At 35.6% G+C, this 72089-nt stretch overlaps 4 protein-coding genes across 4 annotated transcripts; 2 read left to right on the top strand and 2 right to left on the bottom strand.

Annotated features, from left to right (window-relative positions):
* Positions 1-20342: 20342 nt before the first annotated feature.
* On the bottom strand, positions 20343-23654 carry LOC131621353 (uncharacterized). Its single transcript, XM_058892399.1, has 7 exons — positions 23456-23654; positions 23118-23365; positions 22830-23033; positions 22641-22733; positions 22447-22554; positions 21989-22351; positions 20343-20691 (listed from the first exon to the last, which is right to left on the bottom strand). Exons 1-7 carry the CDS (start codon positions 23598-23600, stop codon positions 20545-20547), a joined length of 1308 nt encoding a protein of 435 aa, XP_058748382.1. The 5' UTR covers positions 23601-23654; the 3' UTR covers positions 20343-20544.
* A 1108-nt stretch (positions 23655-24762) lies between these two features.
* Positions 24763-28137, bottom strand: LOC131661394 (uncharacterized). Its single transcript, XM_058930930.1, has 3 exons — positions 26675-28137; positions 25604-26491; positions 24763-25513 (listed from the first exon to the last, which is right to left on the bottom strand). The coding sequence occupies exons 1-3, from the start codon at positions 28135-28137 to the stop codon at positions 24763-24765; spliced, it is 3102 nt and encodes a 1033-aa protein (XP_058786913.1).
* Positions 28138-28529: 392 nt separating this feature from the next.
* On the top strand, positions 28530-29114 carry LOC131661387 (G-type lectin S-receptor-like serine/threonine-protein kinase At1g67520). Its single transcript, XM_058930917.1, has one exon. The coding sequence runs from the start codon at positions 28530-28532 to the stop codon at positions 29112-29114; it is 585 nt and encodes a 194-aa protein (XP_058786900.1).
* A 20223-nt stretch (positions 29115-49337) lies between these two features.
* Positions 49338-50126, top strand: LOC131661376 (uncharacterized). The gene has a single exon (XM_058930907.1). The coding sequence runs from the start codon at positions 49338-49340 to the stop codon at positions 50124-50126; it is 789 nt and encodes a 262-aa protein (XP_058786890.1).
* The last annotated feature ends 21963 nt before the right edge of the window (positions 50127-72089 follow it).

Raw genomic sequence — 72089 nt, 5'->3', positions numbered from 1 at the left:
GTAAAACTTGCAAAATTTGGTCATTTGGAAGATTTTCGTGTGCTATACTACATAGAAGTAACGAAGTTCATTAAACTTCTAAAATTTGGTCCTTTTGAAGATTTTTGGGTGTTAAACTTTATAAAAGTCATGAAGTTCGTTAAACTTGCAAAATTTGGTAATTTGGCAGATTTTCGTGTGCTATAGTACATTAAAGTCAAGAATTTTGTTAAACTTTCAAAACATGGTCTTTGGGAAGATTTTCATGTGCTATACTACATAAAAGTTACGAAATTCGTTAAACTTGTATACATTGCTAATTTGGAAGATTTTCTGTGCTATACTACATAAAAGTCACGAATTTCGTTAAACTTGCATACATTGGTATTTTGGAAACTTTTCTTGTGTTGTACTACATAAAAGTCAAGAAGTTTGTTAGACTTGTAAAATTTGATCTTTCGGAAGATTTTTGTGTGCTATACTACATAAATGTCACGAAGTTCGTTAAATTTGTAAAATTTGGTCTTTTGAAAGATTTTCGTGTGCTATACTACAGTAAAAAATCACGAAGTTCGTTAAACTTGTATACATTGGTAATTTGGAAGATTTTCGTGTGCTATACTACATAAAAGTCAAGAAGTTTCTTAAACTTGAAAATTTTGTTATTATAGAAGATTTTTCGTGTGCTATATTATATAAAAATCTCGAAGTTCGTTAAACTTGCAAATTTTAATATTTTGGAAGATTTTCGTGTGCTATACTACATAAAAGTCAATAAGTTTCTTAAACTTCCAAAATTTGGTCTTTTGGAAGATTTTTGTGTGCTATACTACATAAAAGTCACGAAGTTAGTTAAACTTGAAAATTTTGAATATTTTGAAAGATTTTTGTGTGCTATACTACATAAAAGTCACGAAGTTCGTTAAACTTGAATACATTGGTATTTTGGAAGATTTTCGTGTGCTATATACTACAAAAAAGTCACGGAATTTGTTAAACTTACATAGATTGGTATTATGGAATATTTTAGTGTGCTATACTACATAAAAGTCTTGAAGTTTGTAAAACTTGCAAAATTTGGTCTTTTGGAAGATTTTCGTGTGCTATACTACATAAAAGTCATGAAGTTAATTAAACTTCTAAAATTTTGTCCTTTTGAAGATTTTTGGGTGTTAAAATATAAAAAAGTCATGAAGTTCGTTAAACTTGCAAAATTTGGTAATTTGGCAGATTTTCGTGAGTTATACTACATAAAAGTCAAGAATTTTGTTAAACTTTCAAAACATGGTCTTTGGGAAGATTCTCGTGTGCTATACTACATAAAAGTCACGAAGTTCGTTAAACTTGTATACATTGCTAATTTGGAAGATTTTCTGTGCTATACTACATAAAAGTCACGAATTTTGTTAAACTTGCATACACTGGTATTTTGGAAACTTTTCTTGTGTTGTATTACATAAATGTCACGAAGTTCGTTAAATTTGTAAAATTTGGTCTTTTGAAAGATTTTCGTGTGCTATACTACATTAAAAAATCACGAAGTTCGTTAAACTTGTATACATTGGTAATTTGGAAGATTTTCGTGTGCTATACTACATAAAAGTCAAGAAGTTTCTTAAACTTGAAAATTTTGTTATTATAGAAGATTTTTCGTGTGCTATATTCCATAAAAGTCTCGAAGTTCGTTAAACTTGCAAATTTTAATATTTTGGAAGATTTTCGTGTGCTATAATACATAAAAGTCAATAAGTTTCTTAAACTTCCAAAATTTGGTCTTTTGGAAGATTTTTGTGTGCTATACTACATAAAAGTCACGAAGTTCGTTAAACTTACAGATTTTAATATTTTGAAAGATTTTTGTGTGCTATACTACATAAAAGTCACGAAGTTCGTTAAACTTGAATAAATTGGTATTTTGGAAAATTTTCGTGTGCTATATACTACATAAAAGTCACGAAATTTGTTAAACTTACATACATTGGTATTATGGAATATTTTAGTGTGCTATACTACATAAAAGTCTTGAAGTTTGTAAAACTTGCAAAATTTGGTCATTTGGAAGATTTTCGTGTGCTATACTACATAGAAGTAACGAAGTTCATTAAACTTCTAAAATTTGGTCCTTTTGAAGATTTTTGGGTGTTAAACTTTATAAAAGTCATGAAGTTCGTTAAACTTGCAAAATTTGGTAATTTGGCAGATTTTCGTGTGCTATAGTACATTAAAGTCAAGAATTTTGTTAAACTTTCAAAACATGGTCTTTGGGAAGATTTTCATGTGCTATACTACATAAAAGTTACGAAATTCGTTAAACTTGTATACATTGCTAATTTGGAAGATTTTCTGTGCTATACTACATAAAAGTCACGAATTTCGTTAAACTTGCATACATTGGTATTTTGGAAACTTTTCTTGTGTTGTACTACATAAAAGTCAAGAAGTTTGTTAGACTTGTAAAATTTGATCTTTCGGAAGATTTTTGTGTGCTATACTACATAAATGTCACGAAGTTCGTTAAATTTGTAAAATTTGGTCTTTTGAAAGATTTTCGTGTGCTATACTACAGTAAAAAATCACGAAGTTCGTTAAACTTGTATACATTGGTAATTTGGAAGATTTTCGTGTGCTATACTACATAAAAGTCAAGAAGTTTCTTAAACTTGAAAATTTTGTTATTATAGAAGATTTTTCGTGTGCTATATTATATAAAAATCTCGAAGTTCGTTAAACTTGCAAATTTTAATATTTTGGAAGATTTTCGTGTGCTATACTACATAAAAGTCAATAAGTTTCTTAAACTTCCAAAATTTGGTCTTTTGGAAGATTTTTGTGTGCTATACTACATAAAAGTCACGAAGTTAGTTAAACTTGAAAATTTTGAATATTTTGAAAGATTTTTGTGTGCTATACTACATAAAAGTCACGAAGTTCGTTAAACTTGAATACATTGGTATTTTGGAAGATTTTCGTGTGCTATATACTACAAAAAAGTCACGGAATTTGTTAAACTTACATAGATTGGTATTATGGAATATTTTAGTGTGCTATACTACATAAAAGTCTTGAAGTTTGTAAAACTTGCAAAATTTGGTCTTTTGGAAGATTTTCGTGTGCTATACTACATAAAAGTCATGAAGTTAATTAAACTTCTAAAATTTTGTCCTTTTGAAGATTTTTGGGTGTTAAAATATAAAAAAGTCATGAAGTTCGTTAAACTTGCAAAATTTGGTAATTTGGCAGATTTTCGTGAGTTATACTACATAAAAGTCAAGAATTTTGTTAAACTTTCAAAACATGGTCTTTGGGAAGATTCTCGTGTGCTATACTACATAAAAGTCACGAAGTTCGTTAAACTTGTATACATTGCTAATTTGGAAGATTTTCTGTGCTATACTACATAAAAGTCACGAATTTTGTTAAACTTGCATACACTGGTATTTTGGAAACTTTTCTTGTGTTGTATTACATAAATGTCACGAAGTTCGTTAAATTTGTAAAATTTGGTCTTTTGAAAGATTTTCGTGTGCTATACTACATTAAAAAATCACGAAGTTCGTTAAACTTGTATACATTGGTAATTTGGAAGATTTTCGTGTGCTATACTACATAAAAGTCAAGAAGTTTCTTAAACTTGAAAATTTTGTTATTATAGAAGATTTTTCGTGTGCTATATTCCATAAAAGTCTCGAAGTTCGTTAAACTTGCAAATTTTAATATTTTGGAAGATTTTCGTGTGCTATAATACATAAAAGTCAATAAGTTTCTTAAACTTCCAAAATTTGGTCTTTTGGAAGATTTTTGTGTGCTATACTACATAAAAGTCACGAAGTTCGTTAAACTTACAGATTTTAATATTTTGAAAGATTTTTGTGTGCTATACTACATAAAAGTCACGAAGTTCGTTAAACTTGAATAAATTGGTATTTTGGAAAATTTTCGTGTGCTATATACTACATAAAAGTCACGAAATTTGTTAAACTTACATACATTGGTATTATGGAATATTTTAGTGTGCTATACTACATAAAAGTCTTGAAGTTTGTAAAACTTGCAAAATTTGGTCATTTGGAAGATTTTCGTGTGCTATACTACATAGAAGTAACGAAGTTCATTAAACTTCTAAAATTTGGTCCTTTTGAAGATTTTTGGGTGTTAAACTTTATAAAAGTCATGAAGTTCGTTAAACTTGCAAAATTTGGTAATTTGGCAGATTTTCGTGTGCTATAGTACATTAAAGTCAAGAATTTTGTTAAACTTTCAAAACATGGTCTTTGGGAAGATTTTCATGTGCTATACTACATAAAAGTTACGAAATTCGTTAAACTTGTATACATTGCTAATTTGGAAGATTTTCTGTGCTATACTACATAAAAGTCACGAATTTCGTTAAACTTGCATACATTGGTATTTTGGAAACTTTTCTTGTGTTGTACTACATAAAAGTCAAGAAGTTTGTTAAACTTGTAAAATTTGATCTTTCGGAAGATTTTTGTGTGCTATACTACATAAATGTCACGAAGTTCGTTAAATTTGTAAAATTTGGTCTTTTGAAAGATTTTCGTGTGCTATACTACAGTAAAAAATCACGAAGTTCGTTAAACTTGTATACATTGGTAATTTGGAAGATTTTCGTGTGCTATACTACATAAAAGTCAAGAAGTTTCTTAAACTTGAAAATTTTGTTATTATAGAAGATTTTTCGTGTGCTATATTATATAAAAATCTCGAAGTTCGTTAAACTTGCAAATTTTAATATTTTGGAAGATTTTCGTGTGCTATACTACATAAAAGTCAATAAGTTTCTTAAACTTCCAAAATTTGGTCTTTTGGAAGATTTTTGTGTGCTATACTACATAAAAGTCACGAAGTTAGTTAAACTTGAAAATTTTGAATATTTTGAAAGATTTTTGTGTGCTATACTACATAAAAGTCACGAAGTTCGTTAAACTTGAATACATTGGTATTTTGGAAGATTTTCGTGTGCTATATACTACAAAAAAGTCACGGAATTTGTTAAACTTACATAGATTGGTATTATGGAATATTTTAGTGTGCTATACTACATAAAAGTCTTGAAGTTTGTAAAACTTGCAAAATTTGGTCTTTTGGAAGATTTTCGTGTGCTATACTACATAAAAGTCATGAAGTTAATTAAACTTCTAAAATTTTGTCCTTTTGAAGATTTTTGGGTGTTAAAATATAAAAAAGTCATGAAGTTCGTTAAACTTGCAAAATTTGGTAATTTGGCAGATTTTCGTGAGTTATACTACATAAAAGTCAAGAATTTTGTTAAACTTTCAAAACATGGTCTTTGGGAAGATTCTCGTGTGCTATACTACATAAAAGTCACGAAGTTCGTTAAACTTGTATACATTGCTAATTTGGAAGATTTTCTGTGCTATACTACATAAAAGTCACGAATTTTGTTAAACTTGCATACACTGGTATTTTGGAAACTTTTCTTGTGTTGTATTACATAAATGTCACGAAGTTCGTTAAATTTGTAAAATTTGGTCTTTTGAAAGATTTTCGTGTGCTATACTACATTAAAAAATCACGAAGTCACGAAGTTCGTTAAACTTGTATACATTGGTAATTTGGAAGATTTTCGTGTGCTATACTACATAAAAGTCAAGAAGTTTCTTAAACTTGAAAATTTTGTTATTATAGAAGATTTTTCGTGTGCTATATTCCATAAAAGTCTCGAAGTTCGTTAAACTTGCAAATTTTAATATTTTGGAAGATTTTCGTGTGCTATAATACATAAAAGTCAATAAGTTTCTTAAACTTCCAAAATTTGGTCTTTTGGAAGATTTTTGTGTGCTAAACTACATAAAAGTCACGAAGTTCGTTAAACTTACAGATTTTAATATTTTGAAAGATTTTTGTGTGCTATACTACATAAAAGTCACGAAGTTCGTTAAACTTGAATACATTGGTATTTTGGAAGATTTTCGTGTGCTATATACTACAAAAAAGTCACGGAATTTGTTAAACTTACATAGATTGGTATTATGGAATATTTTAGTGTGCTATACTACATAAAAGTCTTGAAGTTTGTAAAACTTGCAAAATTTGGTCTTTTGGAAGATTTTCGTGTGCTATACTACATAAAAGTCATGAAGTTAATTAAACTTCTAAAATTTTGTCCTTTTGAAGATTTTTGGGTGTTAAAATATAAAAAAGTCATGAAGTTCGTTAAACTTGCAAAATTTGGTAATTTGGCAGATTTTCGTGAGTTATACTACATAAAAGTCAAGAATTTTGTTAAACTTTCAAAACATGGTCTTTGGGAAGATTCTCGTGTGCTATACTACATAAAAGTCACGAAGTTCGTTAAACTTGTATACATTGCTAATTTGGAAGATTTTCTGTGCTATACTACATAAAAGTCACGAATTTTGTTAAACTTGCATACACTGGTATTTTGGAAACTTTTCTTGTGTTGTATTACATAAATGTCACGAAGTTCGTTAAATTTGTAAAATTTGGTCTTTTGAAAGATTTTCGTGTGCTATACTACATTAAAAAATCACGAAGTTCGTTAAACTTGTATACATTGGTAATTTGGAAGATTTTCGTGTGCTATACTACATAAAAGTCAAGAAGTTTCTTAAACTTGAAAATTTTGTTATTATAGAAGATTTTTCGTGTGCTATATTCCATAAAAGTCTCGAAGTTCGTTAAACTTGCAAATTTTAATATTTTGGAAGATTTTCGTGTGCTATAATACATAAAAGTCAATAAGTTTCTTAAACTTCCAAAATTTGGTCTTTTGGAAGATTTTTGTGTGCTATACTACATAAAAGTCACGAAGTTCGTTAAACTTACAGATTTTAATATTTTGAAAGATTTTTGTGTGCTATACTACATAAAAGTCACGAAGTTCGTTAAACTTGAATAAATTGGTATTTTGGAAAATTTTCGTGTGCTATATACTACATAAAAGTCACGAAATTTGTTAAACTTACATACATTGGTATTATGGAATATTTTAGTGTGCTATACTACATAAAAGTCTTGAAGTTTGTAAAACTTGCAAAATTTGGTCATTTGGAAGATTTTCGTGTGCTATACTACATAGAAGTAACGAAGTTCATTAAACTTCTAAAATTTGGTCCTTTTGAAGATTTTTGGGTGTTAAACTTTATAAAAGTCATGAAGTTCGTTAAACTTGCAAAATTTGGTAATTTGGCAGATTTTCGTGTGCTATAGTACATTAAAGTCAAGAATTTTGTTAAACTTTCAAAACATGGTCTTTGGGAAGATTTTCATGTGCTATACTACATAAAAGTTACGAAATTCGTTAAACTTGTATACATTGCTAATTTGGAAGATTTTCTGTGCTATACTACATAAAAGTCACGAATTTCGTTAAACTTGCATACATTGGTATTTTGGAAACTTTTCTTGTGTTGTACTACATAAAAGTCAAGAAGTTTGTTAGACTTGTAAAATTTGATCTTTCGGAAGATTTTTGTGTGCTATACTACATAAATGTCACGAAGTTCGTTAAATTTGTAAAATTTGGTCTTTTGAAAGATTTTCGTGTGCTATACTACAGTAAAAAATCACGAAGTTCGTTAAACTTGTATACATTGGTAATTTGGAAGATTTTCGTGTGCTATACTACATAAAAGTCAAGAAGTTTCTTAAACTTGAAAATTTTGTTATTATAGAAGATTTTTCGTGTGCTATATTATATAAAAATCTCGAAGTTCGTTAAACTTGCAAATTTTAATATTTTGGAAGATTTTCGTGTGCTATACTACATAAAAGTCAATAAGTTTCTTAAACTTCCAAAATTTGGTCTTTTGGAAGATTTTTGTGTGCTATACTACATAAAAGTCACGAAGTTAGTTAAACTTGAAAATTTTGAATATTTTGAAAGATTTTTGTGTGCTATACTACATAAAAGTCACGAAGTTCGTTAAACTTGAATACATTGGTATTTTGGAAGATTTTCGTGTGCTATATACTACAAAAAAGTCACGGAATTTGTTAAACTTACATAGATTGGTATTATGGAATATTTTAGTGTGCTATACTACATAAAAGTCTTGAAGTTTGTAAAACTTGCAAAATTTGGTCTTTTGGAAGATTTTCGTGTGCTATACTACATAAAAGTCATGAAGTTAATTAAACTTCTAAAATTTTGTCCTTTTGAAGATTTTTGGGTGTTAAAATATAAAAAAGTCATGAAGTTCGTTAAACTTGCAAAATTTGGTAATTTGGCAGATTTTCGTGAGTTATACTACATAAAAGTCAAGAATTTTGTTAAACTTTCAAAACATGGTCTTTGGGAAGATTCTCGTGTGCTATACTACATAAAAGTCACGAAGTTCGTTAAACTTGTATACATTGCTAATTTGGAAGATTTTCTGTGCTATACTACATAAAAGTCACGAATTTTGTTAAACTTGCATACACTGGTATTTTGGAAACTTTTCTTGTGTTGTATTACATAAATGTCACGAAGTTCGTTAAATTTGTAAAATTTGGTCTTTTGAAAGATTTTCGTGTGCTATACTACATTAAAAAATCACGAAGTTCGTTAAACTTGTATACATTGGTAATTTGGAAGATTTTCGTGTGCTATACTACATAAAAGTCAAGAAGTTTCTTAAACTTGAAAATTTTGTTATTATAGAAGATTTTTCGTGTGCTATATTCCATAAAAGTCTCGAAGTTCGTTAAACTTGCAAATTTTAATATTTTGGAAGATTTTCGTGTGCTATAATACATAAAAGTCAATAAGTTTCTTAAACTTCCAAAATTTGGTCTTTTGGAAGATTTTTGTGTGCTATACTACATAAAAGTCACGAAGTTCGTTAAACTTACAGATTTTAATATTTTGAAAGATTTTTGTGTGCTATACTACATAAAAGTCACGAAGTTCGTTAAACTTGAATAAATTGGTATTTTGGAAAATTTTCGTGTGCTATATACTACATAAAAGTCACGAAATTTGTTAAACTTACATACATTGGTATTATGGAATATTTTAGTGTGCTATACTACATAAAAGTCTTGAAGTTTGTAAAACTTGCAAAATTTGGTCATTTGGAAGATTTTCGTGTGCTATACTACATAGAAGTAACGAAGTTCATTAAACTTCTAAAATTTGGTCCTTTTGAAGATTTTTGGGTGTTAAACTTTATAAAAGTCATGAAGTTCGTTAAACTTGCAAAATTTGGTAATTTGGCAGATTTTCGTGTGCTATAGTACATTAAAGTCAAGAATTTTGTTAAACTTTCAAAACATGGTCTTTGGGAAGATTTTCATGTGCTATACTACATAAAAGTTACGAAATTCGTTAAACTTGTATACATTGCTAATTTGGAAGATTTTCTGTGCTATACTACATAAAAGTCACGAATTTCGTTAAACTTGCATACATTGGTATTTTGGAAACTTTTCTTGTGTTGTACTACATAAAAGTCAAGAAGTTTGTTAGACTTGTAAAATTTGATCTTTCGGAAGATTTTTGTGTGCTATACTACATAAATGTCACGAAGTTCGTTAAATTTGTAAAATTTGGTCTTTTGAAAGATTTTCGTGTGCTATACTACAGTAAAAAATCACGAAGTTCGTTAAACTTGTATACATTGGTAATTTGGAAGATTTTCGTGTGCTATACTACATAAAAGTCAAGAAGTTTCTTAAACTTGAAAATTTTGTTATTATAGAAGATTTTTCGTGTGCTATATTATATAAAAATCTCGAAGTTCGTTAAACTTGCAAATTTTAATATTTTGGAAGATTTTCGTGTGCTATAATACATAAAAGTCAATAAGTTTCTTAAACTTCCAAAATTTGGTCTTTTGGAAGATTTTTGTGTGCTATACTACATAAAAGTCACGAAGTTCGTTAAACTTGCAGATTTTAATATTTTGAAAGATTTTTGTGTGCTATACTACATAAAAGTCACGAAGTTCGTTAAACTTGAATAAATTGGTATTTTGGAAGATTTTCGTGTGCTATATACTACAAAAAAGTCACGGAATTTGTTAAACTTACATAGATTGGTATTATGGAATATTTTAGTGTGCTATACTACATAAAAGTCTTGAAGTTTGTAAAACTTGCAAAATTTGGTCTTTTGGAAGATTTTCGTGTGCTATACTACATAAAAGTCATGAAGTTAATTAAACTTCTAAAATTTTGTCCTTTTGAAGATTTTTGGGTGTTAAAATATAAAAAAGTCATGAAGTTCGTTAAACTTGCAAAATTTGGTAATTTGGCAGATTTTCGTGAGTTATACTACATAAAAGTCAAGAATTTTGTTAAACTTTCAAAACATGGTCTTTGGGAAGATTCTCGTGTGCTATACTACATAAAAGTCACGAAGTTCGTTAAACTTGTATACATTGCTAATTTGGAAGATTTTCTGTGCTATACTACATAAAAGTCACGAATTTTGTTAAACTTGCATACACTGGTATTTTGGAAACTTTTCTTGTGTTGTATTACATAAATGTCACGAAGTTCGTTAAATTTGTAAAATTTGGTCTTTTGAAAGATTTTCGTGTGCTATACTACATTAAAAAATCACGAAGTTCGTTAAACTTGTATACATTGGTAATTTGGAAGATTTTCGTGTGCTATACTACATAAAAGTCAAGAAGTTTCTTAAACTTGAAAATTTTGTTATTATAGAAGATTTTTCGTGTGCTATATTCCATAAAAGTCTCGAAGTTCGTTAAACTTGCAAATTTTAATATTTTGGAAGATTTTCGTGTGCTATAATACATAAAAGTCAATAAGTTTCTTAAACTTCCAAAATTTGGTCTTTTGGAAGATTTTTGTGTGCTATACTACATAAAAGTCACGAAGTTCGTTAAACTTACAGATTTTAATATTTTGAAAGATTTTTGTGTGCTATACTACATAAAAGTCACGAAGTTCGTTAAACTTGAATAAATTGGTATTTTGGAAAATTTTCGTGTGCTATATACTACATAAAAGTCACGAAATTTGTTAAACTTACATACATTGGTATCATGGAATATTTTAGTGTGCTATACTACATAAAAGTCTTGAAGTTTGTAAAACTTGCAAAATTTGGTCATTTGGAAGATTTTCGTGTGCTATACTACATAGAAGTAACGAAGTTCATTAAACTTCTAAAATTTGGTCCTTTTGAAGATTTTTGGGTGTTAAACTTTATAAAAGTCATGAAGTTCGTTAAACTTGCAAAATTTGGTAATTTGGCAGATTTTCGTGTGCTATAGTACATTAAAGTCAAGAATTTTGTTAAACTTTCAAAACATGGTCTTTGGGAAGATTTTCATGTGCTATACTACATAAAAGTTACGAAATTCGTTAAACTTGTATACATTGCTAATTTGGAAGATTTTCTGTGCTATACTACATAAAAGTCACGAATTTCGTTAAACTTGCATACATTGGTATTTTGGAAACTTTTCTTGTGTTGTACTACATAAAAGTCAAGAAGTTTGTTAGACTTGTAAAATTTGATCTTTCGGAAGATTTTTGTGTGCTATACTACATAAATGTCACGAAGTTCGTTAAATTTGTAAAATTTGGTCTTTTGAAAGATTTTCGTGTGTTATACTACAGTAAAAAAACACGAAGTTCGTTAAACTTGTATACATTGGTAATTTGGAAGATTTTCGTGTGCTATACTACATAAAAGTCAAGAAGTTTCTTAAACTTGAAAATTTTGTTATTATAGAAGATTTTTCGTGTGCTATATTATATAAAAATCTCGAAGTTCGTTAAACTTGCAAATTTTAATATTTTGGAAGATTTTCGTGTGCTATAATACATAAAAGTCAATAAGTTTCTTAAACTTCCAAAATTTGGTCTTTTGGAAGATTTTTGTGTGTTATACTACATAAAAGTCACGAAGTTCGTTAAACTTGCAGATTTTAATATTTTGAAAGAATTTTGTGTGCTATACTACATAAAAGTCACGAAGTTCGTTAAACTTGAATAAATTGGTATTTTGGAAGATTTTCGTGTGCTATATACTACAAAAAAGTCACGGAATTTGTTAAACTTACATAGATTTGTATTATGGAATATTTTAGTGTGCTATACTACATAAAAGTCTTGAAGTTTGTAAAACTTGCAAAATTTGGTCTTTTGGAAGATTTTCGTGTGCTATACTACATAAAAGTCATGAAGTTAATTAAACTTCTAAAATTTTGTCCTTTTGAAGATTTTTGGGTGTTAAAATATAAAAAAGTCATGAAGTTCGTTAAACTTGCAAAATTTGGTAATTTGGCAGATTTTCGTGAGTTATACTACATAAAAGTCAAGAATTTTGTTAAACTTTCAAAACATGGTCTTTGGGAAGATTCTCGTGTGCTATACTACATAAAAGTCACGAAGTTCGTTAAACTTGTATACATTGCTAATTTGGAAGATTTTTTGTGCTATACTACATAAAAGTCACGAATTTTGTTAAACTTGCATACACTGGTATTTTGGAAACTTTTCTTGTGTTGTATTACATTAATGTCACGAAGTTCGTTAAATTTGTAAAATTTGGTCTTTTGAAAGATTTTCGTGTGCTATACTACATTAAAAAATCACGAAGTTCGTTAAACTTGTATACATTGGTAATTTGGAAGATTTTCGTGTGCTATACTACATAAAAGTCAAGAAGTTTCTTAAACTTGAAAATTTTGTTATTATAGAAAATTTTTCGTGTGCTATATTCCATAAAAGTCTCGAAGTTCGTTAAACTTGCAAATTTTAATATTTTGGAAGATTTTCGTGTGCTATAATACATAAAAGTCAATAAGTTTCTTAAACTTCCAAAATTTGGTCTTTTGGAAGATTTTTGTGTGCTATACTACATAAAAGTCACGAAGTTCGTTAAACTTACAGATTTTAATATTTTGAAAGATTTTTGTGTGCTATACTACATAAAAGTCACGAAGTTCGTTAAACTTGAATAAATTGGTATTTTGGAAAATTTTCGTGTGCTATATACTACATAAAAGTCACGAAATTTGTTAAACTTACATACATTGGTATTATGGAATATTTTAGTGTGCTATACTACATAAAAGTCTTGAAGTTTGTAAAACTTGCAAAATTTGGTCATTTGGAAGACTTTCGTGTGCTATACTACATAGAAGTAACGAAGTTCATTAAACTTCTAAAATTTGGTCCTTTTGAAGATTTTTGGGTGTTAAACTTTATAAAAGTCATGAAGTTCGTTAAACTTGCAAAATTTGGTAATTTGGCAGATTTTCGTGTGCTATAGTACATTAAAGTCAAGAATTTTGTTAAACTTTCAAAACATGGTCTTTGGGATGATTTTCATGTGCTATACTACATAAAAGTTACGAAATTCGTTAAACTTGTATACATTGCTAATTTGGAAGATTTTCTGTGCTATACTACATAAAAGTCACGAATTTCGTTAAACTTGCATACATTGGTATTTTGGAAACTTTTCTTGTGTTGTACTACATAAAAGTCAAGAAGTTTGTTAGACTTGTAAAATTTGATCTTTCGGAAGATTTTTGTGTGCTATACTACATAAATGTCACGATGTTCGTTAAATTTGTAAAATTTGGTCTTTTGAAAGATTTTCGTGTGCTATACTACAGTAAAAAATCACGAAGTTCGTTAAACTTGTATACATTGGTAATTTGGAAGATTTTCGTGTGCTATACTACATAAAAGTCAAGAAGTTCGTTAAATTTGTAAAATTTGGTCTTTTGAAAGATTTTCGTGTGCTATACTACATTAAAAAATCACGAAGTTCGTTAAACTTGTATACATTGGTAATTTGGAAGATTTTCGTGTGCTATACTACATAAAAGTCAAGAAGTTTCTTAAACTTGAAAATTTTGTTATTATAGAAGATTTTTCGTGTGCTATATTCCATAAAAGTCTCGAAGTTCGTTAAACTTGCAAATTTTAATATTTTGGAAGATTTTCGTGTGCTATAATACATAAAAGTCAATAAGTTTCTTAAACTTCCAAAATTTGGTCTTTTGGAAGATTTTTGTGTGCTATACTACATAAAAGTCACGAAGTTCGTTAAACTTACAGATTTTAATATTTTGAAAGATTTTTGTGTGCTATACTACATAAAAGTCACGAAGTTCGTTAAACTTGAATAAATTGGTATTTTGGAAAATTTTCGTGTGCTATATACTACATAAAAGTCACAAAATTTGTTAAACTTACATACATTGGTATTATGGAATATTTTAGTGTGCTATACTACATAAAAGTCTTGAAGTTTGTAAAACTTGCAAAATTTGGTCATTTGGAAGACTTTCGTGTGCTATACTACATAGAAGTAACGAAGTTCATTAAACTTCTAAAATTTTGTCCTTTTGAAGATTTTTGGGTGTTAAACTTTATAAAAGTCATGAAGTTCGTTAAACTTGCAAAATTTGGTAATTTCGCAGATTTTCGTGTGCTATAGTACATTAAAGTCAAGAATTTTGTTAAACTTTCAAAACATGGTCTTTGGGATGATTTTCATGTGCTATACTACATAAAAGTTACGAAATTCGTTAAACTTGTATACATTGCTAATTTGGAAGATTTTCTGTGCTATACTACATAAAAGTCACGAATTTCGTTAAACTTGCATACATTGGTATTTTGGAAACTTTTCTTGTGTTGTACTACATAAAATTCAAGAAGTTTGTTAGACTTGTAAAATTTGATCTTTCGGAAGATTTTTGTGTGCTATACTACATAAATGTCACGAAGTTCGTTAAATTTGTAAAATTTGGTCTTTTGAAAGATTTTCGTGTGTTATACTACAGTAAAAAAACACGAAGTTCGTTAAACTTGTATACATTGGTAATTTGGAAGATTTTCGTGTGCTATACTACATAAAAGTCAAGAAGTTTCTTAAACTTGAAAATTTTGTTATTATAGAAGATTTTTCGTGTGCTATATTATATAAAAATCTCGAAGTTCGTTAAACTTGCAAATTTTAATATTTTGGAAGATTTTCGTGTGCTATAATACATAAAAGTCAATAAGTTTCTTAAACTTCCAAAATTTGGTCTTTTGGAAGATTTTTGTGTGTTATACTACATAAAAGTCACGAAGTTCGTTAAACTTGCAGATTTTAATATTTTGAAAGAATTTTGTGTGCTATACTACATAAAAGTCACGAAGTTCGTTAAACTTGAATAAATTGGTATTTTGGAAGATTTTCGTGTGCTATATACTACAAAAAAGTCACGGAATTTGTTAAACTTACATAGATTTGTATTATGGAATATTTTAGTGTGCTATACTACATAAAAGTCTTGAAGTTTGTAAAACTTGCAAAATTTGGTCATTTGGAAGATTTTCGTGTGCTATACTACATAAAAGTCATGAAGTTAATTAAACTTCTAAAATTTTGTCCTTTTGAAGATTTTTGGGTGTTAAAATATAAAAAAGTCATGAAGTTCGTTAAACTTGCAAAATTTGGTAATTTGGCAGATTTTCGTGAGTTATACTACATAAAAGTCAAGAATTTTGTTAAACTTTCAAAACATGGTCTTTGGGAAGATTCTCGTGTGCTATACTACATAAAAGTCACGAAGTTCGTTAAACTTGTATACATTGCTAATTTGGAAGATTTTCTGTGCTATACTACATAAAAGTCACGAATTTTGTTAAACTTGCATACACTGGTATTTTGGAAACTTTTCTTGTGTTGTATTACATTAATGTCACGTAGTTCGTTAAATTTGTAAAATTTGGTCTTTTGAAAGATTTTCGTGTGCTATACTACATTAAAAAATCACGAAGTTCGTTAAACTTGTATACATTGGTAATTTGGAAGATTTTCGTGTGCTATACTACATAAAAGTCAAGAAGTTTCTTAAACTTGAAAATTTTGTTATTATAGAAGATTTTTCGTGTGCTATATTCCATAAAAGTCTCGAAGTTCGTTAAACTTGCAAATTTTAATATTTTGGAAGATTTTCGTGTGCTATAATACATAAAAGTCAATAAGTTTCTTAAACTTCCAAAATTTGGTCTTTTGGAAGATTTTTGTGTGCTATACTACATAAAAGTCACGAAGTTCGTTAAACTTACAGATTTTAATATTTTGAAAGATTTTTGTGTGCTATACTACATAAAAGTCACGAAGTTCGTTAAACTTGAATAAATTGGTATTTTGGAAAATTTTCGTGTGCTATATACTACATAAAAGTCACGAAATTTGTTAAACTTACATACATTGGTATCATGGAATATTTTAGAGTGCTATACTACATAAAAGTCTTGAAGTTTGTAAAACTTGCAAAATTTGGTCATTTGGAAGACTTTCGTGTGCTATACTACATAGAAGTAACGAAGTTCATTAAACTTCTAAAATTTGGTCCTTTTGAAGATTTTTGGGTGTTAAACTTTATAAAAGTCATGAAGTTCGTTAAACTTGCAAAATTTGGTAATTTGGCAGATTTTCGTGTGCTATAGTACATTAAAGTCAAGAATTTTGTTAAACTTTCAAAACATGGTCTTTGGGATAATTTTCATGTGCTATACTACATAAAAGTTACGAAATTCGTTAAACTTGTATACGTTGCTAATTTGGAAGATTTTCTGTGCTATACTACATAAAAGTCACGAATTTCGTTAAACTTGCATACATTGGTATTTTGGAAACTTTTCTTGTGTTGTACTACATAAAAGTCAAGAAGTTTGTTAGACTTGTAAAATTTGATCTTTCGGAAGATTTTTGTGTGCTATACTACATAAATGTCACGATGTTCGTTAAATTTGTAAAATTTGGTCTTTTGAAAGATTTTCGTGTGCTATACTACAGTAAAAAATCACGAAGTTCGTTAAACTTGTATACATTGGTAATTTGGAAGATTTTCGTGTGCTATACTACATAAAAGTCAAGAAGTTCGTTAAATTTGTAAAATTTGGTCTTTTGAAAGATTTTCGTGTGCTATACTACATTAAAAAATCACGAAGTTCGTTAAACTTGTATACATTGGTAATTTGAAAGATTTTCGTGTGCTATACTACATAAAAGTCAAGAAGTTTCTTAAACTTGAAAATTTTGTTATTATAGAAGATTTTTCGTGTGCTATATTCCATAAAAGTCTCGAAGTTCGTTAAACTTGCAAATTTTAATATTTTGGAAGATTTTCGTGTGCTATAATACATAAAAGTCAATAAGTTTCTTAAACTTCCAAAATTTGGTCTTTTGGAAGATTTTTGTATGCTATACTACATAAAAGTCACGAAGTTCGTTAAACTTACAGATTTTAATATTTTGAAAGATTTTTGTGTGCTATACTACTTAAAAGTCACGAAGTTCGTTAAACTTGAATAAATTGGTATTTTGGAAAATTTTCGTGTGCTATATACTACATAAAAGTCACGAAATTTGTTAAACTTACATACATTAGTATTATGGAATATTTTAGTGTGCTATACTACATAAAAGTCTTGAAGTTTGTAAAACTTGCAAAATTTGGTCATTTGGAAGACTTTCGTGTGCTATACTACATAGAAGTAACGAAGTTCATTAAACTTCTAAAATTTGGTCCTTTTGAAGATTTTTGGGTGTTAAACTTTATAAAAGTCATGAAGTTCGTTAAACTTGCAAAATTTGGTAATTTCGCAGATTTTCGTGTGCTATAGTACATTAAAGTCAAGAATTTTGTTAAACTTTCAAAACATGGTCTTTGGGATGATTTTCATGTGCTATACTACATAAAAGTTACGAAATTCGTTAAACTTGTATACATTGCTAATTTGGAAGATTTTCTGTGCTATACTACATAAAAGTCACGAATTTTGTTAAACTTGCATACACTGGTATTTTGGAAACTTTTCTTGTGTTGTATTACATTAATGTCACGAAGTTCGTTAAATTTGTAAAATTTGGTCTTTTGAAAGATTTTCGTGTGCTATACTACATTAAAAAATCACGAAGTTCGTTAAACTTGTATACATTGGTAATTTGGAAGATTTTCGTGTGCTATACTACATAAAAGTCAAGAAGTTTCTTAAACTTGAAAATTTTGTTATTATAGAAGATTTTTCGTGTGCTATATTCCATAAAAGTCTCGAAGTTCGTTAAACTTGCAAATTTTAATATTTTGGAAGATTTTCGTGTGCTATAATACATAAAAGTCAATAAGTTTCTTAAACTTCCAAAATTTGGTCTTTTGGAAGATTTTTGTGTGCTATACTACATAAAAGTCACGAAGTTCGTTAAACTTACAGATTTTAATATTTTGAAAGATTTTTGTGTGCTATACTACATAAAAGTCACGAAGTTCGTTAAACTTGAATAAATTGGTATTTTGGAAAATTTTCGTGTGCTATATACTACATAAAAGTCACGAAATTTGTTAAACTTACATACATTGGTATTATGGAATATTTTAGTGTGCTATACTACATAAAAGTCTTGAAGTTTGTAAAACTTGCAAAATTTGGTCATTTGGAAGACTTTCGTGTGCTATACTACATAGAAGTAACGAAGTTCATTAAACTTCTAAAATTTGGTCCTTTTGAAGATTTTTGGGTGTTAAACTTTATAAAAGTCATGAAGTTCGTTAAACTTGCAAAATTTGGTAATTTCGCAGATTTTCGTGTGCTATAGTACATTAAAGTCAAGAATTTTGTTAAACTTTCAAAACATGGTCTTTGGGATGATTTTCATGTGCTATACTACATAAAAGTTACGAAATTCGTTAAACTTGTATACATTGCTAATTTGGAAGATTTTCTGTGCTATACTACATAAAAGTCACGAATTTCGTTAAACTTGCATACATTGGTATTTTGGAAACTTTTCTTGTGTTGTACTACATAAAAGTCAAGAAGTTTGTTAGACTTGTAAAATTTGATCTTTCGGAAGATTTTTGTGTGCTATACTACATAAATGTCACGAAGTTCGTTAAATTTGTAAAATTTGGTCTTTTGAAAGATTTTCGTGTGCTATACTACAGTAAAAAATCACGAAGTTCGTTAAACTTGTATACATTGGTAATTTGGAAGATTTTTGTGTGCTATACTACATAAATGTCACGAAGTTCGTTAAATTTGTAAAATTTGGTCTTTTGAAAGATTTTCGTGTGCTATACTACATTAAAAAATCACGAAGTTCGTTAAACTTGTATACATTGGTAATTTGGAAGATTTTCGTGTGCTATACTACATAAAAGTCAAGAAGTTTCTTAAACTTGAAAATTTTGTTATTATAGAAGATTTTTCGTGTGCTATATTACATAAAAGTCTCGAAGTTCGTTAAACTTGCAAATTTAAATATTTTGGAAGATTTTCGTGTGCTATAATACATAAAAGTCAATAAGTTTCTTAAACTTCCAAAATTTGGTCTTTTGGAAGATTTTTGTGTGCTATACTACATAAAAGTCACGAAGTTCGTTAAACTTGCAGATTTTAATATTTTGAAAGATTTTTGTGTGCTATACTACATAAAAGTCACGAAGTTCGTTAAACTTGAATAAATTGGTATTTTGGAAGATATTCGTGTGCTATATACTACAAAAAAGTCACGGAATTTGTTAAACTTACATAGATTGGTATTAAGGAATATTTTAGTGTGCTATACTACATAAAAGTCTTGAAGTTTGTAAAACTTGCAAAATTTGGTCTTTTGGAAGATTTTCGTGTGCTTTACTACATAAAAGTCATGAAGTTAATTAAACTTCTAAAATTTTGTCCTTTTGAAGATTTTTGGGTGTTAAAATATAAAAAAGTCATGATGTTCATTAAACACTACAGGAAAAAAGGTCTCCCGCCACGCCCAGAAAACCGAGGCTATATGCAAAATAACCGTGGCGTAACGCTTAGGCCACGGTTTGGCCACGGAAATCCAACTGTGGAGTATACGGCCGTGGCCTAAAGTAAAGTCCACGGTTTTTTGGTATAGACCACGCCTTTTTTACAACCGTGGCATTTTTAGGCCACGGTTTACGTAGCTTGATTAAGGCCGCGGTTTGATCTTGCCATGACTTATAAACTGTGGCTTTATGGTAAAGCCACGGTTTCATTTTAACGTTTACGACACAGTATTGGTTCAGGATATAGCCACGGTTTGGTTATGACCACCTATTTAAAACCGTTGTTATATGTTATGCATTTTAAACCATTTATATGCCACGGTTTATTTCATGTTATGCATTCTAAACCATTTATCTGCCACGGTTTATTTCTGTATCATTACATATATATATATATATATATATATATATATTTATATTTATATTTATATTTATATATATTTATAATATATATATATATATTTATATTTATATTTATATTTATATTTATATATATTTATAATATATATATATATATATATATATATATATAAATATATATGTATAAATATATATATCAATATTAAATTAACAATGAAATTAACATTAATAGTAGTTCATCCACTAATAATAGTTGGATACTAAGTTTTTCATCCCAAATTCAAAATCAAAACAACCATATTAAGTTGATCCATGATCCCTACACTATTTAAGTTGTACCACCACAAGTTTCTCTCAAAATGGAGTCATCCCAAAATAACCAAAAAAAGTTCTAAAAACTGGGCTAGATAACATAAAACAACTATTCTTCTTGATCTTCTCCTTGCTCTTCTTCCACATCTTCTGAACAACCACCTTCTTCAACATCTTCAGCATAACCTCCTTCCACATCTTCATGATCATCACAAGCTTCTTCCATATCTTCATCACAATCTGCTTCCTCTCCACCCTACAATAAACATAACATCATTCAACATTCATAAGTGTACGTACTAGTCATGGTTGTGTAAAATAGAATCATGAATCAAAAGACAGTTTTAGGCCATCACCACCAGAATCATGCATACACCTATTTCAGAATCGTTTCCCTATTTCATACACATATTTCAGAATCAAATCAATGGAAATATAGAATTCTTACAAACTGAAATAAAATAATCAATTAAACAAGTTGGTCCATCAAGGCGCAAGGGCTTGAATTCAGTAAGTATATCCTAAGTTAGAACCCACTTTTACTCCATTTCATTTGGTCATTTTTGGAGTAAGTATATCAATGACATGTATTGTAAAAAAGCCATGATGGCATCACCTTCCAACATCAGAGACCATTTATGAGGATTAAATAGAGTGATTGAAGATCTAACTTGTTTGATAAGAGGTCCATTTCTATCACACCTTATTCTTTTTCTAGCAAATACACTAACATCATGTTTAGCCTAAAAAGCTGCAGCATTAGTCACTGCAATAACTTGGAATGCTAAAAATAGAGGAGTTTCTATGTACAACAAAACACAATGATTCTTTTATTTAGTGCATGGCTTATCAAACAAGAATCATAAAACCACAACAAAACCTTCAAAATCAAATACCTATTAAGGGAAAGCCATATACAGTTATTTTCTATGAAGTACTTCCATTATTTGGGAAAATCTATTTAAACTAAGCAAGTTTAGATTCCTAATTCAACAAATCATTGCCTGCCTATTACAGCCTGATCCATTGATGGAATCCTTAGAGTCTGTAGTTGGGGATCATGAATCCTTTGATGGGAGATTGGAAGCAGCTCAAACTGATACAGAGGTAATCTTGACATGAAAGTAGAAGTGACCGGGAATTTTTTTTAAATGAACCTAAGTACACCCATTGTATTGATTAAATAACTGTGTTGTTGGATCTTATTGTGTCAGTAGTTTAGCAACCAACAAAAGGCTTATGAAAATTTAATTCTCAGACATTGACATGCAGAGTCATGTTCGTTAGATTATTTCTGCTTGATGATAAATCCAAGGGTAACAAAAAATGGTCAATCAGCAACATGATGAAGCAAATCAAGTAACAAAAATTGATCAGTTTCTAATTCAGTGCCCTATACACTTTCAGAAAACACTTGCCATCAAATTAGTGCCCTATACAGTTTCTAATTCAGTGCCCTAAACAGTGCCATATGCTGCAATTTCAGAAAACACTTGATAATTCAGTTCCCTAAACAGTGCCATATGCTGCAATTTTTGTAGTTTAGAGTATACCTGTTCGCAATGCGGAATATGAGTTGATGCAGACGAATGTGGATCAGCAGGAGCAGCAGTAGAACTAATGGAACAGCCCATAGCACTTGCCATCAAATTAGAGATCTCGTCGTCGCTCATTTGTGGGTTTTGTTGCTTCATCATTGTCTTAAATAGCGCCTTCATACCATCCATCTCCCTCTTCATGCCAGCCACTTCATCATTATGTTGCCTTTTAATAACCAGAATTTCTTCTTTTCTTTTAAGCATGGTAGGTGTTATTGTTCTTCCATAGCAACGAACTCGTCCAGATTTTTCTTTCCCAAACAAGGAGTTAAATGTCTCAGATTCAGTTGAATTCTGAACTGATTCTTGAAGCTTAGACTAATTAAAAAATATTCACATTAGAAAATATTCACATTATAAAAATAAATGATTAAAGGCAAATGTTGATTAAAGGCATAATCTGCCTGGCTTACAATTACACTTGAAGTTTCCTCATCCGGCTGTTTTCCTTTTCGACTTTGTCGAGTCTCAATGAACATCTCTGCCTGGCTAACTTCCTTTCCGTCCTCTTTCTTAGCACGCTACATTGGTTGATAATAAACACATCAAAATATGAATCACTCAACCAATACATAATTGTAAATTGAAGGATGTATGAACACCCTACCAGTTTTGCACGAATCCTCGCAAAGTTTGTTGGGCCCATCCGATGCATATACTTTTGCTTAGCTCTGTTCACAGCATTGATTTTGCTAATTTTCTACATTCAGAAACAGCAAAATTAGGGACAGCAAATGTTAAATTACAGAATTAAATATTAGGGACAGCATTGATCAATTGCTAATTGTTATCTTACTTGGATGTTATTGTTCTTCCAATAGGATATCAATTGCTTGAAATGAACTTCAGGTACGGTCTGGGGACGATGCTTCAATCTTTCACTCATAGTAGTGTACTTTAAAAAACAACTCTTTTTGAGATCTTTCTTGAAACGCCTCCAAGCATCATTAATGCGAGAGAAAACCGCTCTACGTCCATTTTCAGGGATAATGAATTTATCCTACAACAAAAAAGGAAATTAGTGACAAGTAAATAAGGAACACAACTTATGTTTAGATTCACACAGTGACAAATTCCCACTTACAGTGACAAATTCCCATATACGGTCCTTGTTTGCTTTCTTCAAAGCTTTGAAGTTAGTAAAAACTAAGGGACACAAGTCTGAATTCCTTGCGACAGTGCCAAGGAAACAACTCAAATCTGTCACGGTTCGATCATTGGGTCCAATAGGTTCTCCATCATCGTCTAAGACCACCTCTTCACGATCCGCACTCTTTCTAGCATGGATTTTCAAACATTTAGTTGGTCCACGTGTCCTTTTCTTACTTGCCCCTGTGTTAGATAAAATATAATTAGCATGGGATATAAATTTGAATGAAACAATAATAAAGAATAATGCATGACACGAAGCTTAGTACGTACCTTCAGTTTGTTTACTTCCATTTTGCTGAGTGTTTTCCTCTTCACCCATCATATTTTCTTCTTCCTCAAGATTCTCACATTCATCTTCTTCACTATTTTCCCCATTTTCTTTGAGGAATTCTTCAATGGATGTCGATTTACACATTGGGCTTCGTTTTGTCTTCTTCACGGTTTGTCCTTGCCCTTTCCCGGAATTTCCATCGACTTCTATCATTGCCCTTTTCATACGATTCTGGTTTGACCTTGAATCAGCAGTGTCAGCCACCCGTTTCTCCTTAGGTTGCTGCTTTGCACTTGAAGGAAGTTGCTGAGACGCAATTGAAGGACGTTTCTGATTCGCACTCGAAGCTTGTTGCTTAGCACTTGAAACTTGTTGCTTAGCGCTTGAAACTTGTTGTTTAGCACTTGAAACTTGTTGCTGCTTTGCACTTCCTTGTTGCTGCTTTGCACTTGCACTTGAAGGATTCTGCTTATCATTTCCTTGTTGCTGCCTGGTCCTTGAATCAACAATTTCAGGCCCTGTTTTTTTAGCAAGTTGCTGCCTGGTCCTTGAAGCAATTTCAGGCCCTGTTTTGGGATTCACTTGCTGCATGGTCCTTGAATCAGTACATTCAGCCCCTACTTTTCTGGGAGTTGTCTGCCTTGTCCTCATTTTGGTTGGATAAAACACATCGGCCGAACTATCAATCTTTGAAGCAGCAGTTTCAAACTTAGATAAGTTGAATAGTTCCCTAGATGCAGGCACAAAAGGAGGTCGGATGCCCACTTTACTAGTTCCTTCACGGTTATTATTATTTACCATCTCGCATTTGATATCATACTTCTTAGCCAATTCAGCACTGGATCTAAATAGAGGCAACCGAAAATTGGCGGTAACTTGTTCACCCTTTTGTGCGGCAGCCGTCTTCTTTTGCAAGTTTGAAACCTTCTTCATTTTCTGTTAACATGGAAAATATTAAAAGAAGTTACATCAGGAAAAAGAAATTCTAATCAGTCACAAATCAGAATGGAAATTCTAATGATATCAAACGGTTAACAATAACTCACAAATTACTGGACATGAAATTCTAATGATATCAAAATGGAAAATAAAAACCAGTTACATCAGGAAAAAGAAATTCTAATCAATCAAAAATAAAAACCAGTCACAAATAATTCACTAATTTGCAATATCCAATCAGTTACATCAGAAATTCTAATGATATTGTCATTCTCCTAATGAAAACAGCTCATAAAACCAATACATGAAAAGTTCAAATGGAAAATAAAAAAGAAATGTATTACACCAGAAATGAAATAGATTGACATTAGTCCATGAAATCAAATAGGGTATCATCATAATCAAAATCCTCTCCATCACTTTCAGCTTCATTCATTTCATAAGGTGTTTCAGCTATTGTTGCAGGTATGTCTTCCCTAACCCAATTTAATTCACCATCACCATCACTATTTTCTCCACTTTCAGCTTGTAAGTTTGACGGTTCAGCAATGTTAAAGAAATCTCGTGGAACTGTTTGCAGAGCATAATGCCGGTTTGGATCAAAAGGGTCTTGGATATAGTAACATTGATGAACTTGAGAAGGTAGCACAAATGGATCATTCTGATAAATTTTCTTATTGAAACGCACACAAGTAAGTCCGTATTTGTCTTTTTCAACCTCAAACCAATCGCACTTAAACAATACAAAGTTGAAATTTCCATAGTAGTATAACTCAATTATATCAACAATGGTTCCATAATATGTGATGGGTTCTGTCCTAGGATTTCCATCCTTGGAGCTAGCGAAACTTGAAGTTAGTGAAACTAAAGTTACGCCAGAATTTTGAGTTTTGCGATTTGTATCTCGTTTCCTAGTATGGAACCTATATCCATTAATGACATAACCTGGATACCTCTTTGCAACAAAATTAGGACCTCTAGAAAGTTTTTCAAGTTGTAATGGCACATCATCATTCTGGGCACGAGTTTTAAACCATTCACTAAATTCTTTACTTTGAGTTTTGGCCTTGGTCCACTTCCTTTTGTTAGTGTTTGAATTAACACTTTGATCATGCTCACTACAAAAGTCAACAAATTATATGTTAACATATCTCTAATCTTAGGATTAGTAGATAAATACATAGGAGGACAAATAGTTATTGTACTACCTGATGTAAATTTGAACTTCATTGCAATTGAATAAGATGTATCGATGGGCATCATCCTTTGATTTCACATCAAGATGAAAGGGTTTGCCTGCCCCCCCTAAAGGACGACCGGAAGTTGTAAAGTAATCATCTGGATCTGTTTCAAGTGAATCGGTAACATCATAATTCCGACTCTTCCTATTAAACCTTGTATCTACATTGCTATGCAAATACCTTGAGCAAAATGTTATAGCTTCTTCAGCCAGATACCCCTTGGCAATAGAACCTTCAGGATAAGCTCTATTGCGGACATAGTTCTTAAGTTTACACAAGTATCTTTCGGTGGGATACATCCATCGAAATTGAACAGGACCACCCAATCTAACTTCATTTACAAGGTGAATAGGCAAGTGAACCATTATGTCAAAGAAACTTGGAGGAAATATCATCTCCAACTGACAAAGTATCTCTGCAATCTCATTTTCTAGGTAATCTAAATCTTCCACTTGTACAACTTTCTGACATAGAGAGCGGAAAAAGGAACCAAGACGAATTAGTGGGGTTGCCACCTCCTTGGGCATTGTGCTTCTTACTGCGATTTGCAACAAATAGTGTAACATGAAATGCGCATCATGACTCTTGTAACCAGATATTTTTCTGTCACCAACTTGTACACATTTTGAAATATTTGATGCAGTCCCATCTGGTAACTTGGCAGCCTTTATAACTCCACAAAAAATTGACTTCTCGTGCGGAGTCATTGAAAAACACGCTTTTGCAAACTCTGAACGTCCTCCACCAATCTCCCTTGGATGAAGTTTTTCTCTAATTCCCATTTCTTGCAAATCATAACGGGCTTTAATATGATCTTTTGTCTTCCCCATGATGTCCAAAAGAGTTCCAACAATACTATCAAATATGTTTTTTTCAATGTGCATTACATCTAAGTTATGGCGCAATGTATTTTGAGCCCAGTAAGGCAACTCAAAAAAAATTGACCTCTTCTTCCACGGGCCATCAACTTTCTTCTTTTTCTTCCCAAATTCATTATTGAAATCTTTTAAGAGTTCAAGAATTTCAGCCCCGTTTAACATGGATGGTGCAGTTCTATGTTCTTCTTCTCCGTTAAATGATTTGACATCGTCTCTCCAAGAATGAGTTCTTGGTAAAAAGGTACGGTGGTCCATATAACACATCTTATGACTGTGTTTGAGGTATAACGAATTGGTGTTAGATTTACAACAAGCACACGCCAATTTTCCTTTGGTGCTCCATCCCGACAACATAGCATAAGCAGGGTAGTCACTAATTGTCCACAGAAGAGCTGCACGCATTTGAAAAGTTTGATTCATTGAAGAATCATATGTCTCTATGCCGGATTCCCATAACTCCTTTAGCTCCTCTATCAGTGGTTGGAGGTAAACATCGATATCGTTGCCTGGAGATTTTGGTCCAGGAATCAACAATGACAACATTGTATATTCAGGTTTCATGGACAGCCAAGGTGGTGTGTTGTATACCATCATCAAGACAGGCCATGTACTATGAGATAAGCTCATGGTCCTAAATGGATTAAACCCATCACTCGTTAAGCCAAGTCTTACATTGCGGGACTCACTAGAAAAATCTGGATGGAGCTCATCAAAGTCCTTCCACGCTTTACCGTCAGCAGGATGCCTCAATTTTCCATCCTTTGAGCGCTCTTCTTCATGCCATCTCATTGACTCAGCTGTCTTCGAACACATGAACAACCTTTGTAGTCTAGGAATCAACGGAAAGTGCCTCAAAACTTTTGCAGGAACTCTACAGTCATTTTTGGGTTGCTCAGACTCGCATCCTTCAGTTGCAGCATTTTGTTTCCACCGTGAAGCTTCACAAATAGTGCAAGAATTGTCCTTTTCATGCTCCTTCCAAAATAGCATGCAATCATTTGGGCACGCATCTATCTTCTTATAATCAAGGCCTAAACCACTTATCATGGCTTTTGTCTTGTAAAATGATTCCGGAATGTTCAAATCAGGCATTGCTTCTTTCAATAATTCTAATAGGGCAGTGAATGACGTATTGCTCCAGCCGTGGAGACATTTCAACAAGTAGAGTCGAATCGTGAATGATAACGAAGAGAAGTCTTTGCATCCAGGGTACAGTTCTTGTTCCGCCTCTTTAATCAAACTGTAAAACGTTCTAGCCTCGTCATTGGGACCTTCACCAACTCCGTGTGCTTCTGCCCTATCTCCATATATGTCATGCAATAAGCCAGGAATGTCATCATGTGATCCATCTTGATCTTCCATCCCATCACCAATTTCCATAGACCTTTGTAGTTTCTCCCCATGGTGCACCCAAACGTCATAACCGTCTAGAAAACCTTTGGCTATTAGGTGATCCCTAATAATATCCCTGGTTTTCCAATATATATTTTTACACTTAGCACAAGGGCATAGAAGTTCACCTCCTTGAGGACTTCCTTTAGTGAAGGCAAAGTCTAAAAATCGAGTAACACCGTTGATGTACTCTTGACTAAACCACGGTAATTTAGTCCACTCTTTGTCCATCGCTTGATAATCTATATATTTGAAACACAACACATAACACATTCAAAACACATAACACATTCAAAACTGAATTCATATAAAAAAATGCACTAACAGTACCAAAACATGTGTTGAGCAACCAAAAAATTACTGGGACAGAATTATTGTATATAAATGGAATTACTGGGACAGAATCTTTGCAAGAATTAAATGCAGTTGGTGGTGGCAGAGGCGGATCTCTCTCTCTCTCTGACAGAGATTGGAGAGAAGTTCCTCTTCCCAGCCAAAGAAAGACAGCCTCCACTAAAAATTCCAGACAGATTTACCTCCCACCAAAGATCAAATCTCTCATACACTCTTTTTTTATAGTCGAAAAATAAGAAAAAGCCTATAGAAACAATACTTTGGCTACTATGCTAGACACAGGTAACTTTGTACTTGAACAACTTCACCCCAATGGAACTAAGAGTTTATTGTGGCAGAGTTTTGATTATCCATCAGATATTTTGATCCCAGCAATGAAGTTAGGTGTTAATCGAAAAACGGGACATAATTGGTCTCTAATTTCGTGGTTGACTCCTTCACTGCCATATTTGGGTGAATTTAGTCTTGAATGGGAACCAAAAGAAGAAGAATTGAACATTAAGAAACGCGGGAAAGTGTATTGGAAAAGCGGAAAACTTGGAAATAATGGATTGTTCGACAATATTCCAGCAAATGTTCAACAAAATTATCAATACGTTATTATCTCTAACAAGGATGAAGATTCTTTCAGTTTCAAAATTAAAGATCGGAACTCTAAGATGCTTACAGAATGGGCACTCTTCTCTGATGGGAGGTTTGTGAGTTTGGAAGGAGAGTTGGGTAATGCAGATATTTGTTATAGATATAGTAATGATACTTGCAAATTGCAACTACTATGGATAATAAGCATGAACAGAGTGAAAGAGGAAAATCATAATCAATGCATAGTCAGTTTCCAATATATTATGATATGAAAGTAGTTACTAGTTTGCCAAAAAATCACTTTTCTACTTAAAGGTCATCAAACACAAATCATTCCGCTACAAAGTACATGTCAAAATCAACTCTAGCAAGATCTAATCCAACACATAGGAAAGCAGCAGCAAACACAAATCTAAGTGAGCTCAGAAACAAGTTAGAACACTGACCTTAGTGCCAAAACGACCTTCTGGATGATCTGTTTCAAGAATATTCCTCCCCTAAACAAACAAACAAAAAATACATAATTACAAACTTCCTTCAAATGAATAATCTATAGTATATTGCAGCATAATAGAGTTTCAGAGTAAAATTCATAAATTATCATACACATACACATATCATAATAACAAGAATTTCTTCTAATAATCACAAGAAATTCAATTCAATTCATGATATTAAGCATAACTAGCATTCTGATTTCGTCCCAAACAGAAATTCAATTTTAGATTTAACAATACTAACAGTCAAATAACGGAAATAGCAGTTATAACTTGAATCTAACATACTTTCTCAACCTAAAATCCAGATCAGTTTTCAACCCTAACAAAATCTAACCTAAATCACCATAACAAAGTCTAACATAAACTCAGTGCCTCTCTCAGTTTCAAATCACCATAACAAAATCTAACATAAATAACAACAACAGATATAACAATGCAGAGATTAGTTCAAAATGAAGCCCTCAGTAGATTAGGTCAAAACAAAACATGCATCAAATCACACTATCCAAACATCAGTAGTAGAATTTCTTTAAACATAGATTAGGCCAGAAAGAAACCCTACCGTATTAGCGTCCAGAAGCTTTGGTACCTCACATGCAAAACAAAATATATATTAGGTCAAAACAAATCAGAGGAGACGAGGGAAGATGAGGAACACGAAGAGAGAAGAGAATCGTACCTCAACTACAAAACAATCGTACGCAGATGAATAGAGGAAGCCTCCAGAAGCTTTGGTACCTCAACTACAAAACAAAATATATATTAGGTCCAAACAAAATCAGAGGAGACGATAGAGAAGATGAGGAACACGAACAGAGAATCGTGAGATGAAGAGAGTTAGGGTTCGTGAGTTAGGATTCGTGAGATGAAGAGGGTTAGGGTTCGTGAGATGAAGAGGGTTAGGGTTCGTGAGATGATTGAGGTTAGTGAGATGAAGGTGAAGCAGAGATGAAAGCAGAGATGAAGGTGAAGAATCTAACCTGTAGGCGATGGAGGTGGCAGCAGCGGCGGAGCGGCGGAGCGGCGAAGCTGAGATGGAGTTTTCAGATAGTTTTGGGAGATGAAGTTTTCAGATAGTGTTTTGTTCATATGGCTCTGCAATCTCGTTTTTGTTATTCTTTCATTTTTTTTCTTTTTTTTAATTAAAAAAATAGAAAAGAAAATATTAAAAGATAGAGGGAAACTAAAAAAAAAAGGAGGGAACTTTTGGAGGGTTTTTTTTTTGGGTTTTGGCCACAGTTTGAACTGAAAATTATAGGCCTCGGTTTCTTAGTTGCGGTTTAAAATATCTACCGCTATACAGGCCACAGTTTTACACTCCGGATTCAATATTTCTATAACATACATCTACGCTTTGATAATCATGGCTAAATCATATAAGTGGCCACAGTTTCTGAGCTGTGGACAATTTTAGCGTGGCCGTAGGCCAAATTTCTAGTAGTGTACCTACCCTAAGTTCGTCTTTCTTGTTATTCAAGTCTTTCATTTGAAAGGGCTATCCATACCATAATGAGGGTATGTAGTCCTTTCATTGGATGTGCGGGTCATCGAGGGTAATCGATTTATCATAGGGGCTATCAATACCATAAAGAGGAAAGGAAGTCCTATGCAATGTGAATAGTCATAAAGGCAACCAGTAAGGATACCTTAGCATTCGAAGGGACTATCATCATTTAATCGAGGGACAAGATCATTTTATATCGTAGGCAACATCGAAGGGACCATGATCTTTAAATCGGAGGGACTATGATAATTTAAATCGGAGGGACATTGGCTAAGGTATCCCTACGCTCAAGGGACTTGACTATTATTCGTCGAAAGGCAGCATAAGAGAGATTACCTTAAAGGTGTGTGGGTGCATCAATCATGTGAGTTAGATTCAGATATTTATCTTTGCATCAGGTGAGCTAAATTCGATTAATTGTCTTGTCACTCCCTATTTTACTAACCACGCAGTTAATATCATACAGAAAAATAAAATGTAGAAACGTAAATCCTACGCTATTACAGAACTTTGGGATTAGGGGGATACATAACCAAAATGGGGGATGTGAAAATTAAAGTGCGAGAAAATAAATCCTAGTTATTTAACCTAGGTTAATCAATCATAATTACTAAATAAAAGTTAATCCTAATTACTACATTATTTAACTAAATGGAAATTAATAGTAAAATAATCTAATTATTAAATTAGAAATCACTAATTAAAAGGTTAATCCTAATTTTTGTGATTTTTTATTTGTGTTAGAAAGGATTTATGTTAGTTTTGAAGAGAAAAATAAAAAAAGAAAACAAAGCACAAATAGAAAAAAAGCAAGAAAAACAAACAGAGCACTGATTTGGTGTGGCAATCTCTTGATAGTATACCATGGAAGCTCGTTCCCAGGCCCTCAGATCTGTGTCTATGGAGATCTAGCGGTTGAGATGTTGTGTGTACCATAGGCGCGCGCGTTGACGGTTGTACTGGATCTAGCATGTTGAATTGGTAAAATTAAGTGAACGTCGCTGGTAAGGATCGTTACTTATTAATAGTATACCAATAAATAAATAACAAAAATGCTATTCTTACACTCCAAACATACACTACACCGTATGTCCGTACGGTACGGACGTACTATTCATGTACGGACGATACTATTCACCGTCCGTACATGAATAGTAAAATATTAAATTAATATTTTTTTACAAAAAAATAATTTTTTTTTTACGTTTTTTTAAAAAATATTTGACGGATTTACCTACGAATTTGACAATATCTGCGGATTTACTTGCGGATTTATCTACGGATTTGACAATACCTGCGGATTTACTTGCGGATTTACCTACGAATTTGACAATACCTGCGAATTTACTTGCGAATATACCTACGAATTTAGGTAAATCCGCAAGTAATGTTAAATGTAGGTAAATCCGGAAATAAATCTGCAGATATTGTCAAATAATTTTTTACAAACAGTAAAAAAAATTATTAAAAAAAATAATTAAAAAAAAAATATATTAATTTAATATGTTACTGTTCATGTACGGACGGTGAATAGTACCGTCCGTACATACGGTGTCAAATACGGTGTAGGAGTACGGCGGTGTAAGTATAGCATTGCTGAATAAATAAATACAAAACAAAGCTGGGTTAGTGGAAGTCAAAAAGTGAGTCAGTCTGGACCCCATGTTTATCTAACCCACAAATGAGAAGGAGAGAGAGATTACGAGAAGGTCGACTTGCCAATCACGCTTGGGGAAGCGCTTCGTAGTTGTTGACCAGCAAATCAACATCTCACACGCGTAGTCAAAAGGTCCAACCTTCCACGTCATCATCTTCTACCTTGTGACCTGCGAATTCTGTTGCAGAATTTCCCACGCAATTTCCTGCGGATTTTCCTTGGCTTCTCCATGTTTATTTCTGCATTCTTGGAACCTGCAAGACCACATGAATAAATGTCAAAGAACGACCCTATCCCCCTAAATCAGACCTCCTGAGTCCATTGGTGACCTTGGTTTGGCCTGAAGCGAAGCGTGTCATGGAATCCGAAAGTTCTCTTTCCTTTTGCCCTAACATGGTGTCTCACATCATTCACGTTAGAAGTTCAAAATAAGTGTATCATCGTATCCTAAATAATACCAGAGACTCAACCATATCATTAGCTCACATTAAAACACAACAAAATGAAAAATATGAGAGATGGAAAATATGCATGAAGTTGTTATTGGTGATACATGGATCTCACGCGTGCTTAAGGCTTACCAATACTTGGACTTACCTTGTGATAGCTCAGAAGTGGAATGATACCTCTACTTGCCTCTAGATTGCTTTGAACGAAGGAAACAAGCTTGCCCTAATTCTTTTGATGTTTTGCACCCTTTGAAAACCCTATTATTCTTGCTCTTCACCTCCAAATTTCGTCCTCCCTTAGGGCTGAATATGTTGAGTATATATAATGGATTAGATTAGGGTTTGAATGGACTTGGATTTGAGTGGTTGATGAGAGAAAGAAATTGCAAAACATTTGTTGAAAATTTGCATGAAATCTTTCTATTTTTGTCTCAATTTCTTGTCAATCATATCTCCACGAAATTTCCTTTGGATTTGAAACGATTTGGAGCTTCAATATTTGATTGGAAAATAAGCAAATGCAATCTTTTATATTTTCCTATTATTTAATTTATTAAATTTGACTTTTAATGAATAAAAAATCAGAAATAAATAAAATAAATAAAGGAATAATGCACGAATGAGCTTAAGAGTCGTGGGCCATGTTAGAAAAATGTTTCAAACATAAAAAGATAGGCCCATTTGGAAGGAATTCAATTTTGCTCAATATTCACTTTATACACTTTCTCAAAATTGGTCAATTTCAACAAGTCATAACACTCTCAATTTTTATGATATGAGAGTGTTCTAGGACTTTTTGGAAAGCCCAAGATGTCCTCTACAAGTCACTTTGGAACCTTTTTTGCATTTGAGAATTTTATATTCAAGATATGGCTCCTTACAAAAAATATCTTTTTGAAAGCTTCTAGAAGGACCTGTAATGTATTAGCTCATATCTCTCAAATGGTGCATTTCTTGACTTTGGGCCCAACATCAAAGTTGTAGAGAATTGAATTTCCTTGAGAATGATATTTGGTTAGGAAATTTCTGATAAAGAATGAGAGAGATATGATCAGTCAAATTTGGGTTGACTTTCTCCTAGAAACCCTAATTTAGTAACTTGGACTTCTGATGATTTTGAAGCTTTTCTTGATGAATCATGATCAAATCTTGATCAAATGATGAATGCAACTTCAAAATGTTGATGCTGATAAAAAATCAGGAGTTTCTAATGTGATTTGACCATAGTTGACTTTTAGGTCAAATTGGTCGACCGTTGACCATTTGAGCTGTTGAATGAGTAATCTTATGAATCAGGGCTTGAAAATTGGCATGAGGACACTTTGAAGAATATTAGAGGCCATAAAGTCCACCTGAGGTATCAGAACCTGATTTTACTTGGAGAGAGACAAAACCCTAGTTGGAGACTTTTTGCTTATGAGACACGTAAGTGAGCCCAATTCTTGCATACTTCTTTAGCATTTGAAAGTCAGATGAATCAAAATAGCTTGAAATATGATGGGCAAATTTTGGGGTATGACACCATGAGTATCACCCAACCAAAGGACTTTTAACTTCCCGACTGGGCGAAAATATCCTCCCCCCTCTCTTCTCACAGCCCGTGGGAGTTCTTCCCCTCCGCCATGGTCATCTCTGGAGGAGGATTCATCAAACTCACCATTGGGTCTATAAAACGAATGTTCGACAAGATAATTTCAGCGAGCTCGAGCAAAGCCACAACTCTCGACCTCGCCAAGAACGGCTCCCCCCCATTGCATTCTATCAGGAAGAATTGTCGGGTGGTGCCCCCAACGCCACCATCCGTCTCCTCATCCGGGCTCGGATGGCCAACTTCGACGTGCACCGAATTTTGATCGAACAAGGGAGTTAAGTAGACATTATGTACTCCCAGTTGTTCAAAATGTTACAGCTGGACGACCGCCACCTCACGCCCTATGTAGGCTCCGACCTACAAGGCTTTGATGGCACCGTAACAAGGCCGTGGGGATTCGTCGAACTAATTGTCTCAGTTGGGTCAGCAGAAAGCGCAGGGCCATCAAAGTCCTGTTCCTGGTCATCGAATGCCCCTCGATCTAACAATGCATCTTGGGACGACCCACGCTGGCTGAACCAATTGCCGTCCCCTTGTCTGTTCACCTCAAACTCAAGTACTACACGGCTAAGGGACAAGTAGCCACACTCCACGTAGACACCAAAGCGGACAGGAGATGCTTCAAATCCTCCGCCAAATGCCTCAACTCAATAAAAATAACCTCTCAACTCCAAGATAAAGCAATGCCCAACGCGTGGCCCAAGCCCTACAAAGCAATGTCACGCATCGACACTATCGACATAGACAGTCGCTTCTGTAAAGAATCCGAGGGGAAATTTGAGGTGAAGAAATTGGAGGAAGGCCTACGACCTATCCCGGACGGAGATTTCGAGCTGATAACTCTCGGGGAAGATCCGACCAAGGGAGTCAAGATCGGGACAAATATGCCCGAATTGGCCAGAAAATAACTCAAGGCCTACCTACGTGAGAACGCTGACCAATTTTCCTGGAGCGCAGCCGAAATGCCCGGCCTCGACCTTGAAGTAGATTGCCATCACCTTAAAATCGACCCGACCTGTAAAGTCGTTGCTCAGAGGAGAAGAAAGTAGTCCCCAGAGAAGACGGTCACCGCCGAATTAGCAATTAGGGACCTCTTAGAGGCTAAATTCATATCGGAAGCCAAGTATACTACTTGGCTCTCCAATGTTGTACTTGTGAAAAAATCCAATGGAAAATGGCGCATGTGCATTGACTACACAGATCTTAGTAGGGCTTGCCCAAAAGATTCTTATCATTTACCGAACATAGGTAAATTAGTAGATAATTCCGACGGTTTTAAATTACTATCATTTAGGGATGCGCATTTTGGGTACAACCAAATACCCATGTCTAAAACGGACAGGAAATATACGGCTTTCATGACCGAATCAAGCAACTATTACTATAACGTAATGCCTTTCGGCCTAAAGAACGCCGGAGCAACGTACCAGCGAATGATGAACAAAGTGTTCCGAACGGAAATTGGCGATATGCTCGAAGTATACATGGATGACATGATCGTCAAATCCCAAGAGGAAACGGATCACGCACTCCATCTCAAAAAAGTCTTCGAATAGGCACGGAAGTGCAAAATAAGATTCAACCCAAAAAATGCACATTCGGAGTCCGAGCTGGTAAATTCCTCGGTTTCTACTTAACAGAAAGAGGGATTGAAGCGAACCCGAAAAAATCCAGGGCTTTCTCAGACTTCCCTACGCCAAACTCGAAAAAATCTATCGAATCCTTGAACGAAATGCTCACGTCACTGTCCATATTCGTGACCAAGTCTTCCTAGCACGCTCTCCCCCTCTTCAAACTTCTACGAAAGGAAGTGAAGGATAGAAAAACACTTAGAAAGGGGAGGTTTGAATAAGTGTGACTTTAAAAACTCTTAAGATAAAAACAATTGCACAATGATTTTTATCCTAGTTCATTGTTAACGAAACTACTCCAGTCCACCCCCTTAGAGTGATTTACCTCACCTGAGAATTTAATCCACTAATCAACCTTGATTACAATGGTTTTCCACTTAGATACCTTCTAAGTCTTTTAGAGTATTCTGATCACAACTTGATCACTCTAGAAAATCAATGCTTAGATACCTTCTAAGACTTCTAGAGAATTCGATCACAACTTGATCTTCTCTAGTTCCTTTACAAATGAATGTAAACAAATTCTTACAAGAGTTTTACAATGCTTCTTAATAAGCTATAATCACAACTGTGATATTTCTCTTAAGTTCTAAGCTTAATCTCACTAAGATATTACAAAAGTAATGTGAGGTTGAAGATGAAGTTTGAGAGCTTTTCAAATTGACAGCATTTCTGTATTTTGCGTAAGTGTTGTATTCAGCTTCTTCACCAGAACTTCTATTTATAGGTGTTATGAGAAGATGACCGTTGGGAGCATTTAATGCGTTGTGTGATCCGTACAACATTGCATTTAATGTTTCACTCTTTTGTCAATTATATGTGTTGTATTCCTGCTTTAACTGACTTTGCCTTTAATAGCTTCTAACATTCCTTTTGTCAGTCAGCGTAGCCTGTCATCTTGTACTTGATTCTGATCTGATCTTTCTAGATACAATGTTTAAATATCAGAGTCATTCAGCTTGGTGCAAAGCATCTTCTTGTCTTCTGACCTTGAAGTGCTTCTAGCGTGATACCATGAGAACTTCAGTGCTTCTGCTTCTGAACTCAAGTTCTTATGATGCTTCATAGCCCATGTTCTGATTCTGCTTGACCATCTTTTGATGTCTTGCGAGAGCATGTTCTGATGTTGCATAATTGAACCTTCTGAGTCAGTGCTTCTTGCGCTGAATTTGTGCATACTCTTTATATATTTCCTGAAATGGAAAATGCATAGGATTAGAGTACCACATTGTCTTATACAAAATTCATATATAATGTTATCATCAAAACTAAGAATATTGATCAGAACAAATCTTGTTCTAACATGAAGCTGCGTTCGAATGGACGGACGAATGCGAGCACGCCCTCTCCCATCTCAAACAAGTTCTCTCGTGCTCGCCTGTCCTCTCGAGGCCCGACGTTGGGGAAATCCTTTACCTATACCTATTCATCGCCACCCAAGCAGTCAGCGCCGCCCTTATCTGAGAAAACCTAGAAGGACAAAGACCTATCTATTTCACCAGTGTCATACCCAAAAATTTTCCCTCCCCATTTCATCTCCAATGACTCAAGGCTCAAGGGTTTACTCAAGGCTTCCTCCTAATCAAGGGCCTCCTAAACTAGGGTTTTGCATTCTCCTAATATAAGTGATCAACCAAGGTTCCCAATGGATCTCATATGGGTCAGTATGTTTCAAAAGATCTCCATGCCAAAAGTCAAGCTTTAATTCCAAGGGTTGCTCATTCATTGGCTCAGATGATCCACAGTCGATTAGTTTGACCTAAAAGTCAACTATGGTCAAGGTATTGTCAAAACTCCTGATTCTTGGTTGACACTAATGTTATTAAGTATCATTCATCATTTGATCAAAGGTTGATCATGATTCATCAAGGAAAAGCTTCAAAATCAACAAAGGGCAATGTTAATAAATTAGGGTTTTAGTCCAAAAAGTCAACTGTACTTTGACAAGGCATAAATTTCACATGGAACATCAGAAATTTCTCACTCAAAGACTATTTTGAAGTAAATTGGATTCTCTACAACTTTGTCTCTCACATGCCAAGGCCAGAAATGCTTCATTTGGGAGATATGGTGCAAAAGATTATAGGTCCTTTTCAAAAGTCAACCAAAAGCAGTTTTTTGTCAAAGGGCATATCATCAAGATAAAATCTCCAAATGAAACATATGTTCCAAAGTGGCTTGTAGAGGATACCTTGAGGTTTCTAAAAAGTCGTAGAACTATTTTATATCTTAAAAATTGAAGGAGATGTGCCTTATCAAAGATGGGCAATTTTGAAGGAAATATGTGAAGTAAAAGGGGTTCAAATTGAAGTTTCTTGCAAATGGGCCTAACTTTTTAAGGTTTAATCTTGGTCCACAAGTTATCCAAGCCATTAAATTTATTTTCCACGAATTGTAGTATTTTTATTTGATTTTATATGATTTTTAATCATTTAAATAATGATTTAAAGTTATATAAATCAAAGAAAATCAAATATTTGGTTATAGGCCTCATAATAATCAATTTCAATCAATATTTATGGCATATTTTCAACACAAATTCGTGTGCAAGGATATTGGAAAGAGAAGGAGCAATATTGGTCCAATTTAGAAAGATTTTATTCAAATTCCAATCAAAGATCAATTTCACAAAATATGAAGATTGGAAGCAAGTTAGTTAACCTAATACACTCCTCTATAAATAGAGAAGAGAGGTCAATGGAATAGGGGACGAAATTCTGAGTAGTGAGCATATTCAAGAACACAAAAAAATTCATCAAGAACTTGCTTTCGATTTTGAAGAATTTAAGTGTTTCAAATGGATCTAAGGATTGCAAAACGTTTCTTGAAGGATTCTGAAGGTGTTTGGATCATCACGCTGCATCAACACCCCAGAATACCTCCATATAAGCCCAGGTATGTCATTCTAAACTTTGAATCGATTAGGGTAATTCATGCATCTTTAGGTGAATTTGATTTTGTATCATGCTTTGTTTCGATGCTATGAATGTTTCTTGATTATTAAATTGGAGTTTGTATGGTTCAAATGTGTTTTGCCATTGAAGGCCGAATTAGGGTTCTTGGGTGTGAAATTGGGGTTTTTCATTAGGAGTAAAATTAGGAGAAATTAGGGGTGCTATCGTGCTCAGGGGGTTTGGACGAAAAAACTAGGATAGTCGCGAAATTTTTTTATTGCTCGTAGATGATTTTCATGTGGCCTAGGTTTAATTGCTACGAAGGAGTTTGTAGCCAAATCGTAGCAAACATATGTAGGTTTTTTCAGGCTTTATGAAGAAGACGACGATGTATCGTTAAGTCATTGGCCTATTTGATTTTTCGCGCGTGTTTCTATCATATTTTGTAGTTACCATATATTATGTATCAAAAGCGTTTATGAAACGAATGAATTGGCCAGTTGGGGTGGTAAGTGAGCGTCCGTGTGAGGCAAGGGACGAGATTCGATCCCTCGCTTCCTATTTTTTTTATGTAAACCCAGCTTTCTTGATTCCATGCGCTAGAAGTTAGATGGACCACTATGTACCTTCAGGATCTAGCCATAGGATCATCACTCACATAGAACTAACGCCCAGGGCTGAATATCCATACCATGGACCCTCTAATTTAATCACACTCAATAAAAATCCAATTTCTCTCTATTTATTTGTTTTAGAATTTTATTAACTATATAATCAAGTTTTAATTATTATTTATATTTATAATATGATTTTTTTAATTAAATTAAAATATAATAAACATTAAAATTTAATTTATTATTCGTTTCGATTAAATTTATAGATCGCGATGGGTAATAATCGATTATCTAATTATTTGATTATTAAATTCAAATAAGGATTATTTTTGCTAAAAGGTTTTAACCATCTTATTGGTTACGATGATTAGCATTTCCTTGTATCAATTCGTTACTATTTTTAATCAAATCTTTTGATTATGAGGGGTAACGATAATTTTATTTTTAATTTTTTTTAAAATACATTTATTTGCTATTAGTGATAATCGAATCTATCGATTATAATTGTTAGCAATCCTTCATTAATACTGTTAATTATAGTGATCAAACCTATTGATCATTGTGATTAATAGGACAAATTTAAATCAGGGTTGTACGCCACACCTAAAACACTTTTTTCATCTTCAAACGACGGATTTTCAAAACTTCGATAAGGCAATTCAAAATGCCTTCGTACATTCATAATGAATTCTAAGGCGTACAACCCTCCCTGAACTACGTAGACTCTGATCCTCCATAAGGAGGTACGTAGACACTTGGATAACCAAGGCGAGTCCCCTTCCCAAAAATCTCACTTTTCACCCTATTCATTTCCTTAGCTATAAACCTTAACACTTTTAGCCATAAACCTTTGCCTTAAACTCAAAACCTTAGGAAAGGGTTAAGGGTGCCTAACACCTTCCCTTGACCTGAATATAATAATTTACCCGGAATTCTCTAAGACTGCGTAGGGTTTCCTATTCGCCCTGGTAGAATAGGTGGCGACTCTAAATTTAATTTTTAGGCCAGGTTGCTACAACTAGCAAAGCACTCCAAGGTCCCGAGATTAGATACCAACTGTCATTCCCCAAAATATGCCCTCATACATTTGCAAACGTCATTTTATTTCGAATAAGTGACGTAGTACAGTTGGTAAGGATTTGAGGTTAAAAGGTACATGAGCGAGAGGTCCCGGGCTCGAATCTCACTTTTAACATTTCTCCTTTTTTATTTGTTTTCTAATTTTAATTCTTACTTTATTTCCATTATTCAAAAATCATAAAAATTGCATTTTTTATTATTTTAATTTAATTTTCGCACTAATTAAATAGGCATTTTTTAAAATAGTCAATTTTCACTTTTATGCATTTTTTAGTCAAAAAATCACCAAAAATCATAAAATATTCAAAAAAATACAAAAAAGGAAGTTTTTAATTTATTTGTTCTATTTTTAACATTTTTCACAACTTGGGTAACAAGTAAAGATCTTTTTAAGAAATTATTAGGTAATCATTTAAAAGATCACAATCAAATTATTTTTGATTTAAGTTTTTAATGAATAGTTAATATTTGATTTTTTTTGTTCCATATTTGTTGACCTAAGTTACACTATAAATATCACTAATTTTTACACATTAGACACAACAATTCAAACCCTTACTCCCACTCTCTCTCTCTTCTCACAAACAAACAAAATATTTTCTCCTCCTTCACTCCAAGATCAAATTTCACTTTCTCTCATGAATATCATAACAACTACATAGCTTATTGAAGAACATCAATAACACTTTCAAAAAACTCAAGAACTTATATTTTCCTCTAACCGTAGAACTGAGCGGTTCAACCTCCGCCGAAGACTCCAGCGTAGAACCGAGCGATTCAACGTGCATCTTTCCTCCACAAACCGCCATCGACGCCCTCAGGTGGTGTTGTTTATTTTTTTTTAATTTTGGCTAGCTTTTTATTGGTTCAATTGATGGCCATTATTATTGTTTTGAAAGTATTGTTTTTCTTTTGATTTGATTTTGTTTGTGTGAATGGAGAAGAGAGAATACATATGGGGAAGAAGAGGAAATCACATGGAAAATAATCTACCAAAGACGTAGAAGAGGAAAAAAAAAGAGAAGTGGAACTCAGTCAGAACCATCGAATAACCGGATCCGCATCACTCCTTCACGCCTCAACCGCCGGCGATCCCTCCAACGACACCGCAAAATGCAGCAGCCCAACAACCGTCATGCCGGTAACGTCGACGTCCCTCAATCTTTTTTTCTCTCAATTTTCATCACTTTTTCACTATTTCTCTTATTTTATTAATTAACCTTTTAACTTTTAATTATTTATTAACCCTTTATTTCCATTAGTTAATTAGGTTTAGGGTTTTTTTTAACCGATTAATTTTCTTTCTTTCTTCAACTAATTTATTTTAATTTAATTAGGATATTTTAATTAGTTTAATCATTACAAAATCATTAAAAACACAAAAAAATTAGTTCTAGTTTGATTTGATTTTTTTCCTAACATTAATTTTATTTGATTTGGTTGGATTTAATAATTAGGATTAATTTAAAATTTAAAATTTAATTAGATTATATTTAGTAATTAGAATATTTTTTTTAAATAATTAGATTTAGGTTTAATTGATTTTATTTTATTTTTTAAAAATAATTTTGATTAATTTAGTAATTAGGATTTGATTAGATTTTTTAGACTTAATAATTAAAATCAATTAGAGATTTAATTAGATTAGACTTTATTTGTACGTAATTAGATAATTAGATTTATTAATGTAATATCCTACATTAATCTATGAATGATTATTATCAAGAGTGGTGGAATAGTTAGAATCACATGTGTTTTAGTTGGGAGGCAACCAAGTGGCATGATAGTAATTAACACTTAGTTGGAGGGCACAAGAGACATTTAACTCCATTGCATGGACTTAAGGACTTGTTTGGCTTGCAAATCAGAACTTGAAAACAAGAAAGGAAGAAGAACTCATGAAACAAGTGCATTTTCGCAACAATGGTGCAGCTCCCACTAAATCAGGTATAACTCTCAACTCGTAACTCCGATCGTAACGATTCCGGTCCTATTGGAAAGCTAACGAATTTCTCTTCGATTTGCACCTATGGTTCGCATTTATAGCTTTTGTTTTGAAGGAGAAAAACGAGTTTGAAGTTGGGACATGCATGCTGATTGTGTGTTAAAGAGTGGATACGGGTTTGATGAAGATGAAGTGAAACTTTGGCTATGGTGAGGGTTCAATGGCTGCATGATCATCCTCTCAACCTCCTTTTTAGCAAGGTGAGTCCTTAGATAGCAACTTGGGTAGAAAGTGGGAAATTGTATGTTATGGGGCTAGGGTGAGATACACTTGATGCATGATATATGTTCTTTGATGATTAAACTATATTGCATGTTGATAGTGTGTTTGTGTTCCATGTTGTTTCTACTAATAATCGATAATGCACTCTTTTGGAATGATATTGGGATGTTAGAAGTGTTTGGATTAAAGTTAGAATGGATTTAGAACCCTTAAAATGCAGAATTTTGGGTTTTGCAGGTGAAGTAACCGATTACTTGGATGAGGTAACCGGTTACCTGGGAGCGAAAAGTGAAAAAAATGGATTCTGGGCTGAAGTAACCGGTTACTTGAAATGAAGTAACCCGTTACTCTGCATGCTGAGCAGAATTTTCAGAATTTCGAAAATTCATAACTCCCACTTCGTATATCCGTTTGACGCGTACCATATATCGTTGGAAAGCTAGCGACGTGTACTTTCTAATAAAATTGGTCCCCAAATCAGAATGTGTGATTTAATAATATTGGAACCCTACTTAGTGAACCTCGTCGGGCGAGATTTTACATTACTAATTCCCCCGAGAGCAGTTCCGTTCCGAATAGAGAACCGAACGCCTCCTTAGTCGTGTGAGACTTGTTTAAATTATATTTGAACATGTTAATGCTGTTAATGATCATGGATGTGTTGATTCTCAATATGCGGATCATTAATTAATGCATTATATTGATATACTTTATGATGACCATATTATGTTTATTCGTCCGTTCGATTGACGTTCGGAGATGGTTGCATGTTTGTGGCATGATGCTTTGTGTGATAATGATCATTAATTCCCATTGTTTTGGTTAAACATTCGGGATTGATTGTATTGTGTGATTGACGCTTGTTATGCGTGTGGTATGCTAGAATCGAAGTGGGCCACTACTAGGTGGTAAGACACCATTGTATATGGACTAGTTTCCAATTACCATTGCGATGTGCTCGTGAGTTTCCGTACGGAGTTTTACTCACTTGCTGTTAACACATTGGCGTTCTTGGTATGATTAACACAGCTGAACTACTGTTGTAGTGTGCTTGTGAGGGTTTGGAGGCATTTTACTCACTTGCTGTATACACACTCGCGTGCTCGGTATGATGGCGTTATGCGGCTAAGTAAGCCTACGCATAACAGGTAAACCATCTCTAGTGATGCCATGTAGGCTACATCATTAGGTTCCTACCCGGATGGGCTCATGCGTCGAGACGGCGTGTTGCACTTGCTGTTAACACCACGTGCGTACAGATGGTTAATGGGATGGTGTCGCCTCTTAGGCAAGGTAATCTGGCAGCCAAGTAGGCTTGTGCGAACCCATTTAATCACTCTTGCAGGGTGCTTGTGCAAGTCTCTTGACAAGTAGGCATGGGTGAACCCACCGAGGGTGTGCGTGCAGCCTTGGTAGTTTGGTTGTTACCACTTCTGGATTCCCCGTACATGGGTATGGGTTTGCATACGTGTTTGTTGTACTGTTTGTGTACTGTGATGCGATGACTCCTATGGTGGACGATTCATGTGTTTGCTCCGCACTTGTACCGGATGTGAGGATAAACCCCGGATCAATGGTGGATTCAGTTTTGATGCATGTACCCTGTAGATCCGAGTGGACCCATAGGATAGGAGGACTTACTGAGATTTAGTAATCTCACCCCAATCAACTTATATTTTTTTCAGGTGCAGTTAGTAGCGTTTGGTCAGTAACAGGTTTGGACTGAAGACTTGGAAGTGGTGTTGGCTCAAAGACCTCGTTGGTTTTGACATTCCGCTGTGCAAGATCCATTGAAGACTCATGTATTATGCTTCTTAGTAGAATTTCATGTTGTATTTTATATGGATCTTTCTATAACTATAGCTTTTGTATGTACTATATATCAATTTTAACGTTTCATGCATAATATACTAGTCAGTTATGTATGGGGTGTTACAGTTGGTATCAGAGCCAGACCTCTCCCAGTACGATGTGGTTCGAGGACGAACCATGCGGAAGCTGGTGGGCATGTAACACCCGGGGCCGAAGAAGGCGAGTGGTGGTTGCACCGCATGGAACACCTAAGGCCGAAGTGGGCAATGGTGGTCGCTGTCATACCCCAAATTTGTCCTGCCCCTAACTTCTAATTGGCTTAAGTTTCATACTCATGCGTATCCCTCCATTAGGTCATCTAGCACTTTGCATTCATTCATCAAATAAACCTCTAAAGCATGGGATCAAGGGTCGCATAGAAAATTGGGGTCTCACACGAGTCTTAGAACAAAGGCTTATTTATCCTTTCATCAAGAGTGAAATGATGTCTGGTATATGACTAAGGGATTAGGTCTCTTAGGCCTGGATGCTTGGGTTTACCGGTGGATTGCAAGATTTTGTTATGATCACTACATGGGCTATCTCAACATATTGTGATTTCATCGAGGTCTTATCATGTAATCTGAGATTGGTTTGCTTGGCTGCTTATGCTATAAATCATATGCTTTGAATTTTGTACAAGAGTTTGAGGTGAGACAAAGTGTCTTGAGAATCATTTCAAATTGGAAGGCAATAATTCAAGCTTTGATTTTTTAGTCAAAGTGAAACTTAGACAGTTGAGTTTTGACTAAAATTCCATGACATGGTTTTCGGTTATTTCTCATCATGCCCTGTAGTTCATTCAATCAAGATGCAAATTTGGAAATGGTGGGAAAAGGGCCTCACTTGGAATAAGTCATTACAAGCCAAAGATCCAAAACCACTCAATTCCAATTCACATTTCCATTCCAATATTCATCACAAAAATTCAAATACCATGACATCACCATTATCACCCAAAATCCAAAATACAAATACCATCATCAAATTTCATTATATTATATTTTCAAGACCTGATTCAATTACATCATATAGTGAAAACCATCAAATGTCGTTTTATTTCTCATTACAAAACCAACTGCATTGTACTTCCACACATTTGACACTACACTACATTACAAAATCCATATATTACAATTACATAGAAAATTACAAAAAAAAAAGTACAGTTGACACTGACTAGAACCCTGACCCTTGACTCATGTTTCGCTAAAACTCTTCAATTGTACTTATGTCATTAGCCGCTCCGTCCATCTTCCAGCCGTTGACCTCGTGTTGCTTTGAGTATGTTAAGATCCATGTCCCATAAACACCATAAAATGCATCACCTGTACTGCAGCCTCATACCGGTCACATGGATCACAATTTAGAACAGAATTCAAGCATCCACCTCATATATTGGTCACCTACAGATACAATTCTTTCATACAAATTGAAGGCTTCCAAAATATACACATACAATCTTGGCATATCTGAATTACTTTTGTTCAAAAAACAGTTCCATTAGCTGCCAGCCTTCCCATACAAAAAACTGACCCTGCAAGCAATAAGAAAATACCGACTCTAACCATTCAGAAACATACACACTCAGCATTACTGATCGGTCACCATTTCTAGTAAGTTTCCGCATCTTTTTCCGACCGAAATTCGTAATCTAGGTAATACTAAGTGGCATTGGCATATGTTTTTAAGTAAGTTTTCATATTTTCGTCTTTGTGACGTTCTTGCATCTTATTGTGTTTTGAGTATTATAAAAGTGTCGTTTTATGCGCTGGTTGTTAGTATGTTTTTGGCCAGGTTGATGCAAGGGAGAGATAGAAACTTATGGCGCGCACGAGCGGATAAAAGAAGCTAGAAAAAGCCGATTTCAGAGGTCAACACGGGTACCCGTGTGGAGCAACACGGCCCGTGTTGAAATGTGGCCAGAAAAGTGATTTTTGGAGCTGAAACAGAGGTTTCACACGGGCACCCGTGTTCAGGCACACGGTCCGTGTGGAAAGCTGCGTGGAAAGTGAACTTCTGAATAAAGGAGCCAGACGAGCAACACGGGCACCCGTGTGCAGCAACACGGCCCGTGTTGCAGATGCGAGCTGATTTTGATTTTTTTATGTTTCTTGCTCCATTGTGATCATTAGGGGTACTTTTGGTATTTGGCTTCAACCTGAATAGGAGAGTGAATATAAAAACAACCTGAGGCAAAGAAAGAGGCACTTTTGACAGATCAGAATAGAGAATTGCAGAGAAGAAGGAGACGGAAGCGAGAATTTGGAAGTCAAAGAGATTCAACGGTGGACACCATTGAAGATCTTAGTACTCCCAATTGATTGTAATGTCTAAACTTTTTCATTTGCGTTTTTTAGATACTATGAGAGGCTAAACCCCCCAATGCTAGGGGGTGTCCCTGATTCGATCTGTAATAACTCTGGATTTAGTATTTCGTTAATTGAAATTATATTTTGTTCATGTCAATTGCATACTGTTTTTAATGCTTTCTTTATCAAACCGATGAGGATTGTTCTGTGGTTGACAATTCGTAGGACTACAATTGTTAGGGTTTGTATGCAATTGAACCTCATGATCATCACCTAGGACTAGGGTTATAATTTGGTTATTCGGAAATTCTTGATAAATAAATGATTTGGTTTATCCGTTTTCTCTAAGGACTTAAGTAATCGGAGTTCAAATCAAATAAGATTTTCACTAAGGACTTACGATTATCATTCTTGAGAATGAATACTTGAACTACATGATCCGGTAAATGAAATCTACATCCAGAGAAAATTAGAGAAAGAATCACACACCCTACCTTAGCATTACTTTATTATATTCTTAAATTCAATTTTCACTTCCTTTATTTCTTAGTAGTTTAAGCTCTGTGAAACAACACACCATATGAACTTTTGTTTAACTGACTAAGTCTAATTACTTGTGTTTCCTACGCAATCCTTGTGATCGATACTTGGGGTAAAACCCATTATTACTACATCGGTAAAAAAATAGTACACTTGCTATTTTTCCGATCAAGTTTTTGGCGCCGTTGCCGGGGATTGCCAAAATATAAGTGCTAATTAGTCAGTTAAAATTTTATTTTTGCTGAACTTGTATTTGTTTAGTTTTATTCTTGTTTACTTCAAACTAATCAACTTCTAATCTTGTATGCGGGGTAAGGCCTCAGCTGAACTTCTTTTTGACGTAGAACCAGAAAGGCTATTGCGAGCACGACTCCGAGAACTTAAGCAGAAAAGACTGGCTTGAACAAGAGAATCTCCTATAGTTTCAGAATCAGAAGACGAAGAAAGAATATCTAGTTCATCCGAACAGTCAGAATCTGAGCCATAAACTATGGCAGCTGATCCACCTCCTCCAGAGAGGCTTTTAGGAGACTATGGAAGGGATAATGCCCCGCTTGGAAGAATGACCATCATAAACCAACCGGTCAATGTGGCACACTTCCAACTCCATCCTTCAACTCTCCGACAGTTGGAGAGCAAGCCGTTTGCGGGAAGAATCAATGAAGATGCAAATAAGCATCTACAAAGATTCCTCACCACAACTACATCATTGAAGATTGAAGGCCATTCTGAAGAGGCCAAGAGACTTGTGATGTTTCCATTCACTTTATCCGAAGACGCAGAAGAATGGTTTTACTCACTTCCAGCTGGAAGCATCACAACATGGCTACAAATGGAAACGGCTTTCCTTAATGAATATTTCCCTGCATCAGTTTTTATTCAAAAAAGATATGATATTGTGAATTTCAAGCAAAAAGAAGGGGAATCATTGGGAGATGCATACAAAAGGTTCAAGAGATGTTTGGTTGCGTGTCCTACTCATAACATGGACCCAACCGAGCAAATGCAGACGTTTGTGAACGGTCTTCGACTGAAGACAAAACAACTTATCGACACCACCGCCGGTGGCTCAACCAACTTTTCAACAGCCACTGGTATCAAGAGAATCATAGAAGCGATTGCCGCCAATGAGCACATTGAGTTATATGACCGCGCTATGAGCCAACCAGAAGGAAAAATTGATTTGAAGCTTGCTGATCAGGTAGTCAAAATGGAAGACCAAATTGCGGCTGAGGTAGAGAGAAGATTGAAAAAGATGAATATCGGTGAACAGAAGGTGGCTCAAGTTGAGCCAACTACCCCCGTTGTTTGTGAAATATGTAGTGGACCACATTTTTCTATGCATTGTGTGGCAACACAAGAACAGGTGGAGCAGATTCATATGTTAAGGCAAAACAATCTATATGCCAATACATATAACCCAGGTTGGAAAAATCATCCTAACTTTACATGGAAGGATCAACAAGGAAAATTTCAGAAGCAAGGATCAACCTAGTTCCAAGTTCCAGCTCAGACACAACAGTACAGACCTCCACAACAACAACCTCCGTATCAACCACAGTTCCAGCACCATCCACAACAATTCCAACCTCAAGGTCAACAACAGGTACCAAAGAAAGCGGATTGGGAAATTGCTTTTGAAAAGATGGTCGCTCACAATTCTCAATTCCAAGAGGAAACAAGGAGCACTCTTAGGAACACAGGTTCTTCAATCAAAAATCTGGAGATTCAAATGAGTCAAATTGCACAACAAATGACCAATACTCAACCACAGGGAGCTTTACCAAGTACCACGGTTACGAATCCTAGAGACAACAATCATGTGAACGCTGTGACAACAAGGAGCAATAAATCGAAGGAAACACATGAGAAAAACTCTGATGAAGAAGATATGTTGATTGAAGTATATGTGGAGATTAAAGAAAATGAGGTAGTAAGGAAAGAAGTCATAGGCGAAGAAGGAGTAGTCAAAGAAAAAGTTGCTACACCTAAACCAGCGGTGAGACTTCCTTTTCCCACAAGGAATAGGAAGAAAGAACAACATGAGAAGAACTTCGAGAAGTTTCTAGAGATGTTCAAGAAACTTGAGCTGAATATTCCATTCTTAGAGGCACTGGAGCAAATGCCTACATATGCGAAATTCATGAAGGATATTATTTCAAAGAAACGAACAATCGACAGTGACCCGATTATTCTAACTGAAACATGTAGTGCTATTTTGCAGGGGATAAAGATTCCAGTTAAAAAAAGAGATCAAGGATCGGTAACGATTCCATGCACAATTGGTGATAGATCCTTCAAGAAAGCTCTGATCGATTTGGGGGCAAGTGTGAGTCTTATGCCTTTATCCATCTACAAAAGATTGGGAATAGGTAAAGTTCAAGACACTCGTATGACACTTCAGTTTGCTGACCAATCCGTTAAAAGACCCTAATGAGTGGTAGAAGATGTGTTGGTGAAAATCGACAAGTTCGTGTTCCCGGTAGACTTTGTTATTTTAGAGATGCCCGAAGACGAAGAGATACCGATCATTTTGGGAAGACCTTTTCTGGAAACCGGAAGATGCTTGATCGACATAGAAGAGGGTACTATGACTTTGAAAGTTTATGATGAAGAGTTGAAGATTGATGTGCGAAACACGATGAAGTACAAGGATGATGTTGCCACGAGTCAACACATTGAGGTAATTGAGCAAATTTGTGATGAAGAAAATTCTTTGACAACACAAAAGCTACCTTTGGAAAGAGTTTTGAGTCTATCAATCTTCAAAGAGGAGGAAATCATTGATGAAAAGGACAGTGAAGTCTTAGCCATGATGGAAACGTCATTTACCAAAACTTCTCGTCACAATCGATGGGAAGATCTAAGGCAACCATTAGTGGAAGGAAGTGAAGACGTACCAAAGAAAGGAGCTGAACTAAAGCAACTTCCGGAGAACCTCAAATATGTCTTTTTAGACACTGGAAGTAAGTGCCCGGCTATTATAAGTTCTCACCATGAATTTCTTCAAGAGGATAAGCTTGTCAAAGTCCTCAAAAAGCATAAAAGTGCTCTTGGATGGTCAATTGAAGACTTGAAAGGGATAAGTCCAACGCTTTGCATGCACAAAATCTTAATGGAAGATGATCACAAACCGGTCGTCCAACCTCAACGACGACTCAATCCAGCAATGAAGGAGGTGGTTCGAAAGGAGGTGGTAAAACTTTTGGACGCAAGGATGATCTATCCCATATCTGACAGTTCATGGGTGAGTCCAGTGCATGTGGTGCCTAAAAAGGGCGGAACTACGGTAATCAAGAATGAAAAGAATGAGTTGATTCCCACAAGAACAGTTACAGGGTGGAGAGTCTGTATAGATTACCGAAGATTGAATCTAGCAACTAGAAAGGATCACTTCCCACTACCTTTCATCGATCAGATGTTAGAAAGGTTAGCGGGTCATGACTATTACTGTTTCCTCGATGGCTATTCGGGGTATAATCAGATAGCTGTTGCACTAGAAGACCAAGAGAAGACTGCATTTACATGCCCTTTTGGTATTTTCGCTTACAGGAGGATGCCATTCGGGTTATGTAATGCCCCAGCCACATTTCAGAGATGCATGCAATCCATCTTTGCAGATATGCTTGAGAAACACATGGAAGTATTCATGGATGATTTCTCAGTTTTTGGTAAGTCTTTTGATAATTGTTTGACTAACCTTGCTCTTGTTTTAGAAAGATGCCAACAGACCAACTTAATCCTCAATTGGGAGAAATGCCATTTCATGGTACGCGAAGGTATAGTGTTAGGTCACAAAATTTCTCACAAAGGAATAGAAGTGGACCAAGCAAAGATAGAGGTAATAGCCAAACTGCCTCCCCCCATGAACGAAAAAGGTATTCGAAGTTTCTTAGGACATGCGGGTTTTTATCGTAGGTTCATAAGAGATTTCTCAAAAATTGCAAAACCATTAACTACACTGCTAGTTAAAGACAAAGCCTTCGTTTTCGATGAAAAGTGTGCCATGGCATTTGACACTATAAAACAAAAATTAGTGTCGGCACCCATTGTTGTAGCCCCGGATTGGTCTCTACCTTTTGAGATCATGTGTGATGCCAATGATATTGCAGTAGGGGCAGTTCTAGGACAACATAGAGAAAAGTTGTTACATGTCATTTACTAGTCATGTGCTAAACCCTGCACAGATGAACTATGCAACTACTGAGAAGGAGTTGCTAGCTGTTGTATATGCCTTTGATAAGTTCAGGCAATATCTGTTGGGTTCTAAAGTCATTGTTTATACTGACCATGCTGCTTTGAAGTATCTTTTTGCTAAACAGGACTCTAAGCCCAGGTTGCTAAGATGGATCTTACTCCTTCAGGAGTTTGATGTGGAGATTCGTGACAAGAAAGGGTCTGAAAACACTGTGGCTGACCACTTGTCTCGAATGTCACCGATTGCAGAAACAGAAGAGACACACCCAATAAAGGACGAGTTCGCTGATGAACATATCCTCGCTGTTATTGGTGTGCCTTGGTTCGCCGATTATGCGAATTATTTGGTAGGTGGTATTGTACCTGAAGATTTTGACTCTAACAGAAAGAAAAAGTTTTTACATGATTGCAGGTTCTACTTATGGGATGATCCATTCCTATACAAAAAAGGACTCGATGGTTTGATCAGAAGATGTGTACCCGAGGATGAATAAAGGGATGTGCTAAAAGCATGCCATGATTCCGAATATGGAGGACATTTCAGTGGTGATAGAACGGCTGCGAAGGTCCTACAATCTGGGTTGTATTGGCCTACACTATTCAAAGACGCCCAAAGCGTTGTGAAAGAATGTGACAGGTGTCAAAGAACGGGGAACATTTCCAAAAGAAACCAGATGCCACAGAAGGGTATACTTGAAGTCGAACTGTTCGATGTGTGGGGAATCGATTTTATGGGACCTTTTCCACCATCTTTTGGAAAGAACTACATCCTCGTAGCCGTTGATTATGTCTCCAAGTGGGTTGAAGCAGTCGCTCTACCCACAAATGATGCAAGAGTGGTAGTGAACTTTCTCAAAACCAATATCTTCTCTAGATTTGGGGTTCCCAGAGCACTATTCAGCGATGAAGGCACCCACTTCTTAAACAAGTTGATGGAGAATCTGTTGAAAAAGTACAATGTGAAACATAAGATTGCCACTGCTTATCATCCTCAAACCAGTGGTCAGGTGGAGGTTTCGAACAGGCAGATCAAGCAGATTCTCGAAAAGACGGTTAGTGCGTCGAGAAAAGATTGGTCTATGAAACTTGAAGACGCACTATGGGCGTACAAAACAGCATTCAAGATTCCCATTGGTATGTCCCCGTATCAACTAGTTTATGGTAAGGCGTGCCATGTCCCTCTTGAACTTGAACACAAAGCATTTTGGGCCACCAAATACTTGAACTATGATCTTGCAAGAGCAGGTGAATTAAGGATTCTTCAACTCCATGAGCTAGAAGAATTCCGTGATCAAGCCTATGAGAATGCTAAGGTTTATAAAGAGCAGACCCGGAAATGGCATGATCAGAGAATAAAACAGAAAGTATTTTGGGAAGGCCAATTAGTGCTTCTTTTCAACTCAAGGCTTAAACTCTTTCCTGGGAAATTAAAATCCCGGTGGTCTGGTCCGTTTGTGGTACAAAAGGTATTACCTCATGGTGCTGTGGAAGTTAAAAATCCAAACAATGGAGATGTGTTCAAGGTAAATGGACAACGGCTGAAGCCCTACTACACTGGAGTAGGAACGGGAGTGATTGATCATTTGCGTCTCACCGGATGAGGTGTAGACCGTCGAGCCATGCGACGTTAAACGAAGCGCTCCGTGGGAGGCAACCCACGCGTTTTTTCTTTAACATTCGTTTTCCTTGTTTTATTTTGTTTTATTGTAGGTGGTAGATTTTGGACCGGTAGACGAAACTCGAGTAACAAGGCACGGAGATTGTTCCATTTTGATGCATAGAAGAACATCAACACGGGCGCCCGTGTGCAGCAACACGGCCCGTGTTGAAGTAAGAACGCAGAAAAAAAAAGGAAATAAAGAAAGAGTGGAATTGAAGCTACAGCACCTGCAACACGGGCGCCCGTGTGCAGCAACACGGCCCGTGTTGCACCCAGAACACCTTTTTTCAAAATGGCAGAGAATCCACACTTCCGCCCGTGTGCAGGAACACGGACCGTGTGGGCAATGCGGGGGCAGAATTTTCAAATTTTTTTGGGCCACCCATGTGGGCCCCATCTGCATTATAACCTTCTTCCTCTTTATTCCATTCATTCTCCCACTTCTAACTCTCTTCCTCCATTAAACACTAGCCTCCATCCTCACTAAACTCACTCTACCACCATCAACCATCCATTTAAACACTATAGTGCCTTCACAAAAGTTGCTCTACTCTCCATCCTCTTCACTTCTATCGGTTTAGTTTTTTGATTTTGTGCAATTTTATTTTTCCGAATTTTTCCTTGTGGTATTTGTGGTTTCTTGTTAATTTTTCTTGCAGAGCTATTATCATGCCTCCCCGAAAGACAACCCAATGCCGCAATGTGTGGGATGATTTCGCCGAATCCTCCCAACCAAGGCAGCGGGTCCGTCGCGCCCCTAGTCGCGCAACCGTTCGTAGCGGGAACCAAGAAGAGAATGCCCATGGCATTACATTTGCCATGCCTGAACACAAAGCAAGGTATGATATCTTAGTTCAACGTAAATTACTCTCGACCAGGTATATCTGTGACGACACACTTACCAAGTTAGGCCTCAAAGATGAAGTCTACCGGATGTTTCACAACATCGGAATGTTGCCTTTTATGTTGTTTAAGGCACCGACTTATGAGGGCCTAACTCTGGAATTCCTGAGCACTGTAGAATTCAAATTGAGACACAGATGGAATGGCTGCGAAATGGAGTATTTTGGTGATCTGGAGTTTTATATGTTTGGACATAAGCACTCTTTGTCTGTGGAAGAGGTGGGGGAGGCAATGAAATTGCCGTCCTCTGGACCGGGCGCCCCCCCGAAACTTTTCCTGCTTGTGAATTCTGGGAAGCCATCACAGGTGCAGCTGGGTACAATCCAAGCAAGGCTAAGGCCTCGGGGATTCATAACCCTTGTTTCCGTTATGCTCAGAAGGGTTTGGCTTTCACCCTGTTTGGGAGGGGAGATAGTACAGGGGTTTGTGCGAGAAGAGAGCTATTTTTGTTGCATAACATGATTGAGGTGAGTCGGGTGAATGTCGCGGCCTTTGCTGCAAACCACCTGAAGCATGTTGGGTATGCTTCTAGCGGAGAGATTTCAGTTGGAGGAATGATCTCTCAATTAGCTGAGCACTTGGATTATGGTCACTTGTTGAATGATGAACCCTCAATACTGGGTAAGAAAATTGATTTGCAAACTCTTGTGAATCAGAGGATGATTGTAGTAAAGCTAGGGTACTTCTCACTAACTGTCCATGGACAGCATATTATGGCACTACCTGCACCTGATACTGTTTCTATTGCAAATCGTGCTAACTGGTTGTATGTAGCTACAGGTGAGTTTATGGGTGAAAGCCCTCCACATGACCATAATTTTGCAGGTGACGACATGGAGGATGACCGTCCAGCCCAAGATCACCCTGTCCCGCCTCCTCAGCAGTTCTTCCAGCACACTGTTGGATCATCCTCCATGACTCAGGATCAATGGGGGTGGGTACAAATGGAGATTGGCGCTCTCCACACTGAGCAAACACGACAAGGTGTTGAGTTGTTCCGACAAGGAGCTGTGGTGGATGACGTCCAAGAGATGATGCGACGCCTTATGTTACAGTTTCCTCAGGATCCTCCTCCTCCACCGCCTTATCAGTGAGCTAGGTAATCTCTGTCACACTGGAATTGAAACATTGAGGACAATGTTTCGTTCAGGTGTGGGGGAGGTTCTTTTGCTATTTTATTGCTTTGCTTTCCGTTTTGAATTCATAGAATAGTTTGTTTAGTTTGTTTAGTATGTTTATGTTTTATTTCTTTTACTTTTACCTTTAAGTGTGTTTCTTTCAAGTTTGTGGGTGCAGTGCCAGCATGGTGTTACCAGATAAAGGATAAAAGTCGGAAGGGAGCGAGCTAATAGTTAGTGGTTGAACAACACATTCCACACTTGATCTCCGCAGGCACTACGGAAGCTGACACAATCAAAGAGAAGAAGGTAGGACGCAAGAAGTCGACACTGAACCAAGAGGGGAGTATGGTATACTTTAGATGAAAGGAAATTGCAGGACACCAAGAGCACCTTGAAGCATGCAAGCTTAACCGACCCGGTGAGATATCAGAGCCAAATTCATAACTCCACATGAGAGTCCAGTCAGGTATGGCACTATTCACTTTGATTTTGCGTACGTTCTCAGAACACAAGCATACTACGAAAGCGCACACTGAGGCAAGTTTTTTGTAACCCCGAGCCTTTCTAGCCATCCCGTATGCATTATATCATTTGTCACCCTTTTGAGCCGTAATGTGTGTTTTGTTCATTGTTGTTAGTTATTTCTCTTACCACCCGCATTCCCATTGTTCATATTATCGCTCGGCATTTATAGTAATCACTTGAAGGACACTAAAGAATCTAAGTGTGGGGTTGTAAACCATTGAAAAAGAAAAGGGGCAAGGAAAAGAAAAAAAATTGATTTCTCAAAAGAAAAAAAGAAGAGAAAAGATGAATATGGATCTTGTGAAAAAAAAAAAGAGGTCTTAAAAATTCAAAGCAAGAAAAATCTTTACCTTTGCCCACTTTTGAGAAAGACCAAATAAGGTCCAAACCCCATTTTTACGATTCAAATCAGTATGAGTAGAGAAGTGAATCCAATATAAATGCCGAGCACCAAACCTTTTGTTATCCCGTTTCTTGTTTACCCACCAAACCCAAGCCTCGTTACAGCCCTAAGACCTCATGAAGTGTGTGTAATCTGTGTGTAGTGATTTGAGAATTTATTCAAAGTTGAAAGTAATATGCATGCCTTGGTACTGTGAGTGTAGACACTTTAACCCGGAGAGATTTTGTGAGATTGTGAAAAGCTTGCAGGTGAAAACGTGCTCGAAAGTGATAATGCAGTGGATAGTTTGAAGAAGGAAACCAGAAACTCGATTGCTAAGTGTGGGAATCTTGCGAAAAACCTGATTGTGTTGTGGAGAAAAGAATCGCGTAGTTGACCTCTGTTTGCCTCGATACATCACTTGAGGACAGGCAATGAGATAAGTGTGGGGTTGTGATCGGTCACCATTTCTAGTAAGTTTCCGCATCTTTTTCCGACCGAAATTCGTAATCTTGGTAATACTAAGTGGCATTGGCATATGTTTTTAAGTAAGTTTTCATATTTTCGTCTTTGTGACGTTCTTGCATCTTATTGTGTTTTGAGTATTACAAAAGTGTCGTTTTATGCGCTGGTTGTTAGTATGTTTTTGGCCAGGTTGATGCAAGGGAGAGATAGAAACTTATGGCGCGCACGAGCGGATAAAAGAAGCTAGAAAAAGCCGATTTCAGAGGTCAACACGGGTACCCGTGTGGAGCAACACGGCCCGTGTTGAAATGTGGCCAGAAAAGTTATTTTTGGAGCTGAAACAGAGGTTTCACACGGGCACCCGTGTTCAGGCACACGGTCCGTGTGGAAAGCTGCGTGGAAAGTGAAGTTCTGAATAAAGGAGCCAGACGAGCAACACGAGCACCCATGTGCAGCAACATGGCCCGTGTTGCAGATGCGAGCTGATTTTGATTTTTTTATGTTTCTTGCTCCAATGTGATCATTAGGGGTACTTTTGGTATTTGGCTTCAACCTGAATAGGAGAGTGAATATAAAAACAACCTGAGGCAAAGAAAGAGGCACTTTTGACAGATCAGAATAGAGAATTGCAGAGAAGAAAGAGACGGAAGCGAGAATTTGGAAGTCAAAGAGATTCAACGGTGGACACCATTGAAGATCTTAGTACTCCCAATTGATTGTAATGTCTAAACTTTTTCATTTGCGTTTTTTAGATACTATGAGAGGCTAAACCCCCCAATGCTAGGGGGTGTCCCTGATTCGATCTGTAATAACTCTGGATTTAGTATTTCGTTAATTGAAATTATATTTTGTTCATGTCAATTGCATACTGTTTTTAATGCTTTCTTTATCAAACCGATGAGGATTGTTCTGTGGTTGACAATTCGTAGGACTACAATTGTTAGGGTTTGTATGCAATTGAACCTCATGATCATCACCTAGGACTAGGGTTATAATTTGGTTATTCGGAAATTCTTGATAAATAAATGATTTGGTTTATCCGTTTTCTCTAAGGACTTAAGTAATCGGAGTTCAAATCAAATAAGATTTTCACTAAGGACTTAGGATTATCATTCTTGAGAATGAATACTTGAACTACATGTTCCGGTAAATGAAATCTACATCCAGAGAAAATTAGAGAAAGAATCACACACCCTACCTTAGCATTACTTTATTATATTCTTAAATTCAATTTTCACTTGCTTTATTTCTTAGTAGTTTAAGCTCTGTGAAACAACACACCATATGAACTTTTGTTTAACTGACTAAGTCTAATCACTTGTGTTTCCTACGCAATCCTTGTGATCGATACTTGGGGTAAAACCCATTATTACTACATCGGTAAAAAAATAGTACACTTGCTATTTTTCCGATCAATTACTATCATACATCCAGACCTGTCCAAGAAACTACACTATAGTTTCCAACAAAAGCCCATACCATTCAAATTAAATTTACATTCTCTAGCAAATAATTCCTAATACACTAACCTTTCATAACCTGCAAAATCCATAACTCCAATCCTGCTCAGTCATGCATCAGTTCAAAAAAGGAAGGCTAACCATTAAACCATCAGCCCTGCATCAAACACAAAAAAACCCCAGTCAGCATACCAATCAAGACAAATTGTTAGCATTTACCATAAATAGATCCATATATAGCCATAAATCAATCAAACATCGACATAATCACCACATTCAGTTCATCTCATTCATATACACATTCACATAAACCTTCATTCACATCACCATTGACACAAAATCAAACGTGTTATGCTAAGCGGTTCGAGTCATGTAGCTGTTAACAGTTATGGCAGACGCATACACAAATGCGAGGGTTTTAACTTACTCATCATCATCATTGTATACCAGGTCCAGACCAGTTCAAGAGCATATACCGAAGGTCACTTCAGAAATCCATGTCCAAACTCAAACCATACCTTGCACCTACAATCATCAACCATTAAAACCAGTTAACAGCCTCCAACAAAAGGAAAAAACTCATTACAGTTTTCCCATTCCTTCCCTAACTAACTTCTTTCAAACTTCCCCTTAACCAACCCCAACTGTCAATAACCAACTCATAACAAAAGCCATCATGTTAACTGCCAAAAAATCAATTACAAACTATAACAGAATCACTAAACAACCACCAAAACCGAATAACAAACTCTAGTAACAGATCCTAACTAACTTATAACAAGCCTAACTAACTCCCCAATCCATTAATCTCCACCCTCCAATTCGCAACCAACCTCAGTCAATCCAATGGCTCTCAATCCTCACTCTCTAACTGAATCTCAGAACCTCAATCTATATAAACTACCTCCCTCCACAATTCAACTCTCTACATACGACACCCTCATTTTCACCTCCCACAATTCTTCACGCTCATTTCAATACACTCCACTTTCTTCATTCTCACTTCACCTTATCCATAACCCTCATCATCTTCACGCCATTCTCACTTCATCCACCAACCTTCACTTCTCTGCAACTCCTCTTCTCTCAATTCCCTCACCTTCTCACTAAAGCTCTCTCACCATTGTTGTACAAGACTTCGCCCCGAAGCCTCGTTTCAACTGAGCTTAACCTCCATCAACTCTTGTCTCTCAAGAGCGTACCGAACGCCCTCATCCTTCAATCCTCAAACAACAACATCACAATAAACTCACACTCTCCCAATTTCAGTCATTCTCACGCAATAGCACAACAACACAGAAGAAATCGCACACAGAAAGAAGAGAAGCGCACACAGAAAGAAGAAGAAGAAGAAGATAGCGCAAGCAAGAACAAAGAGAAGACGTGGAAGTTTAAAGCTCACCTGAAGAATTCATCAAATTCATAAATTGCGTTTATTTCGCGCACTGAAGAGCTTTGGATTCTCCCCTCCGGTTTTCCTCAACGATTGTCGCCATCTTCGTCATCCAGGTAAGTCTTCGAATTGACTCCTCCTTCATCTCTTGCTGCTTTCTTGATGTTGTGGTGTAGCATTAAGCTCCTTGAACGATTCCCCCTTGGTCTCGCTCTGCGATTCGCAACCTTAGTGTTTAATTCTGTTTTTCCTTAGATCTAGGGTTTGTCTTTTACTCCGATTGTAGGAGATTGAAGTGGAATCCGTGAAATTAGTTGAGATTAGAGATGGAGGTTGAGATGGGAGAAGAATTGGTCACGGCGGCGTTCATAACGCTCGCCGGAGAGGATGATGGAGAGCCGTCGCACGATTTAGACAAGAGAGCGAAATCTCTGAAAGTGAATAAGAAGTGGGAACAACGCAAGCTTACCCCTAATTCCCAAATTCTCTTTTTTGTTTTATTTTTATTAATTTGTTTTATCTACTTTCTGTGCAAAAACCTGACAATAATAAAATGGATCAAAAACAATGTATCTGGCCCGAATTCATTCACTCATCCCTGGCCCATGCTTTTTTCACTAACAAAATATGAACAAAATAATTGTGGGCCTGTACCGAGTCTCTTCTTAGCACCCCCTTTGGCCCATAGTCACGCCTTTTTAGAAGATTGTAACAAAAAACGCCCTTGGGCCTTCCTGTTTGGGCCCTACGCCCATCTGCTAATCATCACTGTAATTTCAGTTTGCACCCCCTGTTTTCATTTTGTTTAATTAGTAAATTTAGGTTTTAATTGAATTTTTCCTATTTTTCTTTTAATAACTAAAAAATGCATAAAAATTGTTTTTAGATATTTTAGGTTAATTTTTGAATTGTCCTTTTATTTCTTTTGTATCATTTCCATGTTATAATTGTTGTGTGATTTTGCTACTTGTTTTTGGCCATAATTTTGGCCTATTTTGTTAATGCCATTCATATGCTCCTTGTAGAATATATTCCATTTGTATGCTACTTCTAGAATATATCCCATCTTAACTTTAGATTTAGACTCCCTTTGTACATAGAACAATAACAATTAGGCTAATACTTAGGCTAGTTTCCCCTTTTTCATTCTTTTTCTTTTACAACATAAAACATCTAAAAATACTTGAACAAATCCCCTTTAAAAAATACAAAGAAAATACTTAAAACACTAATAATCAAAGTGAAAGTTCTTAAAAAGGGAATGGAAGCTTGAAACATCCCTTGCTTAAGGGAATGTTCGAGTGCTTGGATCTCCCTTGCTTAAGGGTCCCATTCAGGCGTAAGTTCCCAACTTCTAAAAAATACAAACCAAAGAGTAACTCGAGTTTCCCTTGCTTAAGGGATTTTCTCGAAACACTCAAACTCTCTCTCTTCTCTCCTTTCTTAAGGGCATTGTTATCTCCGCTCTATTGCATCCTAGGCTGTCCCCTTATGTAAGAGCGCGAGCGTTAACGCCGCCCAACTAAAAAACACAAAAACAAACAGAAAATCTTGAGCCGAACTACGACCCTCTGATTCCTGAAAAGGATACGTAGGCATCTAGTCGCGGGGCTTGAACGAGCACACTTGTAAATATTCCTTCTTTTCCCCGTATTTCTTTTGCATTCATTCGCATGTAGACATAGACATTAGACACACCCTTTAGATAGAAACAAACATAGGTGGATACCATCGAGTACGATGGGCGCGAGGGGTGCTAATACCTTGCCCTCGCGTAACCGACTCCGGTACCTTGATTCTCTGGTTGCAAGACCTTGTTCCTTCCTTTGTTAGGTTTCCTGGTATTCCTTTCCCTTATGGGATAAATATATTGGTGGCGACTCTGTTCATTTTTTGCGAGCGTGCGACAGCTGGCTACTCTGCTGAGGATTACCTAAGCAAGTCGATGCTAGCCTTTGTTTGTTTCGTTTATTGGGTGTTTATTTGTTTTATGTCTATATCTTGTATATATGTTTGCATGTTTATTTTCTGCTTGCATATCATGTCTATTTCTGCTTGCACATCATGCATCTGGACTATATTATGGGTCCCCGTGGGGGCCACATATTTTTCTGCTTTGTTTTGCAGGTGGGGGGTTTGTGTGAGGTAAAAGGCCCACTACCCAGGCCAGTGACACATAGGATTAGCGTGGATGCTCATGTTGACTCCCGTGGCTCTTGCTACGATCGAGCTTGACATGGGGTACCACAACTGGGCGAGGTTCTTTCATGGAACACTGTGTCTGGCACGCTTGTTGCCTCAAACACTTTGTACCCCATGGGAACTGTAGACCCTAGTGACCATTAGGGACCACTTGTCCGTGTCTAGACTTCATACCCGTGAGATTGGGGAGGGACAGAAAACCTTGGCTCCTACATACCATTGCTTCTTCATATTTGAGGACGGACCTTTATTTGGTTTGTTCTCATGGTGCTTGATATTCTGGTATTCAAAAAGGCGTCGAACCTTTGATCCTATGACATTTGGCCTGTACAGAGGTTTCACATCAATTATTCAGAGGATTGTGCGGTGGTTACTGTGGTGGTCGTTTTCTTTACCTCCCCGTTTCACTTGGGAGGACGGCACGCTAAACCCTTCACGCGAAATTTGGAAGGAGAATGCGCCCGTGGTGGGATGAATTTTATTTCAGTTCTTCCTACGATATCACACGAACTTTCTTATTTGTCCTACGAGTAGGAAAGGGAAAAAAAGATCTCAACTAAACCCTAGGAGTTTGCTAAGTGTGGGGATTTCACCTAGACTAGAAATTCTGGAGTCCGGGAGGTCGGTTATACATAGGGAAGTGTTTAAACACCCTACATATCTGTAGTACTCTACAGGAACCTTCTCTGTGTCATTTGTGATTGTGTTTGCTGCTAATGATTGGGAAAGTTTCTCCTTTGTGTTAGGAGAAGGAATTGAATTGATTAAAAGAAAGACAGACAGACTGACTGACTATTTTTGGTATTTTATTAGCTCGCTCAGATTCCTTGTGAACCTCATGCCTACATATCCCTAGTGGAAGTCAGAGCTTAATGTAGTTCGGGGAACTAACTAGGGAAATTACTTGTTTTTGGTGCCTTGCTTAAAGCTCAAGGTTGAAGCTTGGAATTAAATCTCTGTTTACAGTAAAGAGACATGAAATCATCTTTACAGAGAGGTATTAGTACTATTCTACCACAAACATTTAAAGGAGTGACAGAATAACTGATTTCATTTCATTCAAGAGGGGGACCTTACTTGTGTATGTGCAAGTATACCAGTCAAATGCCTCTTAAATGAAAGAAAAATGCTCATCCAAATTAGGGAAAGTTACCACATGTCTGGGTTTTACTGCCAGCTCATGCCTTTCAAAGTCCTAAATGGGAGACTTGATTAAAATTGAAATGTAATGTTTGTTTGTTTGAATGTGGTAGAGTAGTAAAAATATCTCTCTATAGAGATAAACTATGTCTATCTACTGTATAAAAGATTTGACTTTAGCTGGCTTGTATGAGGCCCAAGCTTGAGGCTTTTTGATTGATTTATTAATATAATTGACTTTGGGAGATGACTCCACTGGGGATTAATTACAGGGTATTTTTGTGTTCTGTACAAAGCCCAGAATTGAGGCTGACTCTATTTAGGGAGACTCTATTTGTGTGCCTTGTACAAAGCCCAAGGTTGTGGCTAACTGTTGAGGATAATTGAATGAATGACTCTATTTTATGTGCCTTGTACAAAGCCCAAGGTTGTGGCTGACTCTAGCTAGGGAAAACATTATTTTCTGCCTTGTACAAAGCCCAAGGTTGTGGCAAACTCTTAAATAAACTGAGTATGGATGACTCTATGGGGAAAAGATCCTAGGTGTTAGGAATCTTTGACACATGAAAGTATGGTTTATCTGCCTTGTACAAAGCCCAAGGTTGTGGCTACTGAATGATGAAGAACTCACTGGGGAGACTCTATTATCTGCCTTGTACAATGCCCAAGGTTGAGGCTGACTCTTGACAGGGGAGTTTTATTGTTTGGGTGCCTTGTATGAAGCCCAAGGTTGAGGCTAACTATTTTTGTTGGTTTTGACTCTACTGAGGAGATTTTATTTATTAAAAGACTGTTTTTCTTTGGAAGCTAACCCTTTCCAAGGATTTTGACTCAGCTGGAGAAATTATTTGGTAAAAGACCGACTTTATCATGTTTTTTGGAGGCTGACCCTTTCCAGGGGTTTTGACTCTTTTGGGGAAATTATCTCCTAAGAGAAATGAATCTTTATTTATTTTGACATTTAATAATTGACTTTGGAGGCTAACCCTTTCCAGGGATTTATATTAAAAATGAAAGAATGTGTGGAAGCTAACCCTTTCCAGGGATTTTGTTAACATGAATGGCAGAAAGATTATCTAATGGAGACTTCTTGTTTAAAGCCCAAGATGAAGGCTGACACATGCTGAGGAGAAAATAAACATAGATCCTAGACTCTGCTAAGGAAGATTGATGAAGATAAGGGTGACAGAGACTGTCCATGTCTCTCATTCCAAAAATGTACTCAATGTAGAATTGAGACAAACTTAGCTTGTTTAAAGTCTGGTTTAAATTGGAAGAAACTCACCAGGGCAGGCTAAAAGGTGACTAAAGACCTGTTCCTATGTTTATAAGAAACCTGATGGGTCCTTGTATACAAGCTCAAGAGGAAGCTGGAAATGCTTTTAAGAAGCCTGTGGGTCCTTGTACAAAGCCCAAGAGGAGGCTAATCGAGGGTCCTTGTTATAGCACAAGAGAAAGCTATGTGGTTTTGAACTTATTTTGGCTCTAAGCAAATGGGTAAGAGGTTTCACCGGGATTAATTCCTCTTTGGGTGGATGTGTCCTATATTTTTGGATTCTAAGGTTTTTGCCAAGATGTTTCACCGGGAATAATTCATCTTGGGGGTTTGAACTACAGATCTCTAATTAGGAAAGAGCCTTCACCGGGAAGACATTCTCAATCCTAGGCCATATTCCTATAATATATATATATATATATAGTTTAACTGTCCTAGGGTTTATACTCAAACGTAGTTCTAAACTAATATATATGCACAATTTATATTTGACAGTAATTTAAATAAAGACTGTAAATTGAAAGCTTGTAAAGCCTAACCTGGATGGAGTGGAGGCCATTGAAGAAGTATGTACAGAGCCTCAACAATATTTTTGTTGTTTTGTTGATAACAGTTGAATATATATGATAAACAGTTAATGGTTTTTGAAAACAGAAGAAGTGAAGATGGACAAAGGTCACATAGGTATCTGAAGAGTTTCACCGGGAATAATGCCCTTCAAATACCAGAAGAATGTTTTGAAAACAGAAAGAAGATTTTGAAAATACAGTTTTGAAAACAAGCTAAGAAGAGAAGGTTTTTGGGACTTACACTCTATTAGAAGCCCAGTACTTTACAGTACTGGTGTAAAAGCAATTTGAAAAATGATTTGGAATGATACAAGGTTTTGTTGTTTGAAAACCCTAATCATTTGATTTATTCGGAGATTGAAAACAGTTTTGAAAATTGACAAAACTCAACTTAATTAAGGTAAAAATAAAGACTTTTAACTAATTAAGACCTAAACAATTAGGGTTTTATCATAAAATTATTTACAAAGTGATTAGGTTAAAATAAAGTGACAATATATATTTAAAGTATTTAAGAAAATACTTAAAAACATACTATTTTAAACCTAATTAAAATTCATGAAATAAATAATATTTTTATGATTTTTTTTGACTATTCACAAAATAGATATATTAAATAATAGGTGTATGAAAAATGAAGTGAAAATGATTTAATTTGATAGGTGAATTAATTGTGTGAAGTTGTGAAGAAAATAGGTGTGACAAGTGATAAAAAATTAGGAATGTCTCCACCAAGGCTTGAACTCACGCCCTTTAGGTCACATACCCAAAACCAAACCACTGGGCCAGCGCGCGCATGGTGATAGTGATACACATCCAACACATTATATTTTCAGATAAACGTGTAAATCATGAAAAAAATAAAAGGAATAAAAAGTCTGGGGCGAGGGGGATTCGAACCCCAGACTTGAGGCATGAGGAGACTAAGAGCGCATGTGAGGCCACTAGGGCAAATGATGTATTCGTTTAAAACACGCTTTCAGTTAAATATATTTTAAACCCTCCCCTGAGAATCCAAAAATGGCGCCACCCACCATCTTCATCTTCAACCTCAAGCTCTTCAAATTTGAACTTCTGAACTTACTCGTTTCTCAACCAAACGTGATGATGTAAAGATGAATTTCACTCCAAATTTCCTCACGAATCTAAATATGTAACTAATATCTATTTATATTAACTACATCTAACTAATTTACCAGAAATCGTGAAGAACCCTAAATTTTAAAAATCAAATTAAATGACTATACTGAAAGATAAATGAATGATGATAGAGGGTTTTCAATCCTCTGATGATGCTGAACAAGATAGAATCGAGCTTTATCACAAAGAGTGCTTAAATTAAAGAGGTGAGGTTCAGAAACTTACCTCTGAAAATGGAGGTCGTGAGGATGATAGAGAGCACCTGGGCTTGAATGAATGATCTCAATAGCTTCCCTGAGACTCAATGATGCTAACTGAATGCTTATTGGAGCTTGAATCCTCCTGAATTGCTCTATGGACCTCCCTCGATTTCAGCTTCAAGTGAACATGGAGGTTGTTGAATTTGGAGTTACAGATGAGCTGCAGCCATCTGGTTAGCTTCACTATGACCTGAGGAGTGTGCCTGGATGATTGGCTTGGCTTGAAACCTCCTGAATTACTCTATGGACCTCCAACTGCAAGTGCTCCAAATGAGAGGTGGAGATGATGATTCTCCACACCCAGCAGTGTTCCAGAGGTTTGGATCACCTCCAAATGCCTCCCTCAATGTGTTTGAATACTTATTTTCAAAGAGAGAGCTTTGGTTTGAAGAATCCGAGTCTTCTTGCCAAAGGACCTTTGAAAAAACTAAGTATGAAGAAAGAAAAGAGAAAGCAAGAATTCTGTTGCTTTGGTCTGTTTTTTGAATGAGAATGAGGCCTCTATTTATAGGCAATTGGTTCAGTATAGTTGCAGAAGAGTGAGCTTGCTTAATGAAAGAAGTTTGGTTTCTTAAGTATGAAGGAAGTTTGCAAATATCTCTTATGCAATGATGAGAATTTTGATTCCATTTGATCAATCCCCTAGCCCTCGATTTTGCTTGATCTTAGGGGACAATTCTGAGCCAGAAATGAGCTCTAATTGGTTGGTGAGAAGATTCCTTGGGTGATTCATCAATTTGCCATAAATTCACAAATGTAATCATTACATAATCACATGTTCTTGTTTTTAGAATCTTCTTCAATCCTTATGGCATGGTGAAAATGAATGCATGGCATTGTTTCAGATATGTTATGGGTCGTGTAGCATCCATAATTGAGGTCACGTGCACAAAATTTCAAAGTTCAAAAATGATGCATGACCTATAATTTTACTTCATGAGGCCAACTTTGAACAAGCATAACTCTTAGCTCAAATTGAATTTGGAGAAGGTTGAACACAATTTGGAAAGCCCTAAACATCTACTTCAAATCATTAGTTTATGTCTTCTTCAGAATCATTTGGGAAATTTGTGAAAAATGAGCCCAAAGTTGGATGAAAACTAGGTTAAAACACTTAGAAAATTTTCTAAGTGTTTATGACCTAAAACTTCAAAATTTTCAAAACCCTTAAATGGTTGATATTTTGAAAAAAGTTCTTATCTGAGATGTTGTTTTATTTTGCAAGATCTACAACTTTCATGTTGGAAGTTTTTTGAGTTGTGTAGGTGAAATTTTGAGTTCTCACCATGCCCTCAAAAACCCTAATTCCCGACTTTTTGCTCCTTGATGAATTTCTTTGAATTTCTTTGGTCAAATGACTTTGACATCCATATATTGATGATATTGATCTTTGAAAGTCATTTTTTGACCAAAAACCTTAAAAGTCAATGATGATCCCACACAGTTGACTTTTCCTGACAAAGTGAATTTTTGGGCTTTTGTGTAGAAACAAGATCTTCTCCTCAAATGAATGATGTAAATGGATTATATTGAGGTAGTAGAGATTCTTGAATCATGTCTTGAGTTTTGGATCCATGCCCTGATTAAAAGTCAACTATCTTGGTGAATTAGGTCAAAAACCCTAATTGTCGACCAGAGGACAATGATGAGTGTAGACTTTGAATTAAGGTGTAATGTCCAGTGGATCTTGTCATAAGAGTTATTTGAAGATGATTAATGTCTTTGAATGGTTTCCTGGGGCTTTTTAGGGTTTCCCAAAGGTGATCCCTGATTTTAGTCCTTGATAGGCTCCAAACCCTAGTCTGTTGATCTGAGTAATCCTGTACTTAGATGACTGGGTGTCTTAATCAATCATAGGTGTAATAATGAGGCTTTTGAGTCTTATGATTGTATTAGAGACTAATCCCTCTATTGATTGATCCTTTGCCTGAGTTTTCTTGTCTTTGAACACCCTCGATTGAATGCCAGACTGCCCTGGGTACTTACTTTGACTTGATGAAAATCCTGAAGATATGTCATCTCAGGGGGGTCAAAAATTAGGGTATGACAGATGCCCCTATTTAAGTTTCTTTTATCTGGAGGGAGAGAGATTGAGATCTCGATTTCTCCTGCGTAAAAGAGACTTAAATATCAAAGAATGCCCGAATTTTGGGCGCTCCTGAGATGATAAAATCTTTGCATGATTTGATCCCGTTGTCGCACTTGGCGGGGGATGAGGAGACAAACTCCTGCAGAAATACTTGATGTGGATTCTGGTGAATGGATGGCAATGTAGGATGCGCAATCCATCTTCTTTAACTAAGTGTTGATACTTAGAAAAAGGTAAACAACCTCCCCCTTGTTTCGGATGTCCATATCTCGAAATTGGTCTTAGTTGTGTTTGGACAATATCTCAGATAAAGAGAAAATTTCCAACGGTTTGTTTCCTCATCAAACTTCTTACCAGCACTTGGAGGTAAGATACCATTTGACGGTAAATAAAGAAACTTCAAAGGTTTGTTTCCTCATCAAACTTCTCATCAGCACTTGGAGATGAGATACCATTTGATGGTAAATAAAGAAACTTCAAAGGTTTGTTTCCTCATCAAACTTCTTACCAGCACTTGGAGGTAAGATACCATTTGATGGTAAATAAAGAAACTTCAAAGGTTTGTTTCCTCATCAAACTTCTCATCAGCACTTGGAGATGAGATACCATTTGATGGTAATAAAGAAACTTCAAAGGTTTGTTTCCTCATCAAACTTCTCATCAGCACTCGGAGATGAGATACCATTTGATGGTAATAAAGAAACTTCAAAGGTTTGTTTCCTCATCAAACTTCTCATCAGCACTTGGAGATGAGATACCATTTGATGGTAATAAAGAAACTTCAAAGGTTTGTTTCCTCATCAAACTTCTCACCAGCACTTGGAGATGAGATACCATTTGATGGTAATAAAGAAACTTCAAAGGTTTGTTTCCTCATCAAACTTCTCATCAGCACTTGGAGATGAGATACCATTTGATGGTAATAAAGAAACTTCACCATCTTCCCTTTTGACCTGGCATCTTTGAAAGATTGTCATATGGGCCCATGCTCTTTTAAGGGGCTAATGACTTTGTTTGAAGGCGGACGAACTGTTTTCGGGGTGGAAACTTCCATTCGTCGACTGGTGCCTGGGGAATCAACAAACTGTTTTCCTAAGGGGAAAACTACCATTTATCGACTCTGTGGGGAACTAAACATCCCTGAAACAGACAAACTGTTTGAAGAAACTGCCATTTGTCGATCTCTTGAGTATTTAACAGACAAACTGTCTTTTCTTGGGAAAAGACTGCCATTTGCCAATTGCTAGGGGAACAAACTGTCTTCTGCCGGGGAAGACTGCCATTTGTTGACCCTGTCGTGAAGGAAAGTGAGCAAACTGTCTTCTGCTGAAAGAGACTGCCATTTGCTGACTTTGTTGGGGAATCTGAACTATCTTCTGGACGAAGACTATCATTCGCTGACTCCGCTGGGGAATCATTTGTCGATCTGCTGGCAGATTTCCTGAATTATTTTCTTTGACGAAAAAGTGGCATCTCTCGACCTTGCTGGGGAAATACCAAACCTCTAGGGAATTCCAAAATGCGAAGCAGACTATCTTATCTGAAGAAGACTGTTGAATGTCGCTCTGCAGGAGAATCTCGGCTGAGGAATTCCAAAAGTGAACAAACTATCTCCTTGAGGGAGACTACCATTTGTTGACTTGCTTGGTGAGATCCTTGTGTATGAACTGTTGTCTCGAAGGAAAAAGTTTCTCCGGAACTTGCAGGGGAAACTTGAGTTCATTCCTCAATGACTCGGGCATTCAAAGGATCAAAGCCTGATTCGGCTATGCAATTATGATGTAATGTATGCATAAATATTATGACAATGATAAAATGTAAAGTGAATGTGAATGGAATTGTCGCGGATGTAAAATCCTAAGATACGACTTGAATTCTTGTTGATCAGAAGATGTCCTCTTCTTGTAGTTCGAACTCTCTTGGGAATATCTGGCTATCAGTTGTCCGCTATCCGAAGTAAGTAGTATGAATTGAAGTGAAGATCCGTCATCGGGAGATGTTCGCAAAGCGACCTCATGGGGAAATCTTGGTTCCCGGAGTCTCAACCGTTCTCGGAGCAACTATTTGCATTCTTCCTATTGTTTGTAAACCTTAGAAAGAAATTTCACCTTTATTTTTGCAAGTAAATTCATTTTATTTTATGAAAACATTTGTTTCAAGAAAATGACTTTTTAAAATTTAAAATGCATTTCAAGAAACTGAAAAAGACTAGATTGCAAAGAAAAGCACAAGGCTCAAATTATTATATATGGAATGGTAATCAGCCAAATGCTTGATTCCATGGAGTATTTACAAAGTTGGAAATTGGTAATTTTCGGAAAAAGGGCTACGATGAAACGTGACGACCGTTATCTTTCCCTTCCACTCCAAGTTGCACTGTATTCGTGCTTCGTAGAAGATGACCTACTGCTGATGAACACTCCGCTATGGATTTTGAATGATCAAGTTTGTCCTGAACACAGTTACTTGCCATATATCCCTAACTTTTGCGTAAACTACCCCTTTCGGGTTTTAAGTCTACCGGGATTGATTAATATATATTTTTTTATGTCTCTAATTTTTGCCTGAATCGCCCTTTCGGGTTTTCGATTCACCGAGACGCTCTTTTTTGCCTAAGTCGCTCTTTGCGAGTTTTCAACTTAGCGAGCTGTTCTTTTAATTATTTAGGCGAAGTATTTCTTGACTGTGTCGACGTTCACAGGACGGGTGAATTCTTCTCCATCCATAGTCGTGAGTATTAAGGCTCCTCCTGAGAAAGCTCTCTTGACCACGTAGGGGCCGTCATAATTGGGAGTCCATTTCCCTCTCGAATCTGTGAGAAAAGATTGAATCTTTTTGAGTACAAGGTCGCCTTCTTTGATTGTGCGAGGTCGAACCTTTTTGTCGAAAGCTTTCTTCATTCTTTGTTGATATAGCTGTCCGTGGCATAAAGCTGTCATGCGCTTTTCTTCGATTAAGTTCAATTCATCGAATCTGCTTTGACACCACTCGGCTTCTGTTAATTTTGCTTCCATCAAGACTCTCATTGATGGAATTTCAACCTCTATAGGTAGGACTGCCTCCATGCCATATACAAGGGAGAAAGGAGTTGCTCCAGTCGAAGTACGTACTGATGTACGGTAACCATGAAGAGCATACGGGAGCATTTCATGCCAATCTTTGTAAGTGATGACCATCTTCTGAATGATATTCTTGATGTTTTTGTTAGCTGCTTCTACAGCTCCATTCATCTTTGGCCTGTAAGGAGATGAGTTGTGATGTTCAATCTTGAATTCTTCACAAAGCTCCTTCATCATTTTGTTATTCAAATTTGACCCGTTGTCAGTGATTATCTTGCTAGGAATGTCGTAGCGACAGATGATGTGATTCTTGATAAACCTGACGACAACTTGTCTTGTAACGTTTGCATATGAAGCTGCTTCAACCCATTTGGTGAAATAGTCTATAGCTACCAAGATGAAGCGATGTCCGTTGGACGCTTTTGGTTCGATCATTCCAATCATGTCGATTCCCCACATGGAGAAAGGCCAAGGGGAAGAGAGTATGTTGAGAAGAGATGGTGGCACATGAATTCTATCGGCGTAGATCTGGCATTTGTGACACCTCTTTGCGTAC

This window comes from Vicia villosa, linkage group LG1 (assembly GCF_029867415.1).
Source record: "Vicia villosa cultivar HV-30 ecotype Madison, WI linkage group LG1, Vvil1.0, whole genome shotgun sequence".
Classification (NCBI taxonomy): Eukaryota; Viridiplantae; Streptophyta; class Magnoliopsida; order Fabales; family Fabaceae; genus Vicia; species Vicia villosa.
Note: the sequence above shows the minus strand (reverse complement) of the source record. Positions and strands in the feature narration are given on the sequence as shown.

Excerpts from the sequence above, each read along its gene's own strand:
- LOC131661387 (XM_058930917.1), top strand. The coding sequence starts at position 28,530 with ATGCTAGACACAGGTAACTTTGTACTTGAACAACTTCACCCCAATGGA.
- LOC131661376 (XM_058930907.1), top strand. The coding sequence starts at position 49,338 with ATGGTCGCTCACAATTCTCAATTCCAAGAGGAAACAAGGAGCACTCTT.
- LOC131661394 (XM_058930930.1), bottom strand. The coding sequence starts at position 28,137 with ATGGACAAAGAGTGGACTAAATTACCGTGGTTTAGTCAAGAGTACATC. Across the intron at positions 26,492-26,674 it reads CATAGAACTGCACCATCCAT|TATTGTTGGAACTCTTTTGG; the intron begins GTTAAACGGGGC and ends CATATTTGATAG. Across the intron at positions 25,514-25,603 it reads GAAGTTCAAATTTACATCAG|TGAGCATGATCAAAGTGTTA; the intron begins GTAGTACAATAA and ends TGACTTTTGTAG.
- LOC131621353 (XM_058892399.1), bottom strand. The coding sequence starts at position 23,600 with ATGTGTAAATCGACATCCATTGAAGAATTCCTCAAAGAAAATGGGGAA. Across the intron at positions 22,352-22,446 it reads AGGAAACTTCAAGTGTAATT|TCTAAGCTTCAAGAATCAGT; the intron begins GTAAGCCAGGCA and ends TTTTTTAATTAG. Across the intron at positions 20,692-21,988 it reads ATATTCCGCATTGCGAACAG|GGTGGAGAGGAAGCAGATTG; the intron begins GTATACTCTAAA and ends TGTTTATTGTAG.